Below are 72089 nucleotides of genomic sequence, written 5' to 3'. Positions count from 1 at the left end.
GTCACGTTGAAAATAACACTATTTTGGCACAAAAATGTTCCTAGATGTCTCCAATCAGCGAGCAAAAGTTGCATTGACTGGAATTCACCCCATAATACAAGCACAGACAGTCCTAAACGACGAATTCTCCGGTACCTACGAATAAACGGATGAAGTTATTGTATATAAAAGCATAGCGGACATTAGTAAGCATCAAAATCGTTCTAATTACATAGGTACTTAAATGAATGATATTCCGTCGATAACATCAACTTACAATTAACGTATCCCCCTTCCAACGGCCGTGGCTCAGACTCCTACAACGATGTTATTTAGGTATTGCAAAATTTTTGGTTTAACTGCTCCAGTTTTATATTTTATGCCCTTACTCAGATATTAATATTATAAATAATGCAAAATATGAGGGCTTTCGAGCCTCTATCGTCGGATATTTATCTTTAAATAGAAAATAATCAACACGTCTAGCAAACGAAGCTCTCACAACTGCTGGCAACTATTACAAACAATCACAACAATAGCTTCGCGTGATGTTTAGGCACCTTTGACGTCATCGAGGCTTCGTCGGCAGTGGCTTGGGGGGGTGAGGGAGTTTTTCCCGCGCTTTAAAATTCGTTATATTTATCATTGAATATCTCGCGAAGGAAAACTCAGATATACATGCGGTTTTCTTGGTTGTATTCAGAAAATAATTTTCTGTCCGCCTGTGAAATAAAAAAAATTCATGCAAGTTCCCCATTCATCGAAAGATTTATGTTCCGAGGCCATGAATTTTTTGTATGAATCCTACCTGACCGAATCCATATCTTCATCGGAATCGGTAGACGATTCTTTGGATGGAACGGAGTCTGATTGAAATAGTGTTTCCCTTTCTAAGTCTGGGTGCGAGACTGTTCATATTTAACTGTTAACTTTTTATTATTTCATATAAAGATTTTTAAGTCAAGTTTTAAGTTAATTTTTTAGTTATCAGGTAAGATTTAAAAAATAAGTGGGTTTATTCATGTATAATGCAGTTGTGCTTAGAAAATGCATAGGATGAATCAGAGACGGATTATAACTAGTGTTTGCGTGTGTCTAATTGAGAGGTCGCGGGCCAGTTCATAGGTATTCTTCGCAGATTGACTGGTATACAATTATGTTTTACTGAAATTTCTTAGCTACCTTATTATGTCCCAGTATATATTTTTAAGCCATAATTATGTACATGCGTATAACGTGTGCGTTAAGATACATGTAACAATATCGGAAATTAATTCCTTTAGAAGGTTTGACAATTAAAAATAGACATAAAATGATACTATTTATTTAAAATAATTCATAAAATTATAAATCGATTGCCTAAAAGCTTTGCAATGTATTTCAGGAATGAATAATTTTAAAAATGAATTTCATATTCGCAATCTAGTATCATTAAAAATATTCCCCCCTTTTTACTGGACATAATTAACAATTACTGTCTTATTTTAGCCAAAATTCCATTTTTTTTGGCAAGATATAATTTTTCTTTATATTTCAATATCATATTCGGAATAAGCGACCTCGAAAACTATTACATTACAAATTTCAAACAGATTGCATGATATTTAATAATTATGACCACCTTTTAAGCATTTAGCCCCACTGTGCGACGCATCGAGGATAGACTTTAAGGCCATTTTACACTGGGCACGTCAATACAAACTGCTTCAACAAATTACTCGCCTCTTGTGAGTCTTACCTATGTCTTTCCTTCTTGTAGAGTTAATAAATTTTCAACAATTATCCGTGGAGCTAATTCACATAAACACAGCATGATTGACCGCTAACCAATGCCACGGGTAACCCCGAAAGGAGGGAGGCCAACTACCCTCGGAGTCCGAGATAATGCGGAGTCCCCGCTATACGAAGAGTCGAAAACGTTAGGTGCTGAGATTGTGTGATTATCCGTGAGACCCTTATTGACGAATGTCCTGCACAAATTCTCCGTACAGAGGAGACGGAAGAGTATCTTTGGGCTCAGTACAGCAGTCGTACGAAGGAGAGAACTCCACAATCTCGAAAGGGCTAGCAATTCACCGCTTTACGCGACGCAATTTTGTCTGCCCCTTCGCACATACTTCTAATTGCGCAATAACTTGCCACGTGTAAAACGGCATTTTTCGAGGATGGTGCTGTGATGATAACATTGATGTAATATGAGGAACCGTGGAGCCGTTGCGAAAAATGAAGAAGTGAATGATAAGGAAGATTTTTCTTGGGTTTGAGGATAGTTTTTTAGATTCCTAGGGGCAACGAAAAACAGCAATAAAGATTCAGGAAGTAATAAATTATGACTGAAATATCCATTCATAGCTTACGGCAGTAACTCAAAGGGTTCCTAATGACCCTAATTGCGTGACTTCGATAAAAATACACATTTATTAGCGGGATAGAAAAGAAAAAGTGGTATACATTAGTTACCTTAAACGCCATAAACCTACAAACCGCCGCACCTTCACAGTAAATGGTGGTTTGAAGCATTGAATGACAACTAAAAGACATTATACATAAGTATGAATGCATGAAACATGTTACTTATGACGTTATGATAGCTTGATACCAACAAAATAACAAGAGAAATCAGAAAATACCCCACAATACCAATGATTTCTCAACGTGGTTTCCTAAGTTACTAACTTTTATTCTATTGAAAGTGTCAAAATGCAGTGTTGTTGCCAATTCTCAGTTGTGAAATAGATTCTATTTCCCTTTAATTGTAAGCCTTCATTATTGAATCCCATTCTCTTCGTTCGGGGACTACCTCAGGTTTTCAGTGTGGTCAATGTCTTCATGGACTCGGTTCCCGACTCTGAAAACATCCCCCGCAAAATGAGATGACTTCTGACTCATTTTCATGATAACGTCTACGAACTGAAACGTAGAACGCTTCGGTTGTTTTGATCTGTCCCGACACCCGAGAGCTAATCCTGAATATCAATCGCCGGGAAAACATCACATGTCGTCCTAATTGGTTTACCTTAATGCCTGGCTTCGATTGCTCTCCCTTCCAGATAGCCCTCAGCCAGTCCTCCAAATCAGGTTTTACGTTTTAAAGACGTAAAGCGTAACTTACTATATTTGCTCTCTTGGGGGTAAGATGATTTCAAAAATGGCCAAAAACGGAGTTTTTTCTCGCGAATGAATGACAATAGATGATCGAATGGGTATACATGGAAATTACACGTGATGACAGAAAAACATTTTCATATGATTTTGTAGCTTTTATTTCTCCCATGACAGTTACAATGCCGAAATTATTCTCAAAACATACTGAATGCATTCTCAAATCATGCATGAAACCATTTTACCCGAATAATAGCGCATATATAAAAAAAACTACCTCGCGCGGCAGCTTTCATCTTGTCCTCCTTTTCAGATCTCAATCTTCAGCTTCAGCAATTCAAGGACTCCCCAAAGAATAAGGAAAAAAAAGGCTTCCTGCAGGTTCATCACTACGTTTAGGCTGTTAATTATTGGTTAGAAGGAATCACGGGGAAAATGTTGTCATTCTCTGTTTATATTCCAGAATGAGGGCAACTGTCCAACAGCAAACATGTCTCTTTTCAATCACTCGAATCAATCGAAGTCTCCTTCCCTCACGCCTGCATCGAGCCACAATCTTCCAATTCGCCACCTGCGTGCTAATTTCACCCTTCTTTTCCTCCATGTCCAACCTCTCCCTCAACGCCATCGACTACTCCGAGTCCACCCTGTCCCTCAACGCCTTGCAACCTCCCTCTTATTCGCCTCTCCAACTTCTATCATCAAGGCCTTCACCTCCTCTTCTACTTCACCTCCTCAATGAGCCAAAAAAGGCCTTCGCTTCCTCCCTCTTCTTTTTCTTCTTCTCCACGTCCATCCTCTCCCATCCAGGTCTTCGCCTCCTCCTCTTCATCTTGTCCTCCATGTCCAATCTCTGCCATCAAATCCTTCACCCATTCTTCTTCTGCTTCTCCGCTTCCACATCCATCCTCTCCCATCCAGGTCTTCGCCTCCTCCTCTTCATCTTGTCCTCCATGTCCAATCTCTGCCATCAAATCCTTCACCCATTCTTCTTCTGCTTCTCCGCTTCCACATCCATCCTCTCCCATCCAGGTCTTCGCCTCCTCCTCTTCATCTTGTCCTCCATGTCCAATCTCTGCCATCAAATCCTTCACCCATTCTTCTTCTGCTTCTCCTCTTCCACATCCATCCTCTCCCATCCAGGTCTTCGCCTCCTCCTCTTCATCTTGTCCTCCATGTCCAATCTCTGCCATCAAATCCTTCACCCATTCTTCTTCTGCTTCTCCTCTTCCACATCCATCCTCTCCCATCCAGGTCTTCGCCTCCTCCTCTTCTTCATCTCCTTCGCGTCCAGCCCCTTCTCTTCGTGTCGCCTCATCTTCTGGGTCTCCCTTTGCCACCATTTCATCTCCCTATCCTCTCTTCCTTTTCTTGTGTCCTATCCAGATCCTTATTCTCCTTTCCTTCTCCCTCAGCATATCCACCTTCCTGAACACCTCTTTCTCCTCCGGTTATCGTCACCTCTCATCCGCCCTCCCATTCATTTTCTTCTCTCTTTTGCATGATCTCCTTTTTCCCTTTTCCATCGTCTACTCTTTCCACTTCCTGCTTCGCCTTCATCGCTGTTAATATCGCACATATTGTTATCTCCTCACTAAAGTTTGCTTATACGTTATTTCTTTGTTATTTACGTTTTTGGGATCACATTTTCTTCAAAATATTTTTAATTCGGGCATGCTTCAGAAGTATAAAATGGGATCTGAATAATCATCCCCGTATCGGTGCTCGTGTTTCCCATCATTCACCATTCTCTTGGAATTAAATCATTCCTCCTTCACATAACCACCATATCGTTCATTGACCAGCACTTGTAATTCCCTCATTGAGACACCTTCCGCATCAAAGTCGCATTGAATAAAACCGTTACATTCATAAAACATGTCAATCGCTTCTCTTATACTATCTGCAACGCCGTGTTTGTGGACTCCCTTCCTTCCACTGCCTCTTCCCGACCGCCTCGTCTCCTCTGCCATCCAACTAATCCACATTGCAAGGCCGTAGTACCTCTTCCTTTGCAGCGCTTCCCTTAAAGTAAGTCGAGCCCCGACACCTCCTATTTTTCGAAGGATGTAGGAATTGGCGAATCATTTGCCTTATCTCTTCCATTTTTTCTCGCATTCTTATAGACTCACGCTCGTAATTCTCTTTCATTTGTGCCATCCTTGCTTCGAGCATGGAGCTAAGAAACCCCTTCCCGTGCATCCCGGCTGATTCGCGAGTATCCCACCACCTTTGGGAGTTCCTCCCCTCCGATTCGCCTTCAACGCGATTCCCTGCCTTCAGTTCCTCTTTCGCCACGTCTCCACCCTGGCCTCCGCACTGCCCGCTGTTCGCCTCAATTTCTTCCTCGGCGTTCGGCTCCCAGATGGCGTGCCGCTGATGAGTCGCCCATCGCGAACACAAATCCCTGCGATCTTCCGACAAACGCCTCACTCCGGTGAGAGCACAGCGTTGGAGTTCATTCAACTCCTTCAATAGAACGATCAACTCCTTTTCCTTAAACTCGAGTTCCTTCATCTCAAAAATTAGACTGTTTTTAGTGTATTCATCATGGCTGCTCTTACTCATTCCGATTTGATGATTATGAATCGACCTTTCTTTTTTTTCGTCCTCATGCCGTGAAGTTATCGCAGTGAGCGTCCGTTGCAACTTGTACAATGATTCTTCGTTCGTTTGAAGGTCTTCTTTTAATTTGTTTATTTCTGTTTCGTGGTCGTCCAGCAATATATTCATCGCCGTCTCATCCTGCGTTCCACTCTCCTTCGTCGCACCCTCTTCTTTCGACCCCGTGCTGCTCTCCGCTTCCCTCTGCCATTCCCACTTTCTCCTCTCCTCCTCCAGATCCGCCCTCAATCGCTCCGTCTCCGCCCTCTCCTCTTCCATCTCCTTCGCACTCATCTCCTTCTGCCGTTCCCACTCCTCCCTCTCCTCCTCCCACTCCTGCTTCACCTCTCTGTTCCTACTCCTCCACCACGAGTCCGCCTCCTCCAACCTCTTCCTCCACTTCGCCTCCTCCGCTGCCCTCGCCTCCTCCGCAACCTCTAGCCGTTCCCTCCTCATCCCCGTCTCGATCGCCTGCCTCATCCACCGCTCCCTCTCTCCCTTCCATTCCTCCTTTTCCCTCTCCAGCTCCGCCCTCTCCTCTTCCAGTTCTTCCCTCATCTTCTCCACGTCTTCTTCCTCTCCTATTTTATCCTCCTCCTTCTTCTTCAACCTCTCGTGCATTCGCTTCTCTTCTCCTTCAGCAGCTCCACTTGCCCTTCGATCGCCTCTACTTGCCCGTTTGATCGTCAGCAGCTCTTGTAACTGCCCCTGCAATCTCCTCCTCTGCCGGATTTTTCAGAATTAGGTTGCAGAATTTATTAATCGCGACGCGTTGCCACAATTTCCTCCGTGGGATATCCTTGTCTCCTCCCTGGAAAAGATAAAATTGCGCCATCATGTATATTTTTTTCTCATGATGCTTATCTCTTTCCGCCATTTTTTATGCAAGTGTGGTCAAAATTAACACGAAAAATAGACCTCAATTCGATCTCATTGCATAAAAAAATGAGAGAGAACTAATTCAAAATCTCTTAAGTGTTGAGTTTCTAAATGATGGATCGGTTCCCTTCCCCCCAAAACACAGTCATCATCTTATCGTTGCCACAATTTCCTCCGTGGGATGTCCTTGTCTCCTCCCTGGAAAAAATAAAATTACGCTATCATATATATTTATTTCTCACGATGTCCATCTCTTTACGCCATTTTGTCTGCAAGTTTGGTAAATATTAACACGAAAAATAGACCTCAATTCGATCTCATTGCATAAAAAAATGAGGGAGAACTAATTCAAAATCTCTTAAGTGTTGAGTTTCTAAATGATGGATAAAAACACAGTCGTCATCTTATTTTCCCGCCATGCAAAATAAGAATTGTGGATAGGAGGAGGTTTCCCCTCTGATGACGATCGCAGTCAAGAGTTTTCCCAATTAGTTCTTTGTACAAGCCAATGGTCGCGTTCAGCATGTACTACTCTTTTGTAATCGATGACTCCTCGACTCACTGGTCCTTTACCTGAGGATATTAAAAGATGTTGACAGAGTAAGAAACGAAGAGCGTTCACAAGATATTTGACACCGGTTTGTGTCGGTTGAACGCAGCCATTATCATGTCAGTATCCTCTGATTCAGTCAAGAACGGGTTTCAACCGTTCTAGATTCAGTTCATGCAATCCAGTAGTCGCTATCAGGGGCGGAGCTAGGAATTAAGGCTAGGGGGGTTTTATAGTCCATTCACTTAATGTCTGCGGGTGAGCTTTCGTGAGAGCCCGGACACTCTCGGATGGTTTCGCTGATAGGGGAGGGGTAGTACCGAGAGAGAGAGAGGAGGAGCGAACATTGCCAGCGTTGCCAAATTTACATGGCCGCCCTACTTTGTCACTGAAAACGTGTGAGTCATGGGGTGACCACAGGTATTTTGGCCCCGGCGCCGAGACAATATACCTCATTTTGAAGGCATTGGGAATAATCCTTTCACAGAAGCCCATGACATTATCAGCTACCGCAATGAATGAGGAAGGCATACTTAGTCACATACAAGGGGAACGATTGAGGTTTGGCAACAATGCTCCGCGAGCAGATTCACGATGTTCACCCGGCGGAGGTCTGAGAGCGACTCACTGAGGCCACGCCTACTGTTTGCTGATTGGCAAAGGCAAAGTCACGGGTCGAGAAACTTTCCCTCCCCTCGTCTCCACTTGCTTTGGCCACACCAGCTCACCCGCGTAGATAAATGAAGGTATAGGTGCAACTAATACTACAAAGTCTGGGGGTATGGAATACCCGCCAGGGTAAGCGGGAGGTGCGGGGGCCCTCCCCCAGAAATTTTTTAAGATAAATGGATCAAAATGGTGATTATTACGACTTTCTAAGGGATATTTTATTAATCCTTACACTATTCTATAAGTATTATAAATCCAATAAAGTAAGATGGATTAAATTAAATAATTTCTCTGAACTGTGGGTTGGTTTTTTATCCTCCTCGCTGTGCCACTGGTCGCTATTATGTAAAGAATAGCACAAGATTTAGTGCCGTGCGATAAGAGCTACGACAAAGAGAGGACGAGTTAGAAGGATTACGGTGGGGTGATACACAACAATGTAAACTGAAACACGACAAAACAAACAATGGCTCACTCCAGGGCCGGATCCAGGATTTCTTTCTGGGGGGGGGGGGGGGGGGGGGGAACAAGCAAGGCCGTATCCAGGATTTTGTTGTGGGGGGGGGGGGGGCACAAGGATACCTCGTAATACAAAACGAACACAATGATAATGGGACCGTATTAAAAATTTGCATATTTTTTAAGGGTTTTGGGGAGGGGGGGACACGTGCCCCCGTCCCCCCCCCCCTATATCCGCCTATGGCTCACTCATCTGGCGGATTTGCCTAAAGGGAAACGAATTCCGCGCAGGTCTCAATCACGCATCCAATCAGGTTCACGAAGCTGCCGCTTAAGCCAGCGACCCACTCACACCACTGGAGACTCCTGGGAAAGATAGATAATCCAAAGTTTGTAATCATCCCATCAATTTCACATGTCAAAGCTCAGCATGAAACAAGTAACCACTAACCAGTGACGGCTCGTGAGTAAAATGCTGGGAGGGGCACACTCCACCGGGGGGTCAAAATTTATTAATGTTTTGTGTATTTTAGTGAGTTTTTAAGGCAATATAGAGACCATTATGACTCACTAAAAATCACTAAATCGAGTAAATCAACTACATCTAGGCCCATTTACATTAAAACAATTTACACATAATAAGTCAACTGGTCACCAAAACAAGGTATTCCGCAACACTGCAACACCAAGATTATACGGCCGCCGGGCGGCGCGGCGGTGTCAACTTGGGTGCTTTCCAATCACGTATCTGCGCTGATCTGTTTGAAACTGTTTAGCTCAGAGCGTGTTCCAATCGCACCTGTGACGTCATCTGCGCTAAACAGATGGAAACACATCCTTCACCGTTGTTCGTCTGCGCTAGCAGACGAAGATTATGATGGCGGGAAGATATTTTGCTGACGGAAAATGAATTCCACCATCTCAAACATAAATATGATGATCATTTGAGAATAATAAACAATAATTTGGTCTAATGTATTAGATAAGATTAACCTCGTAATTTGGGAAGCATAATATTTTTTTCGTCAAACATAATTAAATAATGAAGCATAACATTGCTAACAATAGAACAAAGGGCGTCAGCAAGAGGAGATTTTCTCGAGGAATTGGCCTCATCAAAAGAGTAAGAAATGAAAAATGTAAGCTAAACGAAATTGTTATATTGCTTAGATTCTAAGCTGATTTATTTCATTAACTTACATGGATATCCTTAAAGCTGAGCGAATTATATACTAAGTATCCTTCAATGTTCAAGTGACGTTATATTTGCATTCCCTTAATTGTAATTCAGTACTGCAAAATTACTTTAAAAGCGGCAGATTTATTATACGGTGCTAACATTTTTTACGGCTTTACCTGCGTGATGTGAATAAGTTGTATATGTATCTCAATCCAGAAATGCGAAGTAAAGTACCTATACCTGCCGGCACTGCAGCCTCACAGGAGAAATGGGGGAATTATTGTCCCACGGATGCTTCCTTGGAAGGAAATAAATTTTCCTCGAAGAAAACACTAACATCTTATTCTTTCCTGAAGAAGAAGTGAGTGCGCTCACTCCACTTCCACATGTGGAAGGGGAAAAGGCAGACACGGCACAGGAATGTCAAGTTGCAGATAGTAGGTGTTAATGGTGTTACACTCTTTGCTCTAATTTTGATCCTAATTATTTGCATCATAGCCCAAAACATTTGTGTATTATGCCTTACTTTACAGAATTTGATTGGCCAGAGCCTGCCGTATTGGCATTAATTACTGCATACGAAGCAAAATCAGATGAGCTTAATTCTGTTAAAAAAAAGGCCTAAATTTTGGGAAAATCTGTCTGCGCAGATGAGTGACCTTGGCCACAAGGTTATCTAATTTTCCATTTTTTACTCATTAATAATGATAATTCTAGTTGAATTCTGTCAATCATTCCTTTTTGTTTTTATTTTTGAAAGGTAACTGCATCACAGGCGAGAAACAAGTTCAATAATTTACTTTCCCGATACAAAAAATGTGTTGACAATATGGGACCTCATGCCTCTGGAAGAGCACCCATGAGGTTTAAGTATTTTGACCAATTTCAGGAGATATTTGGCCATAGGAATAATGTATGCTCCTCATATGTGGGAGGGTCATCTCTGAAGGCCAATCCCATCCGCTCTGCTAAGGCCACAAATGTTCCTCTCACATCATTGGAGCCTAGGCTCCCCTCCTTATCTCACATTGCTGTTGAGCCTGGAACTTCCGCATTAACTAAGGAAATGCTTTCCAGTAATGCAGAGGGAGGTGAAAGAGCCAGGACGAATGTTGTGGATGTGATGAAAAAGAAACCTCCCCATGGCAGTGGGACTAAAGCAGCAAGAACAAGGTCTCAGCTGGAACAGCAGTGGCTGCATCATTTGAAGAGATGCGAGGAGAAGGATGACAGGCAGAAGGTCATCAATGAACAAATGATGATGATACAAAGAGAGAGGATGGAACTAAAAAAGAAAAAATTAGAAATTTGGGAGGCCATGGTCGAGGAGAAAAGGCTAAATGAGCAAAGAAAGGAAGATGAGAGGAGGGATCGGCACAGGGAAAGGATGCAGGTAGAGAGGGGAAAAATTAGGCTCCTGCAGAACCTTCTCACAAAAAAGGGGAGCCTTAACAGCAATGATTAAGTTGTTATATTTGGAAAAGTCAAGTTTTATTTTTTTTTTAGTTTCACAGTTGTATTATTTTATTTCCCCAATGGAGCCAAAGAAGGTGAGAGATATTCATCTCCCCAAGTGAAGGCACAATTATTTATATCACATAACCATTTTTTGTGATATCTTGCCATTAAATATTACTCTTTTGGTTGTTTTTCTGTTTAATCCGGGTTTTATATTTTTTAAATCTATGTATAATGTATTTTATTTTTCAAATCAGAAAATTTATTGATGACCTTATCAAATGGATTTTATCTTCACCATTCTTCCAAATGCTGTCTATGCTGTCAATGTCCATGTCAGTCGGGTTGCCTCTTCCGCCAGTACAGCCGTACTGAAGTCCATCTTCTCCACCTTCACTGCCATTGAAGACTTCACAGTAACCCTGGCAAGGGGCCCTTACAGGGTGCTACCATCCAGGCCAGGTGGACCCAGGTTTTCTTATGAGGTTGTTACTCCTCCTTTCTGTCCCTTGAGAGACAGGCCCCGGGCTTGCCACCGGCAAAGCGGAGTTTTCAGCTTTATCACCAGTCTTAAATATTGGTGTAATGTGGCTGAATTTCCGGTAAGAGGGTAAAAGACCATTATCTAATGAATGGTTGAAGAGCAAGGTGAGTGAAAATGCCAGTGATTCTGAAGAAATATTGGTGGAATACCATCTGGCCCAGGTGATTCGTAACTATCCAAATTTACAAAATAATAATAAATCCAAAAATACAATCACTGAGGAAACATTTGCCGGAAAAGGTTCATCCTCCTATCCACCTGCAAAGGATTAATCCCCTCAGCATGACCATCAGCATGACCCTCAATATTCATGCCTGCATCTTCCTCATCTATCATAAAATCCTCATCTTCCCCTTCCTCTAGGCATATATTATGCAGCACACAGCAGCTTAAAACTATTTTGGTCATCATCTGGATGTTTGATATTTCCAAGTATTTTAAACGTCGAAAGCGACCTTTGAGGAGACCAAACGCTTTCTCGACAACCATTCTTGTCGAAGAATGCAGAAAATTAAATTCTAAATGTTGGGGAGAAAGAGCACCATTATCCTTAAAGGGAGGCACAAGCCATTGCAGGGAAGGGTAGGCAGAATCTCCAATGATGAATTTATCGCCAGGAAACAATTCCTCAACTTCCTCCTCTGCAAACCTGAAAACCTCCGACCTCCTGAGGACTCTAGCGTCATGGAGTGATCCTGGCTCCCCACACACTACATTTGTGAATCTCATGTTGTTATCCACAATACCCTGCAGAATTATAGAAAAAAAAATTTTCCTATTGCAGTAATCCATGGCATTTTCCAGGGGTTTTTTAATAGCAATATGGGTCCCATCAATTGCTCCTATACACCCACGAATGCCCCTCAGGTCCTCAAAACCCTGCTCAACTGCTGCGATTCGATTTCCTCGTGGCCATTTGATTTGGTCATTTATGATGCTGTTGAGCCACTCCACAACACGTCTTATGACTCTAAATGAAGAAGATATAGAAATATCGAACCTATCTGCAATGGTTCTCAGAGGCTCAGTATTAGATAAATACCACAGGGTCAGGAGGAAACTTAGCTCCGATGAAATTTTAGCCATGCCATCTGGATGGTGTGGAATTGATCCACTTGCTTGAAGGTCGTCTGAAGGAAGAAAATATTATTTTATACTTCTGAATTTGGCTCTATAATATGCTCTGATATTCTTCGTACAATAATTGCAGTCTTGATGCTCACCTATCAAACGATATGCAGTTATGCGTCTCAGCCGAAAGTGACTACGGAACTGCTCATCATCGTAGCCGTGTGCTGTGGCAAGGAAATTGTGGACGCGCACCTTTCTTCTGCCACGTAGAAGCAGCTCGAACAAGGGGAAAATTGCATCGTGGTCAGCTTCCCCCTCATTCTCATCGGAAGCTTTAAATTAAAATTTTCGAATTTGAATGCTTTCAGAATGGTCGCATCAGTTAAATCCACATTTTTATAATTAACTCAAGGATATTAGGAAATGGCCGATCGCTAACCGATTACTAAATAATGCAGCTATCGATAAAAGATCATTTATTACTATTCTTACATGAACTACTCATGTTTTCCCATTCATCGTCACTGCTGCTGCTGCTACTCGACATGGGTTGCATCACATAATCCAGAACCAGTTGGTTCTCCATCACGGAGGACGGAAATACACTGCCGATAGTTTCTGATATATTTAAAAAAAATTTTATACTAATAAACAAGCACGCGCTCACGCCAAGTTATTTACATATTCAAATACATAAAACATATCAATAATTTGAAGCAGGAAGACTGACCAAAGGGGCAAGGTGAGCTACTACTCTTCTAATGTGGTGAAAGAATACGTCGATCTCCTTGGAGGAAACGAAATGATTCGTCGATGTAATCAATAAACGTCGATGTAATCAATAAACGTCGATGTAAATTATTAGTAACTAAACAGCTGGAAAGCAAGTCAGGTGAACGGAAGCTCTGAAATGTTTAAGGCGCAAAAAAGAACATAGAGAACCAAGGCGCAGCTCTTCGGCGATATTTGATTATTAAGTAGCAATAATTCCATTATTTTCTTTCAATAGACACTTATTTATGCATTTATTAAATATAAAATGACATAGACGACCAATTGTGTTCATAATTTATGCTTCGAAGGTCAGGTCAGAAGCATCAGGTCATTTGAACATTCAACTTTTGCCGCCGAACGGTCCGCCATTTGTAAACACAACGGTGCAGATGCGTTCCAATCGTCTGTTTCAGTTTGCGCTAGTGTGTTCCGTTCTGTTGCGATGTGAGCTGATCTGCGCAAGGTGATTGGAAAGCACCCATTTAACATGATACGTCGCTTTGCGCATGCTCGGGCGGCGTCCCAAGACTTCCATAAGGCACAAGCTTAGACGCGTCATAGAACCAGCAGCCCCCACCACTACCACTTCATATAACTACATGGTGATGGAATGGGACGTTCTAGCCAGCGCCCCGCGGCTAAAATGCGAACTTCTCGCGCTATTCTTGCGTGTTTTTGCTACATTTTCGATGTATGCGATTGAAAAAAACATTTTGGGTTAATTAGATGCGTTATTATGATTGAATGGGTATTTAATTTTTTTCCTTTTTCAAATGTTTGGGAGGGGCGGCGACCGAGAGTCTTTTTTTGCGAAAGCCGCCACCGCAAGTAGCATTGTAAGCATTCACGCGCAAAATTATATATTCCACGAATGGAATTCGACATGAATAAATATTCGGCTCAGCCGGGATTCGAACCCGCGTCTCCCGATTGCCGGCCAGGCATGGAAAGTAATTGAAATGCGAGATTTTTTTGCAGGAAGGGATCGAGTAATGAGGATCGCACAGTTATTGTTCAGCGGGGTCGTTGGAATGAGGTAGGTGAAGTGTGGGGTTCGGGATGCGAATCTCAAAATAACAAAACGGGCCTCTAAAACGGAGACTAAAATAAAATAAATTAAAATTAAAAAAATATTACAATGCCGATCCTTTTTTTTAAATCCAATAACACGACAGCGACGCCGTCGTCACGTAACTAACGTGAAGCGTTCCCGAATAAAATTTCGCCCAGTGAAATATTATTTTCTTATCGCATTCTTTCTTCTCTTTGAGAATTTTTTCGCGGTGACGAAAGCGAGCGGATGAGTCGTCTAAGCAAGGTGACGCTTCGCTACAGCAGAGAGCAAACGTAAACTAATCGTGTGCTATAAATAGCTCCCATTTGCCGTATCCGCTAGCTTGGCGAACCGGCCTTATCTCTCTGCTCCAGTACACCACGCTGTATCTCAAACTCATGAACAATCCACGGAGAAAACATGGGCAAGATCGACCGAGGTGGCAGTGCGGTGAACGAATCTGAGGCCCACGTTGAGATGCACCAATTCAATGCTGTATTGGGAAATGGAGAAAGTAGACAAATGATAAACTTATAGTGGACACGTTCGGCAATATTTTCTTGTATTCGATTGTGATAGAGATTTATACGTAAAAAGTAATGTATTTTTCCGTTTTACTATCAGCTCTTCCCGAAATATTTTTTTTTCGCAGACAAGGCGTTAACGCCACGAGCTTTCATCGTTTCTCAGCTTCACCTTCCTTCCTCGCATCGGCCTCACGTGATTCGCATTTGTTTAAAAACGTGAGAGTGATGAGCGTTCGCACGAAAAGAAGCGTTAGACTGTGGAACTCTAAGCGCCATAGTAATTTCTCTCGCGTCCTTTGAATGAAACAAGTATAAGGGACGAGCAAGGCCGTAGCCAGAAAATATTTTCGGGGGGGTTATGGAATAGTAGACAAATGTAAAATTATTTTTATAAGATAAATAAAATAGCGTATACGGTTAAATATACATATTTACTATAAACCCTTACAGGAAAATATAAAAATATTATTATAAAATTGAATTTAGCCTTCTAGCTTTTTTTTTGCAGTGACCAAATGAATTAACTCCTCGGTGTCGATGTCAATTCTGCGGTCCCTCAGGAGGCTCATAAGTCACTCACCTCTCTACTAATTCACAGCACTATTATTTCACACACTGGACTACAACTACACACACTGCACCTACAAATTCGCTTAGATAATTATTGACTTAAGTCGCATTGGATTACTAGATGTCTCTGCGCCGCTATATAATATCGTCATGTGAGCACCAAGCGAGCATAAAATATCTAATTAATTTTTTTCATTTCGGGGGGGGGGGTTCAATCCCCCTTGATCCCCCCCCCCCCTGACTTCGGCCTTGGGGACTAGTGTCACCTTTCCAGTGTAAGTGAATGAGAAGTTGAGAGACATGCTGCTAGTTAGCTCTTGCGATGAACCCCTAAATCCAACAAGGGTAGCGTCACAAAACTGGGACATAGATTTCAATCAAACTTCGTAGATTTGCAGTCAGGGATGGAAATCGAATCTAAGCGAAAGTCAAAAACCAGTAAAATTTCAATGGTTTCGTGCCCGGGAGCGAAATGTAGAAACGAAACGACATGGATTTAAACTCTGGGAGCTAAACTCGGGGTCGAAACGAAATCGGAGTCAAAACTACTTCGGGTCGAAACAAAACTAAAACTCTGGGACGAAACGAAACGCAGACAATGTTTCGTGCCTGAGGGATCACGTGCTTCACCTTCGAACGGTTTACTTTCGACTCACGCACCGAGTACGGAGCATGCTTATTATATGAAGTAGAGGTTCGGCCTACCGCCAATAGATGCATGGGGTTCTTATATTTTGACCACGAACAGGAGAGCTATGAACGCAAACTAGTCATTCGATTTTTGAACTCGATTATTTAACCTCTCTACACGCATGTCAAACGTAATGGGTCGAAACTATTCCCTCTAATCCCCATCCATTCAACCTCTGGGATCGAAACTATGAGCAGCGGAGTATCGATTAATTTAGTTTCGTTCCCGGGAGTAAAGTTTCGTTCCAAATCGAAACTAAACTCCTTGAAAATTTTAATTTCGTGCGTGTACGAAACTAAACCGTGTTTTCTTTTCCTCTCGGATCGAAACGAAGCATTTTGGTTTCGTTTCACTTGCCACCCCTGGCTCTACTCCATCGAGAGATGTCCATGAATCACCACCCATGTGGGGTTATGTAACCAATATGGACTCTTATTCTCACAATCCAAGTATAATTTTTGCAATTGAATTACTTTAATAGTTGAAATTTTAGCACGGCACGGATTTGGAAAGAAAACTGATGATCGCGAAGCAATACGTTTTACGTATAAGAAATGCTAATTCTCTTTCGGAGAGAGGTAAAAGGAAACTTTACCATCAAGATGCTTCTTCGCAGCCTCTGGTTACCGATGGTTTGTAAACAGGTGAGCGACGGCTCGCAGAAAAGAAATGAATGGCAGCCTGGAACTCCGGAATAGAAATATTTCCCTCCCCTGCTGGTCTTCTTCGTATTTCAACGGTTCTTTTCACAATTCCGCATTGAAGAAAAAGACTTCCACGCAGAAAAATGAAATTTTCATTGATAGTCATGGAAATATAGATGAACAGCAGGCAATAGGGAACTTGCATATATTTAAGATGTGATCAATAGCCCCAAAATTATATGAAAATATGTTTGCATACCTCGGTGAAAGTTTTTTTTTATTTTATGACGTGGTTTGCGATATTTAATGCATCAAAGTTCACGAGAATTTTCAAATGCAAGTGAGAAGCGAAAACGCCCGATGATTGGCTGGTAGAAAAGTGACGTCATAGTTCAGTACGAGGAGGCACGGCCATAGTACTTGAATTGAATACATGCGACGGCGTGGTTATGATTCATTTCTTGAGTATCGGAGTTGTTCATTGTGACTTCAGGGCTATAATTTGATCTATTTCTCCTTCATTAAAAGCGATAGATTGCGTAAAGATGAAGGAATATGGTTATTCTTAAGGCTGATCCTAGCAAGCTTCCTATTACTGATACCATCACGATAACAGGGTATTTTAGTGAAACTGTAGACTTCGCCGGCGCCGAAAGTCGATGCCGAGAAATGGAAAGGTAGCTAATGTACATCTGAAATGCTTTATAATTCATAACAAAGTGAGACTTGCGTATAATATTGGCGAAAGCGTATACTCATGTGAAATGTGTATTCTCTTGGCAGTCCGGTAGAGAGTCTTATGGTGAAGTCTTATTTTCACCTCGCAGCTGTCGATGATAATTTCAACTTAAAAATACCTTGCCTGAAGGGCGACAGGAAGCTCTGAGGAAGCCAGACTATTAACGTATCAATTTATTAGCGATAATATAGACGAACTTCCAACACAATCTACCATCTTGTGACTCAAAAACCCCGAAGCTACTTCCTATTCAGTAGAAATAATCGGTCAATCGCACTTCGATCAATATAATAAGCACAACGTCTTCAGGTGTTAATAAGTTACTTTTGTAATGAAAGCCTTCCTGAAGTAGCATTAAAATGTGAACATTTTCCAAACAGAGTCTTTAATACATTTTGGGAGCTTTTCTCACGATATATCTTAAACCTATTCTAAAGGCGAGCTCATCGTCATTGCGATCGGTTGTCACTTAAAAATTCCGCATCGGAAATCCTAGAGGGATGACCTTCGACGATGACCGTGATCACCTGTACTCTCACTATCACTGGACCCCTGATGAAAATATCATCACAATCCAATTTCTATTTGGTTTTAACTGGGGAAAGAGCAACATAGAACTGCACATTCTTTGGGCAACTTTGGGTTTGACTTTCCCTCAAACACCCCATTTCCCCTGTGGTGCACATCAGTCCTACCTTTATACGATGGCCTGACAACCTTTAAATGGATCCTTGGTTTATCCTAGCAACCAACTAAATGGAAATTGCTTATCCACACGTCTTCATCATATTCACAGTTTCCAAATCAAGGGCCGCGGAACATTCCTCTTGTGACTCAACTTTTTCTGAAAAGCAAGCAACGGCGTAGAATAAAATCAAAGAATGCTGCGATTCATTTTTTGTGACCACCTCTGGTTTCCATTCTTTTTCCATCTACAATTTCCTATATCTTTCGGGGTAAACTATGGGACAAGATAATGTTTAAATATTTTCATTAATTTATTACAAAATATAAGTTCTAAAAATACCCAAAAGCCATTTTATTAATCCGCACTGATGAGTGCAAATTAATGTGGAAGATGAATGCTATAGACGTAGTAGTTTTCCCTAGGTTGAGTTGCAAATTTCATGAAGTTGACAAAACGGCTAATTTTTCGGTGCGCGGAGTCATTTATTGCACTGGCCGTGTTTACATTTTTGAATTTTTTGTAATAAAATAAATCAGAATTTAGGATAAAATTTCCATTAAAATGACGTATAGTTCATTATTATAGCATGCAGTGAAGCCAGGATATAAATTTGCAAAGTACAGCGGCACATCATTTTGACGCCGACAGTAGAAGAAAACGCTGTCTTCTTGGCAGGCACTCGAATGCATGAGGATCAACGTTGCTCTATATTTTCATATTTCCTCCCTTGATTTTAAACATCATGGAATCTTCTATGTTCTTCCGTAACTGAAATTGAACAAGTGCCATAAATAATTTGAGTCCATCGTAACCATCGAGAAACACCTATCTCGATTTTTGTTGAGAAGTTGAGTTTTTATTCTACGGCGGCCGAATTATCGAAAAATCTCAGTTCCAAGTTATTCAGTCGATGAAATATGGAAATATTATTTATATTAAAGTTATCTTCGCTCATATAGCACACGGGTTTATCATTCCGTTTATTATACTCTTATTTTTCCGTAACGCTCATCCCGACAGACGGCATGCATCGAGGCTTTTCTTCTTATTTCCTCCATGGGAATGCAGACTTTTTTTTCCTGGGGTGTTATTGCACAGAGGAACAATGCACCACTGGTAATTTTTCCATATTTCAGCCATTTTCTCCTTTAAACGCAACGTGGCTCTTCCAAACCTGCAGTTACTGGGCTTGGATATTGGATTCCTACTGAACTATGACGTCACGGCCTAAGATTAGTGGGGGCGGTATTTTTAGCCCGCGAAACTCGGGAGACTTTTGGGAGTTATTTTCTAGTGTATAAACTGAATTTTAAGCGGAAAAAAGTATATTGCGGTACTAAGTGTTTACTGTAGTATATCAGCATACTGTTTTTAAAAAGTATGCAATTTCCCAATTGTAAAATGAAAGGTAGAAAAAAATTATGAAAAATGTGCCCAAGAGTCGAACCTAGTACCTCAGGTTAGGAATCAATTACCATAAACACCAAGCTACCACTCATGGTTATTTTTCAGAGAAACTCGGATCAATTTGTCCGTCAGCGACGCGAGTGGCGACTTTTGTAAACCCTTTTAAATGCGCGGTGGATGACATCACATTTGAAGGCACACTTGAGGATCCTCTATTGTAATATTCGTGATATTATCAATAAGAAGTACGGTCGAAGTATGGTCGTATCGAAGGTCTCTGTTAATCATTCGATGTATTGTTCCCCGATATCTCTCCGGAAATAGTTGAAAAGCACTCGTGTCCTGAACTTGGGCAACGCACCCACGCGGTACTCGAACCCAAGACCTTCGGTTTGGCAGCCGAGGAGTCTATCCCGCCGCCAACGATAGAGAACGCAAATAGGAGAAGGAAGCCTTTTCGTAAAAATAAAAAAGGGGTGCGGTTTTTTAAATGTCTTCACCTCGATAGCGCGGCATGGCGTCTCTAAGTCCCCGACCCAGACCTTGATCTGCTGTGTGTTGCGGCTGTGCGCCAACATCGCGTCTGCGTTGTGGCGTCACCGCGCTCCGACCTTGGAAAGAATGACCGACTTCCTAGAAGCGCGGGACGTTTAAGAGGTTTGAGCTGAAGCCAAATTTAACCGGAGGAAAGTAGTCGCGGAGCGGAAGCATCGTCGGAGTGAATGTGAAATCACTAGGCGCTGCCTTGTTCACCGCTGCAAAGTCGATTTCTCATTTGCTCACGGTCTCAGGCGTCGAAACAACGTGCAACGCATACCGCGTGGTAACATTTGTTGCATGTTCATCCACGCGTGAATCGGGTGGTTTCCTATTATTTTTTATTGCCTGTATCGAAAGATTATTACTCCTGGAGTACGCATTCCACGCTCTTAGATTTTCGAATGACTATATCTATTTTTCGCGATTAAATGAAAAGTGAAAATTTTCAAGCGGCTAAGCTTGAATGCCGGGAAAACTCCGTGTGACGTCGTTCTAGTTCCCGCTGCCGTAACTGAGGTGACAATGGGGGCGAGGCTTTGAGCGCTGACGCAGCATGCTAGCAGGAAGCAGAGTACCCTGCTAGCTGGTAGCGCTTGGCTTAAATAAGGATTATTAATACCTTATCAAACGAAGAAAACTTTCCGACCTTAGCCAGTTTTAATAGGTGATTATTAAGACATGTTTCCCTGAGCTCTGTGCCTCATGCATGCATTGGTAACCTCAGACGATGTTTAACTCCTATCTACTCGTATAGAAACTAGGTCCCTATGACTTCACGTGGAGTGGCATCGCTTGGGCGCCAATCTGGCCTTTTTTCAAATGCGGTTAAAATTGACAATTAAAATTCGTTAAAACCAAATAATTTGTATATTATGAATACACTGATGGTGGGTAACGAATCGCCATCAATGCCTTTCGTTTTCTTTGATGAAGGAAACTACCCTATTGGCAAGGTTGTGTACGTGAAATATACGGGTAAATTTCAATGAAACCATTTGATTCTCCTCAAAGGCGGATCGAGGATTTTTTTCTGGGGAGTGTCTGGCAGGTAAAAACGATCTTCTCAAATTTGAGATTGAAAAGATAGCACAAATATTACTGCCCGAATATTCTCTTCGTTTTAATGAGAGAGTTATTAATATGAAAGTATTAATGAGTGACATAATATAGCAATAATAAAAAAATAAGCTTATATACCACTAATAAATAATAAGGTGCATAATAACGACAGTTTAAAGCCCCACCGTGGACATGCTTTTTTTCTAGCGCTAACAAGCGGTTGACCAATGACCGGCAAATCTGTCTTCTTGACTTGGGCTCAAAGCTAAAATGATTGAGACTCCGTACAACACAAAACAAAACGAAAGTAATGATAACCGTATCAAAAATCTCGTCAATCTTTTAAGCGTCTGAGGAGGGGAACGGGCCCCCGTGTCCCCCTCCCCTAAATCCGCCCATGATTATCATGCTCAACAAGGATCAAATATCTGCTCCGGAAGTCATTCATCGCTTACATCTTGTCTCTGAATTATCCTCAGTATTAACCTCGTAAGTTTGCATAATGTAAATTGCAATGCACCCCTGGGATGAGCATTCACCGATGTAACTATCTCATTTTCCTATATTCTTGGGCATGATTATTACATTAGGATAAGTATACATGAATTCATCAAACGTCAAGGTTATCGAGAAATTATCGTATTGTTGACACATTTAAACTGCGACTTTAGCTACGATTACGGAGTGCGAAAGGAAAAAAAATGAATGGACTACGAAAGAGTTTCCTTCATTCTCTGAAGGGGTATCTTACCCGGGAAATTGAATGCGATTTACGCGGTAGAAATAATTTAAAAAAAAAATCAAGGGAACTTGGCATCGATTTTGGCATGTTTTTCTTAATGGATCGGAGTCAACCAAGGTCGTACCCGGAATCATAACTAGGGCAAGCAATGGGGTTTATGAGATGATTTCCTTGAAAAAATAGTTATATTTTATATACATATCTTATACTAATGCATATCATTTTTCGTGGGTTTAAAGAAACTTTGTTGAATGCATTCGTTTCAATTCAGTACAGATTTTGCTTAAAGACTTTTGCGATTTTTGCTTCAGTGGGGGCCGCTGCCCCCCCCCCCCCCCCCCCCCGCCCCTCGCTGGGTACGCCCATGGAGACAACGGTGTCTTTTTTGGGTACTGCAATTTAGACGCCCTAATTACTCTTTCAACGAACTGTTCGCGTGCAGATCTATTCGACTGAAAATTATAGTTTTTATCCATACATGACCATTTTTCAAGGGATTCTGCTCCACAGTGCGCCTCTCGGTATTCTGAAAAATGCCGATAACGCCACGACAAGTTTCCTTATTAAATGAAACCATGATTTTGAATATTTTTGAAAATACAGTATCAACTAAGTGGGGAATACAAAAGACACAAGGTAGGTCTGACTAATGATTCTAGTCTATCTTTAAGAAAACTTTTTCATCTTTACCTAAGTATATTAGTAAAAATGAAAAAAGCGCACTTTCCAATGGTCCAATGAAAAATGGATTCCCAGGTGCCGTTTTTTAAAAAGATATTTGACGGTTAAATTAGAATAATTTAACATGGGCTCTTATGGAGAACTACGTTTTCTTCGAGATAGGGAAGCCGTTTGTAACTAGACGTTGTTGAGACGACACATATTAGAAGCAAAATTTTGCTGCGAATCAAATGTGTACCGTAAGATTAAGTTCATGATGAAATGAGAGAGATATTCGCGATTCACTGCCTGAAACTGGCTAGATGGCCGCCTGAATCTATGGTACCAACATCCTAAAACGAAAACTACTACACCGATTACCCTTAATTACACAAATGTATTTAGTTTCCCGAATTTTGAATACGTCTTACTCTTTTGTGAAATGTAAGGAAAATCACAACGAAGAAAAGTGAGAATTTCAAAGTTAATGAGATTTAATTATGTATTATGGTTATATTATCTATTTAGATGATTTGTTCTTTGAAATTTCATTGTTATCTAAAAAAAACCTAAAAAATAACCTTGCCTAATAAACCTTTCAAAAATTAAAAACATCCGTTAGAAATTCTCAAATTGAAGCCATTTCTTCTTGTCCCACTGAAAATTCTTAAAAACAATTGGGCATCTGTTCAATTAAATAAGCTTTTAGATACCGCAAACTGCATTTAAAATATGATTAATTACCGAGATATCTTAAAAGCAGTGAAAATCGTATCTTCGAGCTTAAAAAGTACAACAAATGTAACGAGAGTTCTTAAGTCATCTTTTTGCGGATATATCTCGTGGAAAAACATATCTGATGATTTAAGGAGATATCATATTGCCCACAAATATTGTTATTACAGCCAACTAAACGTGCTTCAATTGTTAAACTGGTTGTTGCTAAACTTCGATTGTAACTCGAAATCTAAAATTGATTGTTTAAAAATCGAAACACGTGTAGTAAATGTCTTGTTATAGGAGGCATTTTCATAATATAAGGGCCGTTTGATCACAGAAAGGATATACTCATATGAAACACATTTTATTGGCCCGTTTATTTTGCTACAAACCTACTTCACTTCTCTACGTAATCGAAGTTCACTTCTAACCATTTAACGGGGGAAGCTGGTGCAGCGGTACGGAAAATGGTGAGAAGTACCTATGTTTTTGGCTAACTAAAAGTGCCAATAAAATGTGTTTTATATGAGTATATTTTTTCCTGTGACCAAACAGCGGTTTCTTTATGAATATGCCTCGTAATAAAATTTGTGGGCGATACAATATCTTCGTTGACCATGTTCTTAAAATGTAATTATAGTTAGGTACACAAATAATATCTAACATTCGAGGTAACACTAACTATAGAAATAATTTAGAGGAATTTATAGTAATAATGAATAAATAACGTCCGCTGTCAGTCCAGTTGCGGGTTTAACCCTTTCTAACCCAGAGCTGATTCTGGGAGAAATCAAATTTCAAGATTTTTCATTTTAAAAACTTTCAAATTTTGCTCTCAAACATCATGATCGTGGCAGCTGAATATTTCGTCGTTACAATTTACTCCACAAAATAATGCGTAGTTTAGATATTTCCTAAATAGTGCAGAAAATGTGTACATTTTTGATGTTGCTTGGAAACAACATTGGGTTATGATGGGTTAACTTGAAAATTGACCAGGCTCTATTTTCCTTCCTCTTTTGATGTGAACATGCAGATGAACGATTCGCATTCGCATCATTATATTAATTTATAGTGCGACACGAAATATGGTATGCATGAGACATGCCTTTAAAAATGAAGAAACCTTCAGCTCCCTTAGATGTTTATATAAACTGTGCATATTTTCAATCTAACAAAACGGGCCTACGCTCAACACATGGTGTATATTTGAATTTCATTGAATCTATTGATAGATTTTAATTTTGCACATATATACAACTGCGGAATCTCTCAGGCGAAACAATTACTTATTCCTTTTGAGTCAAACAAGAAGTTCAATGCAAAGGAGCGCAAACAAATAGGTAGCGTTGACCCTTTTCTTAGATTAACAGTCAAACCATAACTCACCTTATTAACCCCAGAATGAAAGTTAAACTTCAAAATGACGTCTTCATGACTGGTACAAAAGAGCGGTTGACGCGAAGACTTTTTTCTCAATGAAATAAAGCCATTACTGCGACACGCATTACTGTTGTAATATCGCTTTATGTTTAAAAAGAAAACTATGTTTGTAGTCATGAAATTTATTTTGATGGCATAAGCCACCAACGAAGGATATTTTTTGCAAGCTGTGCGTATTTTAAAACTAATTATGTGGATTTACGGACATCATCTTTTTTTGAAGGATTGGGAGTTGATTTAATTTTATATAATGACAGGTAAAAATTCGCATAACATCTGGAGCTCTGATATGAAAATATTAAAGTGAAACAAGGTCAGTCAATGACTGATTCTTTTTTCTTGCTTACGATTAGACAAATAAGAGGGTCACTGAAAAGGTAGGCAAATACAAAGCCAAAGTTGGCTGGGAATTTTTGCTACGAAGTCAAACAGATGATTTGAGCTAATTCCTATCAAGTTCATCATGAGTGCGCATACTAAACGCGATGTTTTGTCAGATGTTTCAGCCGGTAAATCACTGCGAATTCACGGATTGATGACGAGTTCATGACCTGGTTCGTTGAATGCATAGTCTCGTCCCTCGGCTGACGTCACTCCACTTCGAAGAAAGCGATAAAGGAAGCGATAAATGAGCGACTTCCGAGAAGCGCGTGCGGAGGAATTTAATCGCGAGAGTCAGGGGCGGTTTGTGGTGATCGGGGGCCTTGGCTGGGATTCATGATGGGGCCCTCCTTACATGAGGTATTCAGGGGGTCCTGTCCGGGAATTTTCAGGTAATTGGATGCCCGGAAATGGATTTTTGACGATATTCTGGCTCTTAAAAAACTAGATAAAAGATAGTTTAAAATAGGTATCGATTTCGTGAGAAAAGTCACCATTAAAAGTGAGAATTTCACAGCATATAAAATTTAATGATGTATTATGGTTCTATTATCCATTATTTAGTGCATTTGTTCCTTGGAACTTCTCTGAAATCATGAAAACCTCAAAAATGACCTTTTCGAACGACCCTTTCAAAAAGCATCACGTTCTCTTTATCCTTCTGACACCTTTACTTAACTCAGTTTTTGTGTGATATTTTGCACTGATTGTGTTGCAAATAAAGCAATGAAAGCGTGGAATATTATAATTGCAAAAACATTTGGTTCAAGTAACATGAGACATTTTTATCACCCCTTTCATATACGCTTCATGATAGAAGCCAGCGTTGTGGGGGTGATAAAAAATACTCACATTACCTGAATTAAATGTTTTTGCAGTAACAATATTCGACCTGGTCAGCCCGCCCTCGGCGAGAGCTTTTGAGGCGAACTTTAAGCGACGCTACGCTGAAATTTCCCGGATATAACTGGATCTAAAGTTCCCAACTGTCGCAGCTGTCTACTGAGAGTTTCTTGACCACTTGTTGTATCAGGCGTTATACATTCTACTTCTACATAATACCCGGCGAGCCACCTCTAGGGTGTTTGGCAGGGGGTGATCAATCACCAGCATGCAGCATGCAATTGGACTCCTACATGCACACAACAGCGTTCAAAAAACGTCACGTATACTAACAAATTATACTATTATATGCTGTTAGAAATAATAATACAACTGAGAAACATGCATTAAGTTTTACATAGGTTAGTTGGCTACACTACAAGTCATGCAATCTATAATCTATGAGTTGTATCGCTGCCGTTATAATCTCTTATCGATCGTGGAAAAATTGACATTCTGAATTTGTCTGTTCTACAATCTATCCCTCTTATTTTATTTATATGATCTGATCTTCCATAGTATGTTGGCGTCCGTAAGAAATCTACATCTACATAACACCCTGCGAGCCACCTCTAGGGTGTTTGGCAAGGGGTGATCAACCACCAGCATGCATTTGGACTCCCACATGCACACCACACCGTCCAAAAAACGTCCCGTATAATAACAAACTATTCTACTACATACTGTTAGAAATATAATTCTACCTCCTCCACTTCCTTCTACCTCCTCCACTTCCTTCACCCTCCTCACCTTCCTTCTCCCCCTTCCCCTTCCTCCTCCCTCTTCCCATTCCTTCTCCCCCTTCCCCTTCCTCCTCCCTCCACCCCTCCCTTCTCTTTCGTCTTCTTCCTTCTCCCTCCTCCCCTTCCTACTCCATCCTCCAATTCCTTCCATCTCCTGAACTTCCTTCTACCTCCTTCACTTCCTTCGACCTCCTCCACTACCTTCTACCTCCTCCACTTCCTTCTCTCTCCTCCACTAACTTCTCCCTCCTCAACTTCCTTCTACCTCCTCCACTTCCTTCTACCTCCTCCACTTCCTTCTACCTCCTCCACTTCCCTCAGCCTCCTCCACTTCCTTCTACCTCCTCCATTTCCTTCTACCTCCTCAACTTCCTTCTACCTATTCCACTTCCTTCTACCCCCTAAATTTCCTTCTACCTCCTCCCATTCCTTCTCCCTACTCCATTTTCTTCTACCTCCTCTACTTCCTTCTACCTCCTCCCCTTCCTTCACCTCCTCAACTTTGTTCTACCTCCTCCACTTCCTTCTACCTCCTCCACTTCCGTATACCTCCTCCACTTCCTTCTACCTCCTCCCCTTCCTTCTCCCTCCTTCAATTCCCTCTCCCTCCTCCCCTTCCTTCTCTTTCCTCTTCTTCCTTATCCCTCCTCCCCTTCCTTCTACGTCCTACACTTCCTTCTCCCTCATCAACTTCCTTCTACCTCCACCACTTCCTTCTACCTCCTCCACTTCCTTCTACCTCCTCCACTTCCTTCTACCTCCTCCACTTCCTTCTACCTCCTCCACTTCCTTCTCTCTCCGCCACCAACTTCTCCCTCCTCACCTTCCTTCTCCCCCCTGCATTTCCTTCTCCCTCTTCCAATTCCTTCTCCCCCTTCCCCTTCCTCCTCCCTCCTCCCCTTCCTACTCCATCCTCCACTTCCTTCTCTCTCCCCCCCTTCCTTCTACCTCCTCCACTACCATCTACCTCCTCCACTTCCTTCTCCCTCCTCCCATTCTTCTACCTCCTCCACTTCCTTCTACCTCCTCCACTTCCTTCTACCTCCTCCACTTCCTTCTACCTCCTCCACTTCCTTCTACCTCCTCCGCTTCCTTCTACCTCCTCCACTTCCTTCTACCTCCTCCACTTCCTTCTACCTCCTCCACTTCCTTCTACCTCCTCCACTTCCTTCTACCTCCTCCACTTCCTTCTACCTCCTCCACTTCCTTCTACCTCCTTCATTTCCTTTTACCTCCTCCACTTCCTTCTACCTCCTCCGCTTCCTTCAACCTCCTCAACTTCCTTCTACCTCCTTCACTTTTTTCTACCTCCTCCCCTACCTTCTACCTCCTCCACTTCCTTCTACCTCCTCCACTTCCTTCTACCTCCTCCACTTCCTTCAACCTCCTCAACTTCCTTCTACCTCCTTCACTTTTTTCTACCTCCTCCCCTACCTTCTACCTCCTCCACTTCCTTCAACCTCCTCAACTTCCTTCTACCTCCTTCACTTTTTTCTACCTCCTCCCCTTCCTTCTACCTCCTCCACTTCCTTCTACCTCCTCCACATCCTTCTACCTCCTCCACATCCTTCTGCCGCCTCAACTTCCTTCTACCTCCTCCACTTCCTTCTGCCTCCTCCACTTCCTTCTACCCCCTCCCCTTCCTTCTACCTCCTCCTCTTCCTTCTACCTCGTGGTGGTCGGACGTGTTTTCCGTCGCTCCGCAAGTTTGAGTGTTTTCGAGTGGTTTTGAAGCGAATTTCTGCTTATTATTGTGTTTAGTACCTGTGTGAAGTTATTACGTCTCGTTCGGTACCAGATTCATCAAAATCCGACGATTTTTGGCATTTTTACGAGCATTTTAGTGATCATCGTCGGCCCGGTGATTTTCCCAAACAACAAGTCCTTGTGGCCAAGGGGGGGCCTTGCCCCCTAATACATTGCAAGGAACCCACAGTGCTTGTGTGTATACACCTCTGGTGCAAATCCAACGGTTTTCTACATCTTTTTCAAGTTTCTACAAGTGTTTTTTGTTTTGTGCTCATCGGAGTCTTTTTTTTCGTTTATTTTATTATTTCCAGTTGGAAATCTCCTTCAATCGAGGTTCATCAGTCTTTCGGAGGTCTTTTCTGACCCTCCACAGTGCTATTTTTTGTGTTCTAGGACGTAGTTTTCATTATTTTTTACATTATATATTTCGGTCGTAAGCACATGTTCACGATCGCTTGGTGTATAAATTTGAGCTAATATATCACTAAGTGTCTTCCAAGGGCCTTACAGAAGTGCGTGTATACTCCTCTGACAATGTGTGACAATCAAAAGTGCTTATTTTCCTATATTCTTCGTTAATTTCGTATATTTTAGGGTTTGTTTACATCTGGGAGCGATCGTCTTTTGTTTCGAGTGACTCCATCTCCTTAGAAGGGTGTATTTTAGGACACCTTAATCAATTGTGCATTAATTTTGTGTGGTTAGGTGCAAACCCGACTGCTGTGTATTGGTTAGAGGGTGAGTTATGCAATTTTAAAAATTTCAAGTGACTTTCGTCCGGCTCTACAGTGCCGTCAGTCGGATCTCGGTTGTTAGTCCCCCTATGTCTAGGGGGGGCTTTAGCCCCTAACACTTTGTAAGATTCCCATAGTGCTTTTCTTTATGCACCCCTGGTGCAAATCCCACGTTTCTGAGCACCTGTGTTGAGTTTCTACAAGTGGTCTTCTTTGTGCTCATCTGGGTCTTTGTTTCGTTTACTTTGTGATTCCCCGTTGGAATTTACTCTTGATCGAGTGCACAGAGAGGGTGCCAGGCTTCCCCCGGTCCGCACCATGGCGGACCCGGGTGTTAAGCCTGCGGACGCGGGGTGCTCGCGCCCGCCATCGAGGGACCACCCAGCGACAGCTTCCGACGGCGTCGGGAACAACTCCCCATCTACTTCTGCTGCTCCTCCGGCAGCAGGCCCCAGTAAAGTCAACCCCAACACCACCATCGCCAAGCCCCCAGCACCCTCCACCCCCCAACCACCAATGCCCCCTGCCCTCATGGCCGTTCAGATCCCCAAGCCACCAACTCCTCCGGCCCCTTCCACGCATGGCCCCGCCACTTCTTCTGCCTCCACCAACGACTCTAACTCCACCCCCACAACCACAGAAGCTTCACGGTCGTACTCGGCCGCTGTTCAGAGCGAGTCGATCTCCCACCACGAGACTCCGCAACCGGATGGAGACCTACCGGATAAACGTTCAGCGGTGATCTGCGACATCATCGAAGGGCTTCCTCTCGATGACTATCTATTATCCATGCTATCGGTGGTGGAGCCGTCGGATATTACTCACGCCGCGCGCATCAGCCACGGTAGGGTGTGTATTTATCTAAAGGGAATAGCATTGGCTGAACGGGTAGTGAATTCCTCTCCTCTACATTATGGTGGGCGTCAGTTCGCGTTCCGGAAGTACGTTTCTGGGGCTACGCGAATCTTCCTTTCGAACCTAATACCTGACATACCAGCGTCCACTCTGCACCTAATGCTGTCACAGTATGGCAGAGTAGTCGGGTCCATTTCCGCAGTCAAGTCCTCCTGCCGCGACCATCGCCTGGTTCACGTGAAAGGATTCCGTCGCCTTGCAAACGTGGTTGTGGAAAATTTAGCGGTGCTTCCCTACGCCGTACCCATTCACCATGCTGGTACAACTCACATGGTATTCCTCAACTTGGACGACCACACCTGTTCCATCTGTCGACAGACGGGGCACCATGAATCTCGGTGTCATGCCGCACGCAATGTGGATCGTCATAGTGTGCCTACGGCCACCAGCGCCGGGAATCCCAGTGTGGTACCAGATAACGCCCCAGTCAATGTTACGATGCCAGAACCGGAAAAACCCGCAGAAGCTGAAACGGAAAGTAAAGGATCCCCCGAATCTTCCCCAACTAAACCGATCTCCGTGCAGGAGGAATCCCGGGCGGAGACGAAGACCCCCAATGCTGATTCGCCTACCATGGAGATCGCAGAGACTGCCCATAGGGCTCCAAAGCGTGGCATACAAACTCCCCCCCGTGAAGCGTCAAAGAAGATGGCAACGGAGCACGAGCCTGACAGCTACGACGACGATCGATTGTCAGTAACGACCGCTGGGTCCGATCGATCGGCCCCCGACATCAGTCAGGACGAGACGAACGACCCCTCCGAGCAGCAAGTCTTCGCCCGCATCATGCGGGATATTGGTAGCCGAAAAGATAACCTTGCCTATCTCCGGTCGCTTAAGGTTCAACCGATGGCATTCTATCGCAAGCTGGAGGACACCCTGGTGGACATGCCCCCAAAGGAGCAGCGAGGTAAGAGAGGAATCCGCTACCGTAGCCTTCTCCAGAAGCTCCGTGGGGAACTAAAATTATAATGGCGGGTCCCCGAGACGGAGAGATAACACCTCCAGCCGTCGAATACCTCCGTATAGCCCACGTCAATGCAGAGTCCCTCAGGGCGCACTGGGCGGACTTCACTTCCATCATGTTGAGGAGATCGGACGACATCATGGTCATCAGCGAAACCCACTTACATCCGGATCACAGCGATCTCTCCTATATGATTCCCGGCTACTCCATCTTCCGCAACGACCGCACTTATAGGGCTGGAGGGGGGGTGGCGGTGTACGTGCGTGACGGTCTTCGGGCCGGGGTGGTTTATGCATCGAGTGCTACTCACGAGGCCCGTGGGGAATTCCTATTTCTCCAAGTCGGTGAAAAGAGACACAAATTCCTGCTCGGGGTAGTCTACTGCCCACCAAAAATGCGAACACCTGAAATGGCTCTACAGAAGTTCTCTGAGCTAGCAGTGCCGTTCGAGCGTGGGTTGGTACTGGGCGACTTCAATGTTGCAGTCAACCGGGACGATCATCGCTCGCGCGCTTTCCTCCGGGCCACAAGAGATTACGGGCTCCGTCTGGTCTCCCGGGAACCAACTTTTCATACCAAGACGTCCCACAATGCACTCGATTTGATGTTCGCTGCCGGCGATGCTGGTGTGTTGAGGTTCGGCCAGGAGGCCGCGCCGGGGTTATCGAGGCACGACCTCATCTACTGTTCCGTTCCAGGCCGTGTATTACGTACCCCTCCCAGGACTTTCCTCACCAGGAATCTACATTTAGTGGATAGTGCTGCTATTCTGACCGACCCTGCTCTGGAGAGACTTGACGCGATAACGGCTGAGGATGATCCAGAGGCCTCAGCGGTCCTCGTCAGGAATGTAATACTGGACATATTTGACCGACACGCCCCAGTAAAGCTGGTCAAAGTTAAGAAACCACCGGCACCTTGGCTGAACAAAGACATTAGGATGTGTATGGCCGAGAGGGATAAGCTATTTAAAGAGTTTGTGGCTAATAAAACCCCCGATAATTGGGAGGCTTTTCGAGTGTGTAGGAACTCCACCAAACAAAAAATCCGGAACGCAAAAAATAGATACTTCACCGGAAAAGTTACGAGTGGTTCGGCGGATCTGTGGAAAATCATACGGTCCCAGGGTGGGCTCCGAAGAGGCCCGCTGGAAGACGTAACTATCCCTCCGGAGCGCCTTTTAGACTGGTTTGCGGCTGATGGTGGACAAGAAGGGGATAGACCTCGTCCGGACTTTACGCCTACTCAGTACCCCACCTTTGAGTTTTCCCCTATTACAGAGTCGGATGTGGAGTCAGCGGTGACCTCCATCCGATCTCATACGCCGGGTCCCGACCAGATAACCCCCGTGATGGTGCGCCTCCTTCTCACAGCTCTGAAGAAGCCCCTTACCAACATATATAATGCCAGCTTACGGACAAGGACATATCCAGGCAAATGGAAGAAATCAGCCATCATTCCCCTCCCCAAGGTGCGATCCCCTTCTTCACCCAAGGATTACCGTCCCATAGCCATCGGAAACTGCCTGGGCAAATTTTTCGATTCGATTGTGTTAAAGCAGATTTCTGACCATGTGCTACAGAACGAAATGCTGAGTGCGTCGCAGTCGGCGTTCCGACCATTTCACAGTACTCAACTAGCACTCGTAGGTGTCCTTGACCCCATCCGGGAGGCTATAGATGGAAGGCGCTTGGCTCTGGTGACGACCCTGGACGTCTCCAGGGCGTACGATTCGGTGGACCACGGTATCCTGATTGGCGTGCTGCGGGCGCTGGGGTTTGCTCCTGAGGTGATCGACTGGATGGCACAGTATCTGGAGGGGAGGACGGCAGCCATCCGGGGTCCTGAGGGCATGCGGACCACCTGGCGCGCTTTCCCGACTGGAGTGCCACAGGGTTCCTGTCTGTCTCCCATGCTTTTTAATCTTTTTATTGATGGGGTGTCACGACTGCACACTCAATGCAGAATCATGCTCTATGCTGACGACGTCCTCTTGGTAACCGACTCCGATGCCTCATCCCTGGATGAATGCGTGCTGAGTATGAATGAAGATATTGCTCGTGTGAATGAATGGTTTCGAGGGATGGGGCTTACCATTAATGTAAAAAAGTGTAATGCCATGGTAATCGGTCAGAAAAGAATCAGGGCAAGATACTTTGGTCCACGTACTCCCCCTGTTAAGCTTAATGGTATTGGTATCCCGTATGTCTCTACTCTCAAATACCTTGGTATTTTAATCAGCTGTGACTTCTCTTGGACACCTATGGTATCTTCAACCGTATCACGGGTACACTGTGGTCTTCGGCGCCTTCGCGGTATGCAGTACAAACCTGGTATGAGAACTAAAATAAGTTTAATCAAATCTTTGTTATTCCCCATATTGGACTATGCCATGGTCCCTTGCAGCGATCTCTCGGGAAATGACGTCTACAGACTCCAAGTGGCGCAGAATGCGTGCATGAGATACGCGCTGCGTCCAGGTTGGGCAGAGCATATGACACCCTATTACTCCAGGGAAAAAATTCTTAAAATCCAGGAAAGAAAAATACTGACCATGGTAACGACAGGTTATAAGGTATGGAGTAATAAGACTCCGAAATACGTTTACATCAATATGCGACTCCTCGGGCAAATCCACCAAGCCAACACCAGACACTCTCTGTCGTCGTTCCAAATCCCCCACCACAGGTCCTCACGGATGGCGGGATCATTCTTGGTTACCTTTGCCAGGGAATATAACTCGTTGCCCGAGGAGATAAAGAGCAACCTTACCAAACCTAGCCTGACAAGGTACCTTCTAAAAAGATACAGTTTTTAGAGAACATATGTATCAATATTTCCAATACTTTTAATTGTACACTTTCTTTCCCCAGTAGTACCTGTATTCATCCATAGGTGCTAATTCCAACTTCTATCATCGTGTGAATGTTCATGTTTTTACTGTGCCTTATGTCCTTATACTAATTTCCTCACAATCAGTATCTATCAATAAATCAGATTATCTATTACGAGACATACGGGTAATAGTAAAGTACCTAGGGCTGTTTTATGGTACATCATTTCAAATTTTCTTCCGTAATGTAATTATTTACAAATATTTAATCCTATCAATACCTATTTATTCCTATTTATACCTATTTATTCCCATAATCGCTATTTATTCCTTTTATTTATTGCAATTCTACTGTTCATATTTAATCTTTATTCAAATCTTGTAAGCCTTTATTTCATTCCTATATCTTCTTATGGCTTATAGAATTTTAAGTTAAAATGTTTTAACTTGAGAGTTATCTTTTTTTGTCAAAACCAAACTCAAATATCATTGTTAATATCTTTCATTTTAATTGTTTTACCAAAATTTAAGTAGTACACTCAGTTTTATGCTTCAAAATTTTTCTAACATTTATGAATTGACCACATTTTTAAAATGTTTTGACTGAATTAAACTAATGAGTATTTGTTTCTATGATAATTTTTCAAGTACTAGAGCAATGGTGGCCTGAAATATCTCTGACAAAGGTGACGGATGGGAGTTACCATTTTTACCAGCTACCACCTCCTGACTTGGCTCATCAGCAGAACACACGAAATAAAACCTGGCCTGCGTGCCGGTTACCTAAGCTAATGCTATATATTAAACTAAAGTAAACCTGACTGAAACTCTGTAAAAGAGCCCTGGCCCGGGGGAAGAGGGGGCCGGATTGTGGCCTCACCCGGGCCAGGTAAAATAAAAAGCTAAAACAAACAAACAAACAAACCTCCTCTACTTCCATCTACTTCCTCCCCTTCCTTCACCTCCTCCACTTTGTTCTCCCTCCTCCCCTTCCTTCTACGTCCTCCACATCCTTCTGCCTCCTCCACTTCCTTCTGCCTCCTCTACTTCCTTCTACTTCCACCACTTCCTTGTACGTCCTACGCTTCCTTCTCCCTCCTCCACTTCCTTCAACTTCCTCCACTTCGTTCAACCTCCTCCACTTCCTTCTCCCTCATCAACTTCCTTCTCCCTCATCAACTTCCTTCTGCCTCCTCCACTTCCTTCTGCCTCCTCCACTTCCTTCTACGTCCTACGCTTCCTTCTCCCTCCTCCACTTCCTTCAACTTCCTCCACTTCGTTCAACCTCCTCCACTTACTTCTACCTCCTCAACTTCCTTCTACCTCCTCCACTTCCTTCTACGTCCTCCACTTCCTTCTACCTCTTTCTTCCTCCTCCAATTCCTTCTACTTCCTTCTTCCTCCTCCACTTCCTTCTACCTCCTTCTACCGCCTCCACTTCCTTCTACCTCCTCAACTTCCTTCTACCTCCTCAACTTGACTCTACCTCCTCCACTTCCTTCTGCCTCCTCCACTTTCTTCTGCCTCCTCCACTTCCTTCTACCTCCTCCACTACCTTCTTACGCCTCCACTTCCTTCTGCATCCTCCACTTCCTTCTACCTCCTCCACTTCCTTCCACCGCCTCCACTTCCTTCTGCCTCCTCCACTTCCTTCAACATCCTCTACTTCCTTCTACATCCTTAACTTCCTTCTACCTCCTCCACTTCCTTCTACTTCCTCCATTTCCTTCTACCTCCTCCATTTCCTTCTACCTCCTCCATTTCCTTCTACTTCCTCCATTTCCTTCTACCTCCTCCATTTCCTTCTACCTCCTCCATTTCCTTCCACCTCTTCCACTGGCTTCTACCTCCTCCACTTCCTTCTCCCTCCTCCACTTCCTTTTACCTCCTCCACTTACTCCTACCTCCTCTACTTCCATCTACTTCCTCCCCTTCCTTCACCTCTTCCACTTTGTTCTACCTCCACCACTTCCTTCTCCCTCTTCCCCTTCCTTCTGCGTCCTACACTTCCTTCTCCCTCCTCCACTTCCCTCTACCTCCTCCACTTCCTTCTACCTCCTCCACTTCCTTCTTCTTCCTCCACTTCCTTCTCCCTCATCCCCTTTCTTCTCCCTCCTCCCCTTCCTTCTCCCTCGTCCCTTTCCTTCTCTCTCGTCCCCTTCCTTCTAGATAGATAGGAGGTAGGTAACCCCTAGATATTTCACGGATTCAACTGCCTTTAATTGGGTGCCTCGAATGATATAGTCACGCTGTAGGGAGTTATTTTTTTTCCAGAAATTCATTACGTCGCATTTTTCCAAATTTAATTCCAACTGCCAAGCATCGCACCAAGCTTGGATAGCTGCATGGTCATTCGTTAGTTTATCTATATTTTTTTTGAATGGAATTCTCTGTAAACTACACCGTCGTCAGCAAATAATCGTAACTTACTGTGTACTACTACGCAAATGTCGTTTATATAAAGAAGGAATAGGAGTGGGCCAATGACACTACCCTGAGGAACGCCAGAATTAACTCTAACCTCATTGGAGAGACTACCTTCTAATACTACTCTTAGGACGCGGTCGCTCAAAAATTCTCTAATCCAGGAAATGATATCCTCGCCTAGACCATAAGATTTTAGTTTTATTATTAACTTTCCGTGGGGTACTTTATCAAATGCCTTTTTGAAATCAAGAAAAATTGCGTCTACTGGAATGTTGTCTTCCCCGGAGACATGATATGCATTAGTTTAAGTTTTTCTTTAAGCAATTGTCACAGAAATTATCGAATCTGTTTCCTGCAGTGCTTTTTGGTGTCACGAAATATTTTTCTGTAAGGAATTTTGACCAAAGGCTACAGTGGAAACTTTCTGTTTGATTTAAAATAGAGAAGAGGCATCTGATTCGAAGGCTGTTCTCCACTCAAGCGGGCAACTATAGTGCTGTTTTGATAACGGCAATTGTTGGTTCACTTTCCATTTCTAGAAATTATTTTACCGGGGAATCTAATTTCTCTCAGCATAATATTGAAGTTATTACCGTTTCATCTGTATGACTTTTTGTTTAACGTATGATCGATTTGAATTCCTATTGCGAATGATTTGAAAATGGCAATAACGGTAAATTTACAACTCTTTTCACTCTATATGCTTATTTCTGCCTTCCCATTGAAGTAAAGGATTCCAATGTCCTCTTGAATAATTTTATTTATCTTATATATTTTCAAAGCCCTGCGAGGAATGAAAACGAGCATAATTTCTATTTAAAAAGTGGCGGAACTGTAATTTTTGAAGTAACTAATTCGTTTTTTTGCGTATTATCCTCCCAGCCATATTAATCTTAGTTTAAATTATATTGCGGAAATAGCAAGGAAAACATTGTTTTGAGAGTTATAGGAAGGAAGTGTGGACACGGAATTAACACGCAAACCTTTACATTTCATCACTTCATCAGGAAATTATAGCATCTGAATACACGAATTTATCTTTTTTTTAAGACTTAACATCATTATTTTCATAAATCGGCATTCAATTTAAAATTCGGCTTGTACCGCTCGATAGAGGGTAACTTCAAGAACTCGCTGCGGTAAGCAGTTACGCCCGCGGAAAGGCTAGAATTTGAAATGGCGCTGGAAGTTGGGTCTACAGTGACGTCAAGCCAATGGGAGCCCGAGTCGCGAATGAGGCAACCTTTACTCTAAGAACCTTGGTTTACATCATCCCTTTTCTCTTTTGCACTCGTTCAATCCATATCATTAGTCTCCTTCTTATCTCATGCAGAAAATGCCAGTCCTTACCAACCATGTCCAACACTTCATGTATTCTCGTTATACATTTATATCCATAGCACTGTTTTCAACATCCCTTCGCCTTTAAGCACTCGATCCAACAATATCTTCATACTCCTCCATATCTCATATAGAAAGTGCCAGTCCTTACCCACCATGTCCAACACTTCATGTATCCTCGAAATACCCCCAACAACACACATTTGGATATACATATGTATTTATATTGTTTTTTTCATGGGTCAAATACATGTGTATTTGTGTTATGTATTATATCTGTAATACATATGCATTATTGAATGTATTTCCTTTGTACTCATACATATGTAAAAGTGGTACGTGTTACACGATAAATACATTTGTATTTTTGTGTATTTTTGAAATTTGAATACTTATGTAAATGTGGTCAAAAATACACAAAAAATATAAATGTATTTATCGTGTAACGCGTACCAATTTTACATATGTATGAATACAGAGGAAATACATATGTAAATGTGGTCAAAAATACACTAAATATACATTATGTATATTTCCTGTAAATTTTGAGAGGTGGATTTTCGTGGCGTCTTGTGAAATGTTCATAAACATTTTTTCCAGAAATAATATGTTCACTGCAAACGCCAGATTTCCTCATTTTAATGATCATTCATCCATTCGAATTTATACCCAGAAAGCTTAAAAATAAATCGATGGTCGATGTGATGGTCGATGGCGGCCAGATTTATGTTAATTTGTAAATGCACGCGAAATACAGACGTATTACATATGTAAAATTCAGTTTCCACCCGCGAAATATACACATGGAAAAATGGTTCACAATACATGAAAAATACAAAAAATAGTTCTTGCACAGAGCAAAAGTAAAAGCGAAATTAAATTTTTTAACAATATTTTAATATAACTGTTTAAACAAAAAAATTAAATTCTCAATTCAGCGCCTCCACGGTCGCAATAAACGAGGGAAGTGAGTGGGAGTTATACAGTTATAATCTCGTTAACAGTTAAGCTCGGCATTTCGTTCGAGACTACGAGAACGTGCTGTAGGAGCAAGCTGTGTAGGAGGAACTACGGCCGACTCCGGCTACTGATGTATAGTTAATTTTATATTTGTTTGTATTATTATACGTATTGGAAGAATTGACATAGTGTTTTAATCCTCGTTAACCGGCGCGTGTGGATTGTGTGCTCAACCCGAAGCTATGTTTTGCTGGAAATCTGCTTCAATCCCGCACGTTATTGCGATTCGTGCATGCCAACTCCAACAGTTTCCTGTCACTGGATAATTAAGGTAAGGTTTGATTTTTCTTTTATTGTGGGTGAAATGATTGAAATCACTGTAAACCATGCAAGTAGTTCTCCAGTGTTTCACGAGAGTGTTTTCGTACGCGTATTCTTCAATATTTGATTTTGACTAAAGATGTGCTACTACACGATTAAAACCTTCTATTTATTAGTAATTTGGCAAAATTACGTCGCAATTATATTGTACGCCTACATAGACTACATTAATTATGTTATTTGAGGATATTTGGATACAACTATTGGCGCAATGTGTTGACCATGGGTGCAATGGGTTACAATATTTTCTGCTCTAAATTAAGAGCAGAAAAAATTGTTTAAAGGAATGTTTTCGTTCACGTGAGAGTTATTTTATTGCTGTTTATTACCACAACCCACGGTATTGTAGTTTTTGCATTCCTAGTTCTCCTATGCTTAGTCAAAACATCTTTGACCGTAGACTTATCAGCGTAGCCTTGTCACCAATAGATTTCACGAAGTTCCGAACCGTTTTGCCCACTACTTCTAATTATTTAACGAACAAGAAGTATTGGTCGTGTAATATCGGTTCTCTGAAAGCAAAATGTATCATTTCTTTAATCTTGAAATGCAGTCAATCAAGGTGCATGTCGTCATTATTATTAGCACAAGATAAATACGTAACTTTCATGCGAACGTTTGTCATTATATGTAAGAAAAAGGTGCGTAGGGGCCAAATTAATTCATTATTATTTTCTTTTCATGCTCTTTCGCGCATACCCAGCAGGCGACGATGTAAATAGCTTGGCCTGGACAAGAGGAGAATGGATTACGAAAAAAAACGACGACGCAAAGCCAGAAGACCAAGTGGAATTGTTAATACTGAGGTAAGGTTTTAGGGAAAAATTATTTTTATCCATAATGGAGAGGTCATCCTCCATACAGCCCGGAATTAAGCCCCAATGATTTTTTCACATTCCCCATAATCAAGTATATGCGACGAGTAAAGCGCTTCCAGACGTCTGAAGAAGCGGTTGATGTCTACAAAACAGCCATTTTGACTACCCCTACTTCGGAATGGAATAAATGTTATAGCGATTGGTCCCATCGAATGCAAAAGTGCATTGACTATCGTGGAGAATACTTTGGAAAACAATTTTAAAAATTGCTTTACAGTTTTGCTCTTACAGTTTTCTTCATTCCCGACACTTGAAAGGCTACCCCCACGTACATAAAATTGATTTAAAATTACTTACCAGTACTCGACTTCTGACTGCCCTGAACTCCTTCCTGTATTGAATTTGAGAATAACAACTCTATTCCCCCTATCGCTCTCTCTACCCCATCTGCCTACAATTCCCTTCATCTCCCTACACAAGCTCTAACCCAGGGGTGTCAAACACGCGACCCGCGGCACCATGACGTCTTCAATCGCAATCGACTCTTCCTTTGTTCCTTTAAGATTTACAGCTCTTGCAGTTGGAATATCAAAACTTACTGGCACTTCATCCATATTACCCCCATGCATTTATTCTACTCCGAAAATGCTCTCTTTCACAAATTCTGTACATTTTATCATCTTGGCCTCCTAATCTAGCGGTAGTGTCTGGCCAATACTATTCGAGGCACAACTACTTAAATTATTCCTGTATTTTATATAATTCTCCTGTTATTGGTCCTGAAATACAGTTAGGTGGAAGAGGGGACTTCTTAGTATCAACCTCGCCCGAATAAAGGCATTTTATTACTATTATTATAAGCGGCCCTCGAGCTGTATGAGTTAACTAATGTGGCCCGCCAAGGTGAATGAGTTTGACACCCCTTCTCTAACCTATATATCGCCTCTCCTCCCTTCTAAACTCTCTCCCAACCCCCATCGACCCCTTTTACTTATCATATTACAATTTCACCGTTCAAGCATTGTCCCATGCGTCTGATTGTAGATTTTTTTCCACTCTCCTCCGGTTTATTCTTTGACACTTTTTATATTGTAATTACATTTCGACTCAGTCCATGTTTTCATTTAAAGTTTCAGTTTAAAATTGGCGTCATAGCCAAGGTCGGATCCAGGATTGTTTTCTGGGGAGGGGGGTGTCAAAAGTGACAAGTGTCTGACAGGCACACAGTCTTCTCATATTTAAGTTTAAAGAAACCTGAACAAATTACCGAGCGAAATATTTACTCTTTTTATTTTAATATGAATATTATTGATATTAAATTAAATGATTGAGAATTATTGATACAAAAAACAAAACAGACATAATGATAACCGTATTCAAAATCTTGTCCATTTTTTAAGCTTCTCGGGGTGCATGTGCCCCCCAACCCTTCCCCCTAAACCGCCTACGGTCCCGTCTGTATTTGATAAATGATTTAAATCACCTAGGTAACCCGAGCGAAAATTTCGCACTTTTTTACGCTATCAGGGAATAAGAATGGCAGGTAGACGGTGTAAATGGGCTTTAAACAGAAAAGAAGGCGTATCATAAAGTAATTTATTAATACTTGTTTTCTTGCATACAAAACATATGAGTAAAATTCTGGCAAGAGAGTTGGTATTAGTAGTAACCATGGCGTCTACTATTGACTTATATCAAGCAATTTACAAAACTTCTTTGAATACAATATTAGAAGTAACAATTTTGTCGTCCGTAACTTTTTGATCATGAGTTTCTTTGACACAAACACAAATATCAAGTGCGAACTCTATAAAATGCCACGTACAAATGTCCATGCGAAAAAATGGGTTCCGGCAAGTATAATTTTTTGTTACCACTTCCCGTTGATATTAATTCTTGAATACTATCAACGCGATATTTTTTTATTCATAAATTGATACATGCATACACGAACGGGAAGGGGACACGAGCGGCCTGTCGCTCTTCTATCCGCCGCGCTGCGTAGGAGGAATTGGAATTATATCATCGCGGACGCACACTCAAATTTGGCATTTTGGGGCTTGACGTCAAAATGCACGAAATATTTGCCGTGAAGGCAGTAACTAGGAAAAGTCTTCAGGGATTGACCATCAAATATTAAATTATTAGATTTTTCACACTCCCCTCCACAAATAGAATTGGAGAAAGGGCCGCGGGTTTCACCTAGAGGGGAAATTTTTTTAAGAATTATTTTTTATTAGACCCAAAACTTTTTTTATTTGGGCAAATTCCATTTCAATGAAATCGATTTTTCAGATCAGCCCAAATGTACGGCCGAATTCATAACTTTTTGGACTACTGAGCTTGTGGCACTCTCCTGATCCTCGAGAAAATTTATTTTCCCATACTCAATTTGTTGTCTTTGACAACGCACCGCAAATGTTTCGTTCGCCCTCTCCCGCCATCTATCTACTTTCTTCTCTCGCCAACTTCTTCTTCATGTCGTTCTTCTCTTCGCCCATCCTCCTTCTAATCGCCTTCTCCTCCTCCGCCTGTTCCTCCTTCCTCTTCATCCTCACCCTGGCCAACTTCTCCCTCATATCCTTCTCCTCCTCCATCTCCAACATCTTCCTCAAGGCCTTCGCATTCTCCTTCATCGCTTCATCCATGTCCAACATCTCCCTCATTATATTCTCCTCCTCCGCCTATTCCTCCGTCCCCCTCATCCTCACCCTGTCCAGCCTCTCCCTCATATCCTTCTCCTCCTCCACCTCTTCCTCCATCCTCCTCATCCTCACCCTGTCCAACTTCTCCCTCATATCCTTCTCCTCCTCCATCTCCAACCTTTTCCTCAAGGCCTTCGCCTTCTCCTTCATCGCTTCATCCATGTCCAACCTCTCCCTCATAGCCTTCTCCTCCTCCGCCTGCTCCTCCGTCCTCCTCATCCTCACCCTGTCCAGCCTCTCCCTCATATCCTTCTCCTCCTCCACCTCTTCCTCCATCCTCCTCATCCTCACCCTGTCCAACTTCTCCCTCATATCCTTCTCCTCCTCCATCTCCAACCTTTTCCTCAAGGCCTTCGCCTTCTCCTTCATCGCTTCATCCATGTCCAACCTCTCCCTCATAGCCTTCTCCTCCTCCGCCTGCTCCTCCGTCCTCCTCATCCTCACCCTGTCCAGCCTCTCCCTCATATTCTTCTCCTCCTCCACCTCTTCCTCCATCCTCCTAATCCTCACCCTGTCCAACTTCTCCCTCATATCCTTCTCCTCCTCCATCTCCAACCTCTTCCTCAAGGCCTTCGCCTTCTCCTTCATCGCTTCATCCATGTCCAACCTCTCCCTCATAGCCTTCTCCTCCTCCGCCTGCTCCTCCGTCCTCCTCATCCTCACCCTGTCCAGCCTCTCCCTCATATCCTTCTCCTCCTCCGCCTCTTCCTCCATCCTCCTCATCCTCACCCTGTCCAACTTCTCCCTCATATCCTTCTCATCCTCCATCTCCAACCTCTTCCTCAAGGCCTTCGCCTTCTCCTTCATCGCTTCATCCATGTCCAACCTCTCCCCCATAATATTCTCCACCTCCGCCTGCTCCTCCTTCCTCTTCATCTTCACTCTGTCCAACCTCTCCCTCAAGGCCTTCGCCTCCTCCCTCATTGCCTCCTCCACCTTCAACCTTTCCTCTTCGAGTCGCCTCATCCCATCGGCCTCCATTTCCCTCATCCTCTCCTCCCTCTTCTCGGCTCTCCTCTCTTCCTCCTTCCGTCTCCTATCCAGCTCCTTCTTCATCATCTCCTCCTCTTCCCTCATCCTCTTCCTCTTCTCCCTCAGCATACCCTCATTCCTGAGCACCTCCTCCTCGAATCCTCTCTTCTTCTCCTCCAGTTCTCGCCACATCCCTTTCGCCCTCTCCGTCAGCCTCTTATCTCTTTCTACGATCTCCCTGCGCGCCTTCTCCAATATCTTCTCCACTTGCCTCTTCGCCTCGGCCACGTCTTCCTTCATTTTCTCCTCCCGTTTCCGTAGGTCCTCCTCCCTTTTCTGGTATTCTTCCTCCAACCTCTCCGCCCACTCTTTAATTTCTTTCCTTCTCCGTTCCTCCCATTCCATCGCCTCTTTCGCCCGTCTGTCTCGTTCCTTCTCATCCAGTTCGCAGCGCGCCCTTCTTTCCTCACGCTCTTCATCCAGCATCTTGAACACCATGTCCAGTAACTTGTTTATGATGACGTAATGCCTTTCTCTCATCGCTCTCTCTTTGTCCCTCAGCCTTCGCTCCCTTTCAACCGTGTCATATTTGCTGAGCAGTTCCTCGTGATTTTGCAAATGGACTGCGGTTTCCTCTCCGTAAATAACGAGTGACATGGTGATCGTAGTCTCAACCGTCGTTATCTTCTGCCTCGTCAGACTGAAAAGATATTGAATACAGGATATAAGGTGCACAGGGGTAACTGGGGACTAGTTTTTCAATGTGATAGAACAATGTCATTTTCAAATATTTTTTTTGGACCGATAACCCCTTCGAATGGCTGAGAAAAAACGCATAATGATTTATAAACAATCGGAGTAGCACATCATGTGACTTGAATGTAATTTCTAGGGTGTTATACCGTACTCCTATCAATAGGATAAAAGTAATGCTGCTCCACAATCAGTTTTATGTCCGTCATGACCCAGTTACCCCAACACCCTTCCCCAGTTACCCCATTTTTTAAAAACTTTTGGGGTAACTGGAACACCCCTATTACTAAAACTACAGGAAGTTTAAGAGTTATATCAAGCACATACATGTACACATTCAACCTTCATGATTATCCTTAAGTAGTTAATAGTTTGAAATTATTCACCACATAAAAATGAAAACCGGCTTATCTCACTGACACAGGTCGTTGCTTTGAAAAATCTCCACACTTTAACTCCACAGCAGCCCAAACTCACTAAATGACTCCAAATGAGGTGAGGCGTGTTGTTCAAGGAGAAAAAGAAGGAGAAGTCGTGTGCCAACCTGATGAACTTAAAATTCCCATAAATATGCATTTTATTGGCCCATACCCCAGTTACCCCGTTGTACCAGTTACCCCGGAGCACCTTACGTATAATTTCCTCTCATTTTTCAACGCAATAAGGCCGCATCGGTTAAAGAAACAAGAATTTGGTGAAAATTTGGTCGCACATTCTTTGGAAGGCACACTTTACTTTCAATTATCAAAAGAAAAAGGGTGCCATGCCTTGTTTTTGAGATATTTGACGGTAATATTAGGAATATTTGTTCATCATGCTAGTTAGTCTCATTGAATAGAAACTTTTCTCACGAGTCCAAATATGTAAACCAAAACCGTCCTAGTAATCCGCAAACGTCAATAAATGCTTATTAAAAATGCTAAAATATCGCTGTAAGTCACGTGACCTGAAACGGCTTCTGACGTCATCGCACGGTATACCATTCACTTCGCTAAGAGAGGAGTGGTAGAGCCTTCAATGCAACATATCGAAGTAAAAATCTTTGTCGAGCTTTGTAGTAGTTCCTAAAAGGACAAATTGACTTAAAAGGGATTTAAGAAAGCACAATCCTCAGTTTACTTTTGGTCGACTTCCTTATGGCGGCTGATTTTCTGAAAAACAGTGATTGCTTCGTCAGTAGCGCGATGCGGGAGTAAAATAAGGCAGGTAAATAATTATGCGATTAATGAAAATTATTTTACGAACGTTTTTAAATATTTATTTATTGTCCGTGTAGATTTAATATATCCGAAATTTTAGATTTTGCGTAGACATGCAGCGAACTTTATGGGCATCACAGCAGCAAATACTCAATTTACCTTAACAAAAGCCACATATTTCTCGTATATTCCTTATTTTGTCCGTGGTATAATCGTAATCAGTATTTATTCTCATGAATAGCCACCTTCCTACAATCGATGGACCATTAGGTACATTTCTGGGGTTGTTTACAAGGTGAAATGAGTGATACAATGTAAATTTGGTAGCGATCCGAGAAATACTGGCGATTTGATAAAAATCTACGGTAAACCTGATTCAAGAGTGTACTTAAGTTGAGAAAAATCCCGTTGACAATGTAAATAAAGTATTTAAATCCATTCCATGGGTTATCAATCACTTTCTTATCTTATTTTTGTCCTTCGGGGCACAAGCAAAAATCTTCTCCGGCGAGAAAATAGAGGTACTTGAGCGGCGGGGCACTAAACACGATATATATGGTTTTCACACGTTTGTCTATTGAATATCCATGCTGCAATACACTTATTCCACTAACCAAATGATGTGGGTTTCCAACGTAGATCACAATCTGCAATCAACTTATTTTCATTTAATCTTTCCAAATCTTCCCAAACAATCCCCTTTATTTGTTTCAACAAAACCTTGGCAACCTAAAATATTCACAGTCTGCATTTTGACGTTAAAACAGCAATTATTTTCGCCAAATTTACATTTGAGCCCTCATAGATCGATTTTCTATCCACTCCCTCAGTCTGTCATCAGTGGATACCGTGCAGTGACGTCACTCTCCGATGACGTCGTGTTTTCAAGCAGCCGATGAAGGTCTATTTTTAAAGACTCATAGCTCAGCTAAAAAGCATTATTCATCCGCGAAATTTTCGGCGAGTACATTTGAGGTAAGGAGCTTCTTATTCAAATAATTTAAAAAAATTGTGCATGTTCCCCATTATCGAAGTACTGGATGGATTGAAGTCGGATTTACAGAATTTTCCTTATGTAAGCCCCGGTAAAATTCTGAGGTGGCTAAAAAGGCTAGGGTTTTCATCCCGAAAATTAAAAAGTGAGCCCGTGCTGTAGGAAAATCCGCGAGTGGTAGATCAATGAATGTATTTCCTACGAACGAATAAAATATTGCGAGTGTCAGGCTGGAAGGTTTATTAATGCGACGAAACTTGGTGCAGCGCTAGCCATATTAAAGACTATTGGATTAATGACCGTTTGTTGGAGGAATTTATGGAACCCATTATGCGTTAGGTGACTTGGGGGACGAAAGCAGCAGCTCTTGCAGTAGCAGCGATGGGAATTGATACGGGGTTTAAATTATTTTAAGGTAAATTTTTTACTTTATTTATTTTCACGACGCATCAGGTCAAGTAAAGGTCAAAATTATTCATTAATTTTACTATACAGGTATATATAAATCGCTATGTCCCCATGTTGTTGTCCAATAATCACGGTGTTAGGAAATAGCAGCAATTCATCTTGCGGTGCATGGTAGTGTTCTTTGAATTGAAGACTAGCAGATGACGTTTGGTGAATTATCATTGTGAAGAATTGGAATATCGTTTCATGAATTCGTAAATAAGAGATGGAAGGATTACAAATAAATTAAAAAGTTTTTCTATCAGTTTTACTTTTTGTTTCGGGGCAAACTGTAGGAATTAAAAATGTCTAAAAATTTTCTGTAATTAACAACAAAATATGCGTTCTAAAAATACGCAAAAACATCATATTGATCTACACTAATGTTTGCAACTTATCGCGGAGGATGAATGCTGTAGACATTGAAGCTTTCCCTAGGATGACATACAAAGTTCATAAGGTTGACAAAACGGCTAATTTTACGGTTAGCGGTGTCATTTTTAGTCCGGTGTGTCTACATTTTTGAATTTTTAGAAAACAATACATGCAATTAAATATAAAATAAATTTTTCTTTAAAATGACGCGTTAGTCATCATGCACTGAAGTCGAGATATAAATTTTCCAAGTACAGCGGCACATCATTCTGACGCCAACAGAAGTCACGTTGACCATTGTAAATACTTATTAAAAATCATTTTTGACGTTTGCATTATGCTGTAGTGTAAAAATGCTGTTACATTTGGTATCGAATAATGCTTTCTTTTTGTTTACATTTTTTGGCGGTTTCTTTTTCGTAAATTATAGGTTGATCAAGTACATCGACGCACTTCAGCCGATTGATGCCCTAACTACCTTAATTACATCATTTGCTGCGCTCCTGAGAATTTTAGCGCCAGTTACTACTCATCTGGGCACAGTTGTCCATTTGGGTCATTAGCTAATGCAACTTTGGGAAATCTTTCAGGATATGGTTAAATTTTTTGAACAATTCTCATATTAGATCAAATATCTCAATGTTATCAAAATTGACTCACTTCCTCAAACTCTTACGCCAGCTATTCATTCCTCTTCGTCACCGTCTTCGTGTCCATCCTGTCCTTCAAGGCCTATGCCTCCTCCATCTTCTTTGCATTCTCCATGTACAATCTTCCTCTAGGCCATCGACTTTTCCTTCATCGCCATATCCATGTCCAACCTCTCCCTCAAAGCCTTCCCCTTCTCCTTCATCACTTCGTCCATGTAAAACCTTTCCCTCTCTTTCCTTCATCGCCTCATCCATATCCAACCTCTCCCTCATAGCCATCTCCTCCTCCATGTCCAGCCTCTTCCTCAAGGCATTCGCCTCCTCTCTCATCGCTTCATCCATGTCTGATCTCTTCCTCGTAGCCTTTTCCTCCTCCCTTTTCTTCGATTCCTCCATGTCCAACCTCTCCATTATGGCTAAAAAAAATATATCCTGAACTCGCTTTACTCTTATTGAATTAAAAAAATCAATGAATTCACATGCAAAGGTTAATAAAGTTGTATTTAAAATGATTCTACTTATGCACGAGATAATATCATCTTACGTTTTAATAATAGTTATTAAATAAAAGCGTACAAACTATGTATAAATCCACCAATTTATTTATGGTACTACTAGTTTCGACGCAGCGGCACCTGATGATGACGCCGGCGAAAGGTACCTGATGATGACGCCGCTGCGTCGAAACTAGTAGTACCACATAAATAAATTGGTGGATTTATACATAGTTTGTTCGCTTTTATTTAATAGAATGAACTTCCACAAAGTTGAGCCTGTTACGATAGAGATTATTAATAATAGAGATTATTAATAATAATCTATTAATAATTATTATTAATAGAGATTATTATTAATAATAGATAATTAATAATACTATGGTGACTTGCATTGGTATATTCCATAAAAACTATTTTTAGCAGGTTAAACGGAATTGTCAGATCTCAAAAATGCCAAAAGTGTCTCCATGGATCATTAAAAAAATTAAAAATTTTACTTAATAAATCGAGTAAAATTTCTCTGCACTGATCATCGCGCGGAGACAGCTCAGCTCTGCCCACCCTCGATGAGTCATCTGTGCTCAATATTCCGTAGGGAGTCGGGGAATGCACTTAACGATATATCGTGGAAAAAGTATATGCGGGAAATAACAGATCAAGCTAATCGTAAAATGGGTTTTGTTAAAAGAATATTAGGAAAGTGCGACGACAAAGTGAGAGAAATTAGCTACTTTTCCCTCGTTAGACCACGTTTAGAATACGCTGCCAGTGTTTGGGACCCTCATGAAAAAGGCTTAATAACAGAGAACGCGTGCAAAGAAGAGCTTCCAGGTATGTGAAAGGTCGTTACGATAGTCTTGTTAGTGTAACTGACCTCTTAGATAAACTCGGATGGGAATCTCGGTCGGACCGTAGATTGAAAAGTAGACTAAACCTTTCGATAAATTCAAGAGCAGTGTCTTTTCTAACGAAGTTATCCATATCTTACGGACGCCAACATACTACGGAAGATCGGATCATATAAATAAAATAAGAGAGATAGATTGTAGAACGGGCAGATTCAGAATGTCTTTTTTCCACGATCAATAAGAGATTATAACGGCAGCTATAGAACTCATAAATAGATTGCATGACTTGTAGTGTAGCCAACTAACCTATGTAAAACTTAATGCATGTTTCTTAATTTTATTATTATTTCTAACAGCATATGGTAGTACAATTTGTTAGTATGCGTGACGTTTTTTGGACGGTTTTGTGTGCATGTGGGAGTCCAATTGCATGCTGTATGCTGGTGATTGATCACCCCCTGCCAAACACCCTAGAGGTGGCTTGCAGGGTATTGTGTAGATGTTAACGCGTCCTGTTAGTATTGTTTTAAGGGAGGATTCACGGCTCCCGCAAAACTGAGCGGCCGCAGGGGCGGGCGTGATTTGCAGATTCATTTGTCACAAATGTATTACGGGGCGCGCACATACCAGGGCGGCCTCGCGGTCTAATGTTTTCCTTGAAACATCTCCCGGATCTCCGCGAATGGCTCTGAACCAAAGGCTTCTCCATCTTACGGTTTTAGGGTAACTAATAAATAGTTTATTAGGCACCTTGGTTGAGGTATTTCTACAGCCAGGTTTTAAACATTAATTTATTCCCCGTACTCATGTTGAGGGCTAATTACAATTCTAGTAAGTTGGGTGTATGTATGTAGCGGGCACCGCAAAATGAAGATGAAATTTCGAGATTTTCCTAATTATTTACGTGCAATATCAACTGTATACCACAGGGGCGCAGCTAGGAATTAGGGCTGGGGGGGGGGGGGTTTAGGCACAACTAATACTTGAGGTGCGGTGGTTTTAGTTTAGAAAATTTTCAAGATAAATGGTTCAAAATGGTGAGTTTTACGGCTTTCGGAGGGATATTTTATTTATATTTACACTATTCTGTGAGTAACATTAATCCAATTAAGTAAAATAGATTTAACTTTAAAAAATTTCTGAGCTCTGGGGGGGATTTTATCCTCCAAAACCCCCCCACCCCTCGCTGCGCCACTGGTATATCAGATGTTTAGCCATAGATGACGTCATCTTTGGCTAGCCATAGTTGACGTCAGGGGCTTCTTCAACAGCAGTGGATTGGGGGGGAGAGAGTTTCCGGCGCGCTTTAAAATTCGTCATATCTATCATTCAATATCTTGCGAAGGTAAACTCAGATTTACATGCGGTTTTCTTTGCTGAATTCAGGAAATAATTTTCCGTCGGCCTGTCAATTGAAATAATTCATGCAAGTTCCCCATTATGGCTCTGCAATCTTCGGCAGTGCGGAACCCAACAAGGGGGGGCTTTTCTCCTTAAGTACATCCTCCGCTGCCAATACTCTCGTCTTTTCAGAATCATTTTTGTATCACAGGATGCCGACAGTAAGCGTTTACTAGCCAAGAGGAAGAATAGTTTTCCAAGTCGGGCATCTATACATCAATATGCACAGAATAGAAATTGGAAATCGTGAGCCATTTGGTTGCACCGCGTAGGACATTGAAATTCTATACGAAAGATGGAATATACATCCTATTGGGAATTAAGAATGGCTGGAAGAGTGAAATGCTTTCACACTCGATTTTTCAATATCGACATTTGACAGCGGAGCGTTGCATTAATTGAGAACCAGAGAAAATATTCAACGTGAAACCCTGGTGAAGTAGTATGTGATGATTATTAAGATTAGGAAGATTATTTACGCCACAACTAAGACATCACGCAGATGACGCAGAAGAAAGTAAAATTAACCAGTATCGATGATCACAAAATGCGCACAATCCACAAAGGTGCAAATTATTTTTCAAATCTGACAGAACAACCGAGGGGAGTGCGAATGGATTAAATTCTAGCAAATAATTAAGATCACTATTAATGGAAAAAGAATAATGAGTTTCCAGTAGTGAAACAAAATGTGTGACTTCTTGCACCAGTCTTTGAACAGTTCAATAACGCAAACGCCGGGTATTTATCTGCCCTATATCACTGGCTGACCCTCTTTTCCGAATCCCTTGTCTTTAAAATGTAGCCATCCTTAAAATGGACAAGACCGCACTTGCCTAAATCTTAATTTAAAAACTATTATTTGGCTCCTTACAGTTTAAAAAAAGTATATGATGCCTTTGCAGCAAATTTAAAATAAATTGCATTCTATGAAGAAATACAAAATGATTGAATGACCCGCAAAAAAATGTGAGCAATGTTTTCCATGTCGAGGATTTTTTCTGACAATCACATCTATCTCAGTCACACGTTTGCTCCACTAGGCCACCGAAACTCCTGGCAGCGGAAGTTTCCTGATACATACAGTACAAACCAACTGTGAAAACCGGGGCAAGCACACAGTAAATGCACACGAAATAATCATTAAATCCGACGTAAATCTAAACAGAATGATCGATTTACAAGTAAAATCTCCCTCTGAGTGTCTATATATCTTCAACCGCAGACGTAATAATTTCGATGAGCAACCAAGGAAAACAAAACGAGTAAGGGAAACTAAAATTCCTCGAGAAGTAGAAGGGGCGCCACGAACTTTGTCCTAAAACTTTTGAAAGTGACTGTACATTGCGACGCATGCAAAAAAAGTGATGGTATGCATATTTATGCTAAAACTCAAAACTCACTATTTTAAAGTTAAAACTAAAAATCCCGCAGGAAGTACCCGGACCCCCGGAGTTTAATAGGGTGGCATTCAATACCAAAACACCCAGTAGGGGGGCAACACAACGGCAGTTTGCCTGGGTAATTATTCTGCCTTGGGCCAAGGCCGTAGCCAGGGGGGGGGGAATCAAGGGGGATTGATCCCCCCCCCCCCCCGAAATGAAAAAAATTAAATAGATACTTTATGCTCGCTTGGTGCTCACACGACGATGTTATATAGCGGTGCAGAGATATCTAGTAGTCCAATGCGACTTACGTCAATAATTATCTAGGAGAATTTGTAGGTGCAGTGTGTGTAGTCGTAGTGCAGTGTGTGAAATAATAGTGCTGTGAATTAGTAGAGAGGTGAGTGACTTATGAGCCTCCTGAGGGACCGCAGAATTGACATCGACACCGAGGAGTTAATTCATTTGGTCGCTGCAAAAAAGCTAGAAGGCTAAATTCAATTTTATAATAATATTTTTATATTTTCCTTTCAGTGTTTATAGTAAATATGTATATTTAATCGTATACGCTATTTTATTTATCTTATGAAAATAATTTTATATTTGTCTACTATTCCATAAACCCCCCCCCGAAAATATTTTCTGGCTACGGCCTTGCCTTGGGCCGACCCTGGCCGTCGCTTGTAAAAAGATAATGCAACTCACGCAGAAAAGTCCTCACCAGAGAAATTGATGCAGCCGAGTGATCCGTCAAGTATCGAACACTGAGAGAACCTCGTAGGTCAACCGCTCAGCTGGGCTCTGCGCCGACTGCTCCAGACTGCTCGCCAGGAAGCATGAGCGCGTCGTACTGTGGGCTTTTTCGGGCGAAATGATTACCGGATCATTTGATACGAATCGTTCACTCGTTCCAATGAGCCGATTCCGCAGAATCGCTCACGTTCTTTTATTGTTGGAACGATTTCATTGACCGGTTCTTTTCTTGGAAAGAACTCCTTCCCGAGAAACGAGATAAGCGTGTGTTAAAAATAAATCAGGCGAAACGCTCTCTTAGTGGAAATCATCCTCCGCTACTGCATACAGATTTGATATCTCTTGAAAGAAGAAATTCTTCGAAAAATTAAAATAAGCATATTCGTGGGCGTACCCAGAATCAAAACTAAGGGGGGGGGGGGGGGCAAATATAGCTGTGATCGTTCAAGTTGTAACATTTCTGCACAGGAAAGGTTAATGAAACCAAAATTTTGAGGAAATTATGACAGCAATTTATTAGTTTTTATAATTATTTGCTTGAAAAAATAATGATTTTTATTATAATTCCATGACTTATACTAATATAATTTTTCTTCAAAAGGAAAATTTGTTCATAACTTTTGTTTATAACAAAATTTAGGATTGTTCATGTTTTACATAATTTCAATAAATATCAGCTGTTTATCATTTTTTCGAAAATTTATTAGCTCGTGAGATAAATATATTCCGCTCTATTTGCGAAAGATTTTCCTTGAAACCAGCCTAATTTTACTGCGACGACACTTATTTTTAATAAACTACACACTTTTATATACACTACACACGACGACACACAAAAAACATGATTTTTTTTTTATATTAAGGAACCAAAAACAAGTATTACAATGAAGATGACGCTTTAACACTAGCGACTAAGAAAAAAATAATCTGCAACATAACACGGCTATAAGAACATGGTTGTCATAATGACACCCTCCCGGCATTCTAGTGTTCATTGGCACCGGGGGAGTTGACATAAAACATTGACGCGCCATCTGGCATACTTCTGCAGAACTAACACCAAACTTCCCCACGCACTGAATTGAGTTGTCATTGGTGTCATTTTTGGAGATTGGAACTCCCCCATCCCGTATAATGGAAGCGTTTTTTTTTTCTTTCGGAGATGTCTTCCTCCGTGATTCACAGTTCGAGGAAACAAAGCACTGATGAAAAGCACGCGGGGCCAAGGCCTGCGAGTTCTAAAATCTCCGCGCTAATGTTCCCGTTGATACAAAATCGATCACACCGCCTCCCCTCTAATATTCCTCGGAATTCCACCAGATTCCACGCGTAATTTTTAAAAATATGAATCGCCTTTGGCGTATGAGTGCTGGAATCTGACGCAAAGAGTGAAACCCAGGGGCCCTCGGCTGGGGCTCATGATGGGGGCCCTCTTTGCCGCGGCATTCGACCCCCTCCGGAAATTTTCAGGAAATTGCATGCCCGGATTCTGACGATATTCTGGCTCTTAAATCGAGAAAAAGGCAGCACATAAAATTTAATAATGTATTATGGTTCTAGCGATCGCTGCGCCCCTGGATAATAGAGGAATTCCTCGAGGAATTAAGGCTAGGGGGGGTTTTAGGCACAACTAGTACTGGGGTGTCTGAGGGTGTGGAATACCCACCAGGGTAAGCGGGAGGTGCGGGGGCCCTCCCTTAGAAAATTTTTCAGATACAAGGTTCAAAATGGCGAGTTTTACGGCCTTCGGAGGGATATTTTATTAATATTTACACTATTTTATAAGCAATATTAATCCAATCAAGTGAAATAGGTTAAACTTAAAAATTTTTCTGAGCTCTGGGGGGGGGGGGGGGGAGTTTATCCCCCAAAACCCCCCTCGCTGCGCCACTACTATTATCTATTCAGTGCATTTGCTCCTTGAAAATTCTCTGAAATCTGAAAAACCTCTAAAATAACCTTTTAGGATAACCCTTTCAAAAAACATCACGTCCTCCTTATCCTTTTGACACCTTTCTTTTGTAACGGAACGGCCCGTCGCCTAAGTCGCGATTCGCACGCTTTAAATTGTGTGGGTCCTTGCCCCTTCTGTCAGCAAGCGAATAATCACACACAAATATTTAGTTTTTGACCCAAAGTTTATTTCCATTTAAAATCCCAGTTGCCAAATCAATTCAATCAAAAGATTTAATTGAATGGTGGGGGCGCAAAATATATCTTGAGTTGTTTTTACTTTTATCGTAATAAAAAACGATCAAGTCACACACAGAGTATAAGAAAATTTTATTTAAAGTGATTACGCAAATGTGAAAGACAATGTCATATTATGAAATAAAAAAGTCACAATATGGTGGTTTCCTATTATTTTATTATGGCCTAAATCGAAAGATTATTATTCCTGGAGTACGTATTTCACGCTTTTAGATTTTTAAATGACGATATCTATTTTTCGCGATTAAATGAAAAGTGAAAATTTTCAAGCGCGTGAAAACGCGATGCCTATAAGTATGAATGCTGGGAAAACTCAGTGTGACGTCGTTCTGGTTCCCGCTGCCACAAGTGAGGTGACCTTGGGGCGAGGCTTTGAGCGCTGATACGACTACCCAATTGCTTCATATACAACTAAAAATGCAGGGCACATACCGGTGGCATAGCCAGAATTTTTTTATTTGCTTTGAGTCCAAAACCAGGGAGGAAAATTTTTGAAAAACAAGGTACCAAAAAATGAATTTTAAACTGTTTTTAACACTTTTCATGATCGAAAAAAACTTTATTTCTTAAATAAATATTTTGTAAATTCATGGATATTTTGTTTCCTTTTACATTCAATTTATTCTTAACATCGCAATTAAAATGTATTTAACTGCTGTGACTCACTGTTTTTCGTACATTTCTTACTTATAAGTAACTAATAAACCAAGCTGATTGAAGGACTAGTTTTTGTAACTACACATTTAAGATCTAGGTACATATTTATCTCGTTTTCAGCAAATAAAATTTCATAATTTAGAAGTCTTGATTTTTTATTTTGTCAAGGGTAGAAATGCTCTAGAATTTTCAGTTTCAAAAGAAATACACATTATGTATTTACCCCCTTTATTTAGAGATTATTTGACAAAAAGTATACACTAGTGTAGTTTCAATGATTAATAATTGCAAAATAAAAGATAAATTTGAGTTTAAAGTGATTACAAAAACAAATAATTCAGCATGGAATAGGGTAGTTTCCTTCATCAAAGAAAATGAAAGGCATTGATTGCGATTCTTTACCCACCATTGGTGTATTCATAATATACAAATTATTTGGTTTTAGAAATACCGGTTTAGACGAATGGCAAGGGTCAATTTTAACCTCATTTCAAAAAGGCCAGATTGGCGCCTATGCGATGCCACTCCACGTGACATCACAGGGACCTAGATGCTATGCATGTAGTCAGGAGTTTTACATCGTCTGAGATCACTGGTGCAGCAAGGGGAGAGTTTGGGGGATAAACCCCCCCGCCATAGCTCAGAGAATTTTAAGTTTAATCCATTGTACTTAATTGGATTGGTATTACTAATAGAATAGTGAAAGGATTAAAAAAATATCCCTCAAAAAGCCGTAAAACTCACCATTTTGAACCAATTATCTTAAAATTCCACAATTTATTAATGTCGCACCTGCTGCTTATCCTGGCGGGTATTACATACCCCCACACACCCCGGTATTAGTTGCACCTAAACCCCCCCCCCCCAGCCTTAATTCCTAGCTGCGCCCCTGTCTGAGATTACCAATGCGTGCATGAGGTACTGAGCTCTGGGAAAATCTCTTAATAATCACCTATTAAAGTTGTCTATGGTCGGAAAGTTTCCTTTGTTTCATAGGGTATTAATAATCCTTATTTAAGCCAAGTGCTGCCGGCTTGCAGGGTACTCTGCTACATACTAGCAGTCTACATTGTAGCACGGCTCATAGCCTCGCACCAAACTGGCCTCACACAGCAGCAGCCAGAACCAGAATGACGTCACATGGGCTTTTCCCAGCATTCATACTTAGCCGTCGTGTTTTCACGTACTTGAAAATTTTCACTTTTCATGTAATCTCAAAAATAAGATATTTTACACTTTACATTTTTAAATGACAATAAGTACTCCAGGAGTAATAATCTTTTGATTTAGGGCAGTTAAAATAAATAGTAAACCACCCATTCTTCACACGTAAACAAACCATAATTCGAATTTGACTTTTCAAATTTTACCCCCCCCCCCTTTCCTCTAATGTTTCTACCTTATCATTTTCCTCTTTTCCCATTTGATCCTTTTCCACTTCTGCTCACGACATTTGTTAATTTTCTTTCAATCAATTTGTCAACAAACTTTGATGTAAAAAAAATTATGATTTTTCATCGTTCTTCTTCCTAATAATCACAGAGCATACTGCTATGTTATTACAGTTATTATGCCATTGATGATCGGAGCGCTTCCATCCAATTTTGGTGGCCATATTTCGAATCGATATCCATAATTAATTTCAAATTCCAAATACAAATCAAGATACCGTTCCAATCGTAATAAAAATGCTAGAATATTGCATTGTCGTCTGGTTCTAAGGTATCCCAAAATTTCAGCTAGATTGCTAATTGGAAAACGGGTCACAACCGAGTTGCAAGATTTGACCTGGACAAGATGCTGAATAATATATATATATATTAATAAAAACATTGTAAGAAAGAATCACTTCTGACTAATACCAAGTTGAACTTTCATGCCACCTTTCAAGGGCATACATAACAAAAAATGCTCGAGAAATGTAAATGGAGGAAGTTTACTTGCTCTCATGGAGGCATGAGTGATTTAGACAGACTTTCAAATTCCTTGGTAATGAATTGTAAACAATTTCTACCCATTGATCTTGATAACTTTTGGATTGCTAACAAGCAGGTAATGAATTTGCGAGCCTCTTAACGCAGTCAATGCAATAGCTCCTTCAAAGGAATATTTTTAATAAATTGATTACTATTATTGTAGTGCAGTCCTAATCAGCATGGTCCATCAATTTCAAATTAGTAAAGAACCATAGGGAAGGAATTCCTTACACACAAAGAAAATTAAATAAAAAAGGCACTATTTTCTTTAATAAATTTAGTACTGATGAAACACATTGATGAATTATACACAAAGCTACCCTACATTTTGTACATTAAATTTACAAATCATTATTGTTTTAGGACAACTAGAGATAGTTAGCTTAGAGTGAAGCCAATCCAAGAGCAGTGATGATGGAAATTGCCAAGACAACATAGCCAGATTTGTACAGATCCTTAATTTTGAAACCCATTCCGTAGTCCCATGCCTGAAAATGAAATGCATACTGTCATTAATAGACAAAGTATGAGATTTTCTGAAAAAAAAAATCATTAGTAGAGACCAAAAAATAAGTTCCATGAGGGTAGTTAAATATCTTTGAGACTTATGTAATCACGTAAAAATAAAGCCGTTGAATGGCTGCCTCACAGGGAGAGATAAAAGTTGCAAGTTAGCCACCATGAATCCCAATTTACACAGAGCAGGAAACTCCACAAGCAAGGGAATAACAATGCATTACACACACATCTATAACCATCGTCAAGGGGCCGATACAATCAAACCATTAAAACCTCGTTAAATCAATCTGACATAGAAATCATAAAGGATAAAATAAAACATTCAATCTTAATTCAAGGCTTAAATAACAAGATCAACACCCTCATTCATTCGAAAATTCCAAAACTGGAATGTTAATTACATCAAACCTGAGTATAACAATTGAATCACTACCGTATTGCAAGGCATGCACTACATTAAAGCATAATTTCATGTCATCAGCTCTTCTTGAGCTGGTTCGGACTTTGCGTCCATCGATAACACAAGGCACTGAACAATCATATAGGTAGAGACAGAAAAAGAAGAAGAAAGATAGAAATAGAGAAAGAAGTGGAGGAGAATATCTTATGCCTTCTCCATCATTCACCAATACCATCACTACTCAACTACAAATGCTTTCTCCAATACAGCGCGGTGAAACTTAACAAAAAACCTTTCTTTTTTTAAACTTCCCCAACACCTCCCCCATTTATGGTCCTGAAAACCTACATATCCGGAGTTAAATCAATTTGCATCACAGTGTGGTGCCACAAATACATCAATAACGGATATGAACAAAATTATTGAATCTTGCATCATTCCTAAGTTGGAGTGTTTTCAGGATGTCACACCTAAACAAGCACTTCCCATTTACCATTAATAAGCCTTATTTCAGATATCACATGCAAGGACGGGAGTGGTGCATCTGGACACAGGAGTGTGCACCCAAAATGAAAGGAAAAAATTTTTAATATTCACAGTGACTTGGGCATAGATTGGAGAAAAAAATTGACAACTGAGAAAAATCTAGCAACAAATGTTCAGAAAATTTTGTTTAGAGATCCTGAAGCTATGGTAATAAAAAAAATCAATTAAAGCGCTTCTGAATGCAATTCAATAAATATGACTGAGAAATAGCCACAAACGACATACATACATCAATAATATTAGTATCAAAGAAACTATTGCTGGAAAAAAATACTCACCAAGTGCCTTATTCCATTCAAGTAGTGATAAGCCATTGGAAATGCTAATCCAGCTTTACACACATACAAAAAGGCTGGATTAAAATGAAAGCTGGCTAGCCAATCAACGTAATGAGGTATATTACTTGGCAAGATAAGAGCTCCTTCAAATAAAAGACAAAGATAAATATTAATTATCAAATTATAACATGAACTGCAAATTATATTAACACACCAATTTTTTTTGAGGAGATACTTTTTCTCTTCTCTCAGTGTGTGATGAAAACATATACACTATACAGTGAATATGTGTTGCTGGTGTCATAGGATAGAACGGGTGCAGCAAGCCACGGCCTGCTCATACCTCTCAAGGCAATACATAGCACGAGATTCACGTAATTATGCAACAGTTATTATCAGGTAGGAAGAAAATTACTTTGCTTTTCCACAAAACACACACTTTATTGCCGACTAGTTTCGGTACACTGTACCATTTTCAAGACTATTGATTCACTAGTCTTGAAAATGGTACAGTGCACAGTGGGCGGAAATCGGAAAACGCCAGACAAAATTACAAAATGGCTTTTTTTGAGTTACAAACTTGAAACTTTGCAATTATACTCAAAAATAATTGAAATTTGTGGATATGTACTTCATTTGACATTGATCCCACCCGTTACTGAGATACAGAGGCTCAAACGTGAACAAATTTCCATAAAAACGCCCGTCTTCAATTTTCTCTGAAAATCTTCCAAAGTAAGTAGATGGTTAAGTTATGGGTGGATTCTTGCGGAATAAAAAACCACATCATCTTTTGGCATAGGGTTTTTCCTTTAATTTTCCGTAATCTTAAAGAATATCATCGATAAATTGTTACCACGCAGTTACAAAATGGCGGACACTGTTTTTCGACAAAGTTTTACATTTAGGTAGAGTTTCAAATAGGTTTTTGGCAAAGTCACGCGGAGTAACTTGTATGAGAACATTCTTTGAAGATTTCTTGATGTGCTTATGCAGTTATCTTTGATATAAGTTTGCGTCGCCGGAAATTACATCGATTTTTCGATCGCCCGGCAGGGTTTGTCTCCGCGCGTCAGAAGTTGGATTAGCCGCAACGCGGTAAGGTTATTAAAGCTTTATGGGTTTTAACGCTCAGCATTCACCGTTTTTATGTTTTGCTTCAAGACACCAATTCTCAAATGGTCTATGGTGAAGACGTTGGAGGTTTTTCAGCCGAGGTTAGTGCACGTTTCATTGAAGTTCATTTCGTTTTCTTTGGATACGATCGAAGACCATGCTTCTATTAAAAGCGTTCAAATCTTGAAAAAGTGAGTTGCTTTCCTGGGACTCATACAAAGGCCTGCCAGAAAGACACCAGTTGAGACTCTCATACCTTCTTTACTCTCCTATCCCTGACCCCCACGATTCTACTGCGAAAACGGTCGTTTTATGACACCGCGGAGCGGTACCTTTGACCGTCTTAACGGGGTATTTACACGGGAACTTCTAGGTTTTTAAAAACCTAGAAGTTCCTGTGAAGGATTCATTCTGCTGGCTTAAATTCCTACACTATTTTACTCGTAGGGTATTATTACCACGTTGACCGCTATGATGTTTTTAGTAGATATGTCCTCTGTTGCCATTGGTGTTTTTCATTCCGTTAACTATTCCCGGATCATAAAACATTAAATGTGTTTTTGTACTTTACTTTAAAATAAATTTTATATTCCGACGCCACAACGGTCATGGCCCATGCGTTAGCAAGAGATTCCGGTCACTCGTGGCGTCACAAATCCACTTTGAAACAGTCGCTCAGAGGCCGGTCACTATGACTGGTGTGGCATGACAGGAGCCACTCGACTCCGCTCACTATGACCAGCATGGCAGTCAACGTGCTAAGCGTGATGAGGTTTTCTTTAGGTCACCTCTGACTCACGGACACATTTTCGAGGAACATAGGTGTCCATCTGTACGAGAGGTTTCACTGGAATAGTAATGCAGCCTTGTTAGCATGAAAATTTAACCTGCAGGCATGATAAGGCAGCCGATCCTTTACTAGAGCAAAGAGCATTGGACAATGGACAGGAGGATCCCAATCCATTGGGAGCAAACTTCCGCTGAGGAATAGCAATTGGTCACATTTAATACTGTTCGCGCCTCCAAAGAGATTTCCTAAAGCCTCACGAAAATACTTCCACCCAATACTGTCTCATCAAGATTAAATTTTTCCAATGTATGACCTGAATATTAAAGGAGAGCTTATCAATTCAAAAAAATCCAGCAGGCCCGAATGGAAATTCCATCGTCACCAGCAAAGAGGATTAAAGGATTTGAAAACCAAAAATACAGTAATGAATTTGGCTCTACACTGTGTCCCTGAATATGATGGCAGACTCGGCCGTCGAAACACTGGGATCAATTAGCCAAAACCACAGCGGGTAGGAAATCCAATAATTATCCCATCAATGGATGTAACCAACTGCATTAGCCAGGAAAAAAATTAGGGATCCTTGATTTCAGGTGGTGGATCTTCATATATATTTTCGGATCCAAATGCTTCTTTAATTGCCTGCTATAATTATTTAAAAATGAAGTAATAATTCAAGTTTCCTCAGGGTACGTACAATTAAAGAAATGCTATTCGGACTATCATAGACATTTTAATATTTTCAAATTTCCCTCACACATGTTTCCCCGGAATTTTGTCACTTTCTCACTCCCTGAATTTCTTTGTTTGTGTTTCAGTCGCAGATGCTTCAGTAGTGGTGAGGTGGATTTTGCGCTTCCCCGTGATAGTTTCACACCACAGTGCACGCACATGGCAAATATTGAACTCTTTCCATTCTAATGGAGCATTTTATTCACGGAAGCTTTAATTTTATATTTTGGATTCAAATCAGATGCTTTCCGTGACTTTGAATCCGTTGTATCCGATCCGACCAACCCTAAAAAAAATAATAGAAGTCCTAGGAAATGACGTACCGATCCCAACTCCATAAATTATGCCCGACATGATGATCCCAGTGGTTCGGTGCGTGAGGGAGAGCAGCGATGTGAGCTGTGGCTTGTAGATGGACAAGTGTGGGGAGAGGGGTCGACCAATCCTCTCGTTCCTCTGGATGAACGTCTCGTCACTCTTCTTTATGTCCTTCACGCTCACCACTTTGAGCGTCACAAGATTAGGTCTGAAATCAAACCGTATCCATTTCAAAAGTTACAAGTAGGGCTGTTATACAAATACATAATAAAAAAATTATACCTGTCGACACTCGTAAAATTTACATTTATGGTAATTTACACACAGAGTGGAGAAAAATTGTGGCCCAAAATTTTAATCCAGAATAACTGATGCCAGGAGGAACCAAAATTACTATACCCTTTTCCCAAACTGACGGCGGCTGGGCGGTTGAGAGCTAGTAGCCAATCAGAAGCGCTGCCCCTTCCATCTCACTGTTCCCCTCCATCCCCTTCCCTTTTCCCCTCCATGCGGCAAACCAGCATTGCCAGCCCTTGGAAATAACTGTACTTTCGGGGGCAGCAGGAGGAACGCTCGGCGATCTCCATAGATTCTGTTTGGCAACAGTGCAAACTGGAAAGGGATCTGCACTGAATGGGAATCGGAGAGAGACTGCGGCCTCCTCCACACTTTCTCTAGTCGCTCTTCCGTGATTGGCTAGAAGAGTGGGTGGGTCCTGAGCGCACTCAAGGTCAGCCGCCGTGAGTTTGGAAAAAGGGTATATTGATGTCTAGGTCAAAAACGCACCACTTTTAAGCTACAGAAACTTGGAGCCAAGTGCTCAGATTGACTGCAGGTTTGCTCCGTTGCTGCATGCCTTGGATACATCGCGATCTCCGGCACGTTAAGCATTCAAAGTCACAAGTTGTCCAGAGCATTGGGCATCAGGGCAAACTCGCGACCAATCAGAGTGCTTGGCTCAAAGTTTCTGTAGTTTAAAAATGGTCTGTTTTTGATGCAAACATCATCTGTAATTATGGCTCCTACTGGCATCAGCTATCCAGCATTAAAATTTCGTGACACAAATTTTCTCTGCCCTGAATACACACCGGAGAAGAAACAATGAGGTATGAACAAAAACATATGACAATGACAGCAGTAGCACGGAGGAGAAATTATGATCAAAAAACACTTGAAAATTTTTTTTTGCTGCGACTAGGGGTCAAACTATAGACCTTCTGCTTTCCATGTCCAGAACACCAAGGATTATAATAATAATAATAATAAATTTATTTCACCATTGGCAAATTATACATCTGCAAGGCTAAAGTCAATATGAGATACCAGCATACATACATGATTGAATATGAGATACCAACATACATACATGATTGAAAATTTTCCAGGTTCTTGGGAATTCTCAAGATAATCATTTCACTATATGTACAAAACATTAGAAACAGAGCTGAGAGGGTTATAAACATACTAACAGAAAGTGACAAAATTACTTTAAAAACCAGTGTTTTTGGCGGGGGTTTATGATCAATTAAGAAATAATGAAATAGGTATCTTACCACCAAAACCTGTTCATTGAGATCATCACTGATCATATGAGGAAATATTTATTTGATACAACAGTGCATCACTTGAATGCTGCAGAAAGCTTTCCACATTAAATTGGAGTAAAAATCCATCAGTTACTTTGTATGATGAGGAAAATAAAATACGGCAATTGTACACTACATAGTATTACTCATAATTAAAAAGCAAAACTATAATGGTAGAAAAATGCTTATCTCCAACGTATTGATATTAGGACAAGGATTTGTGATAAATGCACCATATGCATAAAATATGTATACATATTCCAAATTATTTTTTCAACTTACATACATAGTTTCAATTTGCAATCAAGTACACTTGTTCTAAAAAAAATAGTATTTTTCATGGTCTAAATGCAAGCAAAGTATGTATGTTAAAATGGGAAAATCAGAGGTAGGCAGATTAATGGTGAGTTTTAAGTTGACCAGGAAACCCATATCAATTGTTTCATACCATTGAATACACTCGTATTTATAAAATAATTCTTTAATTACTCACCGAGTACAGTATATACTGCGGATGATTGAGTTCATTGGGTTCAGCCTGAGGCATCCCATTCTGAAAAGAACAGTATATTGCTTGAAAATTCAATAAAATGGCAAATTTACCACATACAATGGTTATTCCAAAAGTAAGGACCGATTCACCGAAACTATTTGAATTTGGCACAAAGGACAAAACACGCTTGCACGCCGACTCGCAGCATGCCTTACACGTCAAGCGCCACCATTAGGGTTATTACTGTTGCTGTGTGCTGTTTATATTGTCAGGTCCACAATTTTTAAGTCAATTGATCAGCCCGCCGATTGTGTAGTAAGGGCAGTTTTGTCTGCAAGAAACAATTCAGAGGCAGAAATTCATCGGCAGATTACTGAATTACTGATTACTGGCGGCAAGCACTTCGACACAGATGATGAAGTGAAAGAAGCAGTTAAAGAAGATCCATGCCAATTGATACAAAAGAGATTTATTTAAATAAATAAAAGATCGTAGCACTTTTCCACAACATTTTTACTGTATATTTTTATTTTTTTTGTGTCTTATCCTGCATAATTTTTTACTGCGTAAAAAATTTTTGTGGAAAAGTGCTACGGTCTTTTATTTATTTAAATATGTCTAACTCCCACCAATGGAAGCCTGAATCAGTTGAACTTACAAAAGAGATTTCGTAGAGTTATTTTCTATAGGGAGTATAAAATATAGGTGCCCGATATACAAAAATCATACATCATATAAAAATTTGCTAAATTTTTATGGACTTATGCCACTTAATGCAAGAAGGAAGAGTATGGGACTTAGGTTTTTATATGAAATAGTAAAATATGGAAGAGATGGAGGTATTCTCCAGAAATTAAATTTTTATGTTCCGCAATATAACCAAAGATACCAGCAAACCTTCCTCATTCCATTTGCAAAATGAAAATATTGTTGCAACTCTCCCCTAATAAGAATATGAAGGGATTACAGCACTGTATGTAAACAGATTTATCATGGGATAAAAATGTATTTATATCTCAGATAAGTATCATAATTAAGAATAATGTATCATAGTAACCTGCAAAGTATGCATTGTTGAATTTCATTTAATATTTCCTTTGAAGATTATTGTAATAGTTTACATAAGTGTGTTTACAAATTATTTTTACGATTTTTGGTATATCTTTTGTAAAGCATTTTTGTAATAAGTTTTTAAAAATGTTTTCCCTTGGGTTATCAACTAATGTTGTTACAAGACAAGACCCCTGTTTTTTGTATGCCCCACAGTTCTGCACAGCTACAATTCAGAAGTCATTTACTGTTGTTGCCTCAAAGCTGTGGAACGATTTGCTGAAACATGTAAAAGACAGTGCATCACAGGAAATTGTACATCAAAGGAAATAGTGCATCACAAAAATTTATGAAAAACCTAGTGCTACAAAAACTTTTGAATAACATTGATTTTTTACCAATAAAAAAATATTCGCACTACATTATCTATCACGGGTAATACATTTACGAAATATTTGTAGAAGAGCTCTGAAGAAACTAGAATTCGTCAAGCGTGATGTGGGAGGGTTTTCAGATGAAAAAGTGAAGAGATGTGCAATTTTGCACACTACAGGCCACATCTTGAACACAGCGAGCTAATCGGATATGGCTCAAAAAGCTTTCATCAGTGAACTTAATTAGATATAAAGGAAAGCTGTGTGATACTTTAGGTGGATAGTCTTGGAGATTACGTGCTAGGCTAAGATTGCTTGAAAAATTATGTATCTGTCAGAATGACTCAGAGAATGTCATCTTCAAACCTCACTCTTGTTTCTAAGACCAACAGAAATGATAAAATGAGAGAGATATTTTTCTGAATACATAGGTATTAGAATTCAAATTTCCCTGAAAAATGAAGGGTTTAAATCAAAGATAGGCTGGATCAGTTGTCAAATATGTACCTCCAAAGCACATATTCTTTTATTTTTTGTGAGCAACAAGATTTTCTGCACATGCCAATTGAGCTGGCTTGTGCGGTGGCATACAGATGTAGATCACTTACCTGCTGGTTCCAAATCATACACACACCCTAATGACCACTGAATTTTTTTTATAGGGCACTGAGAAAAAAATAATTATCAGCCTTACTGATAATTACCTTTATGATTTCAGCAATCATAAACATTCCAAATCATAAACATTCCCCGGAGACAACTGAAATTTTTTTGATAGGGCACAGAGAAAAAAATAATCATCAACCTTCCTGATAATTTCCCTTACGATTTCAGCAATTTATGGGAACAGGCAAGCAGTGAGTAAAATTGGGCAAATAGTCCGCACCCACAGAATATACATTCCCGTAGTGAGTAACCATCCTGGGAAATGACATATTTCCTGAACAACAACTCCGGCTTATAGATAATACATACATGCATGATAAAAAGGCATCGAAAGTTTAAGTAATTGCTACATTGTAATGTGTAAAGTGCGTCCGGGAAGGTTGGAGGTCGAAGAGCAGGTGGGAGAAGTTAATGTATAAAAAAAAAATATATATATTATGTATGGAAATAATGTAAAGAGATTATTAATTGAAACTATGAATATGTATGTTCTTTTTGGGACTTCAATCCACTAACTTTATTTCTTTTGTTCTTCGGTATCGTCTCGCGTGTCCCAAAAGGGGGGAGCATTGAGGCCAGATAGCCACTTACGTTACGTGTGTGATGTGTGTTAATGTGTTTTCTTTGTTTTCTTTTATGTGTTTGTGGAGCATGAATGTTGAGAGGAGAGGGAGATGAATTGGAAGTTTACAGGCATGCCGCAGGACTGCAGCAAAGAGATTGGTCCTCTCTAAGGGCAGTCTTGAAGAAGATCGCCACTTTACTTCCGCGGCTGACCATGGCGGAGTAACTTGGACGACGGGCGGCCAGCGGTCCAACTGCGATGCCAGTTTAAAGACCCGCGCGTATGGAGAAGAGCGCGCGTGGGCCGAACAGACAACAAATTGTGTCGTCTGCTACGCGGTGTTGGGAAAAACGGCAACACTGTGGGTGCTAGGTAGTCAGCGAAGCGAAGGAGATCGCTCTCTCGGTCTGCAATCTTCCCGCTGGACGCACCTAACTTGAACTCTCCTGACGTGAATTAATTCTCAGTGTTGAAGCATGGACTTCGGAGTATGTGGGTTGTATGATTGTGTGTGTGTTAGCATAAGGTATGTGGCTGTTGGTTTTATTCTGGTTTAAAGGGGAAAGATCAATTTATTGTTGTAATTTTGGGGGCACCCATATTTGGGACTATTCAGTGGACATTTGTCTCCAATTTATTTATTCATGTGTGTGAGGTTCGTCGAGTGCAGGGGTATTTGTGATGTTTTGGGGGTCAGTGGATTGGAGTCGTTAGTGTGGATCAGGGAAAATCTTATTTTGTTTAATGGAATTGTCATTTTGTAGAAAACCCAAAAGGTGCAATTGTCAAATAAATGCCCAAGTTGTGGTGCGATTTGTTTCATAGAAATGATTCTCTTTTTTTTTTGGTTTATTGATCCCTTGCGTGAGGTGTCCCGGACGAATCCCCGTGGTTCATTTAGTTTTAATTAAATGATTTCTCCACTGCTAGCTAGTCGCGAGCAAATTTATGTAACGCGGAACTACCCTCGTCTTTCGGGTTCTGAGATTTAACATGGGTAGATGTAAGAGGGTTACAAATGGCGTTACAACATATGGGAATGAATTTCTTTCTCCAATCATAAAAGTGGTGGGCACTAAAAGCCAAGAATTTAAAATTAAATTTTAAAGAATAAATTTTTAATGGTCATTGGGGTTTAAGTAATTTCAAGGATTCAAAAGTTGCCAGTTGATATACAAGAAAAGATTGGCATCAAAAAAATAAAAGATCACTCCCTCAGCATTGTAAGCCATAGATTGGTTTGGATAGGAAAAGGTAGAGATATATAGCCCCAGACATGCAACATTCACTGGGCTAGATCCTTACCATACGCCACCTACCACACAGATGACATTTTGTGGGGTGTCTGACAATTCCACCTATGGTTTCACCATGGTTATACCATGGGTTCAAACCAAGTCCAACACCGCACTTTTAAATATACAGTGTACTAATACACTTGCGTACATTAAAAAAACATTTATCACCTTAATATCTACAGAAAAAAATTACCAAATGCATTGTGCAAGATATTGAAGCAAGGATCAACCATAAATTTCAATATAATGACATGTATTTCAGTTTCTCTATCCATGTTTAATTAATTTTTATCTACCTAACTGTTAGCAACTAAAATTCTCAGCTGGTTTCATCCCCATTGCAACAACAGTCATTGGAAAAGTGCCAACATTAAGGTATTTTAGGGAACTATAGATATCTGTCTTGTACACATGAAGAGGAGAACAAAATTTAGCTTTGCAGATGTTGATGAGGGAAATATTAAACGAAGAAGAAATGCCAATACAATTAATTTCTTCAAACAATGGGGTGCTTCAGGAAATGGTAAATAATGCAACTGTCTATAACAGAGACTAGCATAAACAAAAGTAGCAAAAAATAGAAGCTATTGTTTTAAATTGACAATCTTTTGTTTTCATATTGACAAAGATGGAAAAACAATGCACCTCTCCACAAAAAATAAGTCTCCATGGAGACTTATGCATGTACACTAAAGAAAATCTTCATATTTTGAAGTATACAGCCTAATAGTATTGAGATATAGCATAGGGGGAGAATGCAACAATTTACATGCTGATTTCTTCAAGAAATTATTTCTGAACAGCTAAATCGGTATAATACTTTGGTCTCTAGTTCCCCTAATGCGCCTTTCAAGTACTGTTTCACTGCAAAGTACGGGAACTTTAACCCTTTCTATAAGACATTTTCGATCAGTTGCAATACCATAGATTCAAAAAAGTCAGTATAAATGAAAATGTTTGGGCCAAGGTAACATAAGTTCCAAAGAAGATAAATATCTTGATACAGCGACCGCATCAAATGCAATGATATGCTTAGAAAATAGAAGAATTCATTTAGAAGGTAGGCCATTCAAAGAATACATCACGAGGTGTATCAAGGAGAATCCTAAGTGAGGGAAAATAATAAGGACTTTCTTAATGAAATATTTACTTCCCACATTTAGATAAACGGAAAATAAGACCCACTATCGTAGAAGATTTGGCGAATCGACGTGCGCCCTGGATCAATCTGCACATATATATGGAATTTCAAATTTAGATACAACAGCCCCTTTAACCTGCAAGACTGTGAGCGTAAAGATTAGCAACGGACCTCATCAATCGAGCAACAGACTTCGATTAAACTAACACGAAAGAAACAATCAGCGCCTATGTATATTCATCTTCTTCATATTAAGCCACTAATCATTAAAGCATAATTTAAGAACAAACTTATGAGGAACAGAAGTACGGGCAGGCCAACGTTAACATCGCAATATGTTTAATCATTGATCATGATATTAATGGGAAACATTGGTGCAAATAAGAACACTAGCGATACAGGCCAAAGATGGTTGCAATTAATACACCATCAGTAATTACCGGACAGTTGAAAGAGCCATTCTTCAACAATAATCCCAGTTTTCCCGGGATGAGAAGGACCAACTTCTAGAACTCGATCCACAGAACGACAGACAAATCGGTCGACGTTCCTGTACTTTTCGCAGCGACACCTATAAATTCAACCTCCTTTTACGACATTAGGAAAAAAATTGCCGAGTCATGTGCGCACGGAGAATTTTTGGGCACGGCACGGAGTGTTTGTGCCACGGCGATTCGTGACTCCCGCAATCACGAATATTACAATAGTCCCCTTGCCCGCAATACAGAATTCCAAAGAACCAAGGACCGCTAGGAAATACCACACAAAACCAACGCGATGCTATACTTTTGGACGGGTGAATGCTATGGGAAAGCGCGGTAGTTCGAAATTGTCTATCCTGCAGTCGTAATTGTGTGTATCAAAAACGGCATCTGCTGAGATAATCAATGATATACAATTATAACATCAGTGATATTGTTATGGTACGGACTTGAGTTGATTAATAAAATAACTGCCTGCTTTATTTACCAGTCTCTGATACCGTGTCACAATCAATAACAATATTAACATGGCAGCCTTTTCAAAAGTAATCATAACAATAACACAAAATAACAGTAACGTGGAATTCGATTGCTCACGTGGTTGATATTGAGCGATTTTAATTCCATTTCCACAATAAGAAATATCTACTTACAGTGGGATACTTTAACATAGAAGTAAGGAAAAAAATTATCCGAACTTCAATTTGAAGAATGCTTCACTTCATAGAAGAGGCAAGGGCAGCAGCGGAGAAATCAAGGATTCGAAATGTTATGCAATGAATGAGGAAAATAAAGTGGATCGACGAACTAGAAGGACTGACAAAAGTAGGGGAGAAGCCCCATAAAAACCCGAATTAGAAGGCTGAACAACATTATCAGCCATACCTTGAGGCAGGATGGCCTGATGAAGACAATTTTCTAAGTAAAAGAGAATGGCAAGAATAATAAGGGAGGGCTTGAATAAAATAAATGGAACAGAGAAAGAAGGAAGTGAATGAGAAGATAAGTTATAACATTTTTGTTTTTCACGATTTGGAAATTATTGGGGAGATCATACTATTTGGTACCTGACTGTTGTCACCGGTAAGTAATAAAGGGAACTTACCTGGTGAGTGATGGGTTACTCAATTAAATACCTATTGAACTTGAACTTTAACGCCAATGCTATTCCTTATGGGAAACTAACACAAAATGGTGCCAATGAACTTCGGCGAGGTTACAGGGACCAACAGAGGATGGATTTCATTGAAAAAAAATGAGAAGCCTGCATTCATTTACCCTCGTTTCTCTCATTCTTGGTATCTGCCAATTAACATTCTCAGATAATCTCTACTGTCTTAAGCATAACTTTGTGGAAGTTCGTTTTGAGCAAATGTCAAGAAAAACTTTGCACTTTTCCACCAAATTATTTAATGGTACTACTATTTATGATGCAGTGGAAAAGTACAGAGTTTTTCTTTTCTTTTGCTCCACAGTCTCAGCATACTCAAAGGTTTAAGTCAGCATAAAAGGAATAACCTTGTGAGGTTGCATTATTTGGTCTTCTTCCTCACTTCTCTTAACTTTGCTGTTCGGTGGAAGAGGTACTTCTCTCGAGACTTCTTCACAATGCCCACAGTTATCAAAAAATAGCAAAGCATATTTTCCCAAGTGTTATTTCATCCGTCTTATAAACAAAAAACATTAAAATATATAATTGGCAACTTGTTGATGCAAATTTAGTTTTGTATTTTGCATATACATATATATAAACCCATCATATCAATAGCCAGTCAGATGTGAACTATGTTCGAAAATAGGGTAGTTTCCTTCATCAAAGAAAACGAAAGGCATTGATTGCGATTTGTTACCCACCATTAGTGTATTCATAATAGTATACCAATTATTTTGTTTTAGAAATCCCAGTTCAGACGAATGGCAATGGACAATTTTAACTGCATTTGAAAAAGGCCAGATTGGCACCCATGCGATGCCACTCCACGTGACGTCACAGGGACCTAGTTTCTATACGAGTAGATAGGAGTTATA

General features: G+C 40.9%; 5 protein-coding genes across 5 annotated transcripts; all 5 read right to left on the bottom strand.

Moving 5' to 3' along the window:
* Window positions 1-3803: 3803 nt before the first annotated feature.
* On the bottom strand, window positions 3804-4424 carry LOC124158237 (major centromere autoantigen B-like). Its single transcript, XM_046533426.1, has one exon. It carries the CDS (start codon window positions 4422-4424, stop codon window positions 3804-3806), a length of 621 nt encoding a protein of 206 aa, XP_046389382.1.
* Window positions 4425-5058: 634 nt separating this feature from the next.
* Window positions 5059-6306, bottom strand: LOC124158236 (vicilin-like seed storage protein At2g18540). Its single transcript, XM_046533425.1, has one exon. The coding sequence runs from the start codon at window positions 6304-6306 to the stop codon at window positions 5059-5061; it is 1248 nt and encodes a 415-aa protein (XP_046389381.1).
* Window positions 6307-11209: 4903 nt separating this feature from the next.
* Window positions 11210-13113, bottom strand: LOC124157993 (protein ANTAGONIST OF LIKE HETEROCHROMATIN PROTEIN 1-like). Its single transcript, XM_046533130.1, has 3 exons — window positions 12988-13113; window positions 12648-12827; window positions 11210-12554 (listed from the first exon to the last, which is right to left on the bottom strand). The coding sequence occupies exons 1-3, from the start codon at window positions 13079-13081 to the stop codon at window positions 11638-11640; spliced, it is 1191 nt and encodes a 396-aa protein (XP_046389086.1). The 5' UTR covers window positions 13082-13113; the 3' UTR covers window positions 11210-11637.
* A 28353-nt stretch (window positions 13114-41466) lies between these two features.
* LOC124157994 (golgin subfamily A member 6-like protein 22) lies at window positions 41467-52957 on the bottom strand. The gene is made up of 3 exons (XM_046533131.1): window positions 52832-52957; window positions 43329-44261; window positions 41467-43196 (listed from the first exon to the last, which is right to left on the bottom strand). The coding sequence occupies exons 2-3, from the start codon at window positions 44057-44059 to the stop codon at window positions 42569-42571; spliced, it is 1359 nt and encodes a 452-aa protein (XP_046389087.1). The 5' UTR covers window positions 44060-44261; window positions 52832-52957; the 3' UTR covers window positions 41467-42568.
* Window positions 52958-57955: 4998 nt separating this feature from the next.
* LOC124157992 (succinate dehydrogenase cytochrome b560 subunit, mitochondrial-like) lies at window positions 57956-70142 on the bottom strand. Its single transcript, XM_046533129.1, has 5 exons — window positions 70020-70142; window positions 64486-64545; window positions 62412-62614; window positions 59451-59593; window positions 57956-58195 (listed from the first exon to the last, which is right to left on the bottom strand). The coding sequence occupies exons 1-5, from the start codon at window positions 70037-70039 to the stop codon at window positions 58091-58093; spliced, it is 531 nt and encodes a 176-aa protein (XP_046389085.1). The 5' UTR covers window positions 70040-70142; the 3' UTR covers window positions 57956-58090.
* Between the last annotated feature and the right edge of the window lie 1947 nt (window positions 70143-72089).

The sequence above is a fragment of the Ischnura elegans genome, chromosome 4 (genome assembly GCF_921293095.1).
Source record: "Ischnura elegans chromosome 4, ioIscEleg1.1, whole genome shotgun sequence".
NCBI classification, from domain to species: Eukaryota; Metazoa; Arthropoda; class Insecta; order Odonata; family Coenagrionidae; genus Ischnura; species Ischnura elegans.
The sequence above is the reverse complement of the archived record's forward strand: the minus strand, read 5'-3'. Positions and strand labels throughout refer to the sequence as shown.

What these genes read in the sequence shown, in the direction of transcription:
- LOC124157994 (XM_046533131.1), bottom strand. Translation starts at nt 44,059, where the DNA reads ATGGTGTTCAAGATGCTGGATGAAGAGCGTGAGGAAAGAAGGGCGCGC. An exon ending in GAGAAGGATATGAGGGAGAA is followed by an intron (nt 43,197 to 43,328) that starts GTTGGACAGGGT and finishes TATGAGGGAGAG; the next exon opens with GTTGGACATGGATGAAGCGA.
- LOC124157993 (XM_046533130.1), bottom strand. Translation starts at nt 13,081, where the DNA reads ATGGAGAACCAACTGGTTCTGGATTATGTGATGCAACCCATGTCGAGT. An exon ending in GGAAAACATGAGTAGTTCAT is followed by an intron (nt 12,828 to 12,987) that starts GTAAGAATAGTA and finishes TTTAATTTAAAG; the next exon opens with CTTCCGATGAGAATGAGGGG. An exon ending in AACTGCATATCGTTTGATAG is followed by an intron (nt 12,555 to 12,647) that starts GTGAGCATCAAG and finishes TTCTTCCTTCAG; the next exon opens with ACGACCTTCAAGCAAGTGGA.
- LOC124157992 (XM_046533129.1), bottom strand. Translation starts at nt 70,039, where the DNA reads ATGGCTCTTTCAACTGTCCG. An exon ending in AATTTATGGAGTTGGGATCG is followed by an intron (nt 59,594 to 62,411) that starts GTACGTCATTTC and finishes TTTTATTTGAAG; the next exon opens with GAGCTCTTATCTTGCCAAGT. An exon ending in TGAATGGAATAAGGCACTTG is followed by an intron (nt 58,196 to 59,450) that starts GTGAGTATTTTT and finishes TTTCATTTTCAG; the next exon opens with GCATGGGACTACGGAATGGG.
- LOC124158236 (XM_046533425.1), bottom strand. Translation starts at nt 6,306, where the DNA reads ATGCACGAGAGGTTGAAGAAGAAGGAGGAGGATAAAATAGGAGAGGAA.
- LOC124158237 (XM_046533426.1), bottom strand. Translation starts at nt 4,424, where the DNA reads ATGGTGGCAAAGGGAGACCCAGAAGATGAGGCGACACGAAGAGAAGGG.